This window comes from Cryptomeria japonica, chromosome 4 (genome assembly GCF_030272615.1).
Source record: "Cryptomeria japonica chromosome 4, Sugi_1.0, whole genome shotgun sequence".
NCBI classification, from domain to species: domain Eukaryota; kingdom Viridiplantae; phylum Streptophyta; class Pinopsida; order Cupressales; family Cupressaceae; genus Cryptomeria; species Cryptomeria japonica.
The window spans coordinates 693,446,969-693,519,057 of record NC_081408.1 but is presented as its reverse complement, the minus strand read 5'-3'; the positions used below and the strand labels follow the sequence as shown (position 1 = coordinate 693,519,057).

The window sequence follows — 72,089 nt, the reverse complement described above, 5'->3', positions numbered from 1 at the left end:
GAAAAAGGCGCATTAGGTAGGTGTCTTCATATGCCACTTCAAGACAAGCGGAATGAAATTCTCAGACATGATCGCGGGGATCCCCCTTTCCTCTATATTTTTCAAACTTGGGTGTTTCGAATCCTCGAGGAAATGGTGGCATGTAAAGATTCCTATCAAAAGGATAGGGACAGATGTCATTGAGTGAGAATTGGTTAATCTTGACACCACTATGAAGTTGTTGGGCAAGATTCTCGACTTGTTGCCGCAACATCTCCATTTCATTTGGAGGAGGAGGTGGTGGGTTACCTCGAGGGATGTTATATCTGATGGGATCTCTACGCCCTTCCTCCTCATGGTGACTTTGTCTTTCTGATGCTTGTCTTAATTGGGCAAGATCAAAGTTTGAGGGGAGTTTGGCTCCTTCTTGAGCAAGTCTTAAGAAGTGAGCATCCGCATTGCTCCTGAGTATTTCGTCAAAAAGTCTGTTAAAGAGAGGGTTATGCTGAGCCCTTTCTATTGTTGCAGGAGTGGGAGTACTTGGGTTTTCGTCATCTGCATTTCCTCCAAGTGCTTCTTGAAATTCATTGAGATTTTCCTCTTCTTCTTCTTCTCTTTCTATTTCTCGTTGTCTCGACTGTGATCGGGTTTGAGCCATTTTGTTTGCAAGTTTGTGTTTGAAGTTGATTGAAGATGATGATGAGTTGGTGATGAAATGAAAGATTGATGGTTGGTGATTTGTGTTGTATGGGGATCTCTAGCACTTTAAGGTAGATGTAACCGAAATTCCTTCTTTGAATTGCTTGTTTGTTTTGAGGAGTTTGGATGTGATAAGGTGTAGAGAAATCTGAGATGTGTTACAGATTTTGACTACCTAGTAATGAGAGGATTCACTCATGAACTAGTTTTAACCTACGTAGATGTGTCTCTTCGGATGAGCTTATCCTAGATGTAGAAACAATCTAAAAAGTGATGTGATGTGTTTGATTTCAAGCAATATCTAAAAGAGAACTTGGGACAAGAACCTCTTAATGTTTTGAGAGTTGGGACGGATTGATGATGAAGTGATGATGTATGAGTGAGATGATGGATGAAAATGTTTCCAACTTCAATAAAAACTTTGCGTTACAAATGGGACAAACTCTACCTCTTCCCTTTCGGGTGTTGGTGGTATTTCTCGAGCTGTGTTGTAGGTGATGCAGACGTTTGGGAAGAAGTTGGGATTAATCCTTCCTCCTTGATTTTTGTGATAACTCAGAGCTCTATATTGCATAAAAGCTCTGTGGTTCAATGATTCTGAATCAAACTCGTTTGTTTTACCTTGAAGGTATAGACGCATGCGATGTAGAAAGACTCTATGTGAGACAAAAATTTGTCTATTGAGATAGAAGAATTTCCTTCGTTTGATCAAAGCCTTTGAGCTTAATGGTCTTCTTTTTAAGTTGATATTCTGATCACACTTCTTCTTTCGCAGAATGTGAAGAATGGTCATAAAATTTTGACTCTTTTGTTGTTTGCACTTTGTTGATGTGTTTGGTTGTTTTGAGAAATGTTGGATGAATACTTTGTTTTTGGGAAGTGATTTTCTGATTTTTCTTTGACAAGAAAACAAAGTAAGCACACAAACACAAGATTGTAGCCTCAAAGGCACAAATGAGTATGGGTCTAGATCAACCCAATCCTTGGACTTGTATATGACCCTTCCTTTAGATTTATTTTAAGGTGTATTTCCAAAGCCTGAAGTCGGCTCAATTTGCACTAGGTCTGTAAAACGAACACACTTCAAACACTTTTTATCCCTAAGGTCAAATGGCCAGTTGTGATAAATTTAGCCCACATCTTTATATTTCTTCGACTTTGGTACTACATACCTTATGAATCCCGCCGTGGCAGGTAAGGATGTGATATACTAAGTCTTGCACGAGCATAACAAATAGATGATCCCTATGATGGGAGAATCACCACTTTTATCAAGCCACAAGTGACTTTTCAAAAAGCTATGTTTCTACTCAAGGAAATATGTATGGTGAGTATCTTGGGAGCAAAACCATCTATGCTCTTGCACTAAATTATATCTCAAATATCCTCAATCAATAGAACAGGTGGGCTACTACTTAAAGGTGTTTAGTCATGTTCGATGTTTTTGGACATAAGTTCATTCTGCAGTGACTCACTTAAGAGCCTTGTAACTGGTGGTGGGGCCCATTTGTCCTTTCGGCCAGTTACACTGTAGGAACAGCTATACCCAAGGCTACAGCTTTCGCTCACACCTGATTTCTATAGCGGCTCGAAGGATTTACCGCTCAAGGTCGTTCCCAAGAGTGATGTGTCTCTTGGCAGACCTCTCTTAAAAAGATAAAATTTTGAGTGTTACTAACACTTTTCTCTTGCACCTAGGACCACGAAAGCCAAGGGAGAGGATAGTGTATGTTAGAAGTAGGACCACTCGACCAACTCTTTGCACAAGTGTGCCAAGCACAAAAAACACTTGTTCTTTTTAATCTATCATTGCAATGTGATCTAACTATTTGGAGATGTTGCTCCAACAATCATGGTGTTCTTTTTAATTTTCAAAGGCAATTGTTTGAGTAAACTAGAATTTGAAAATCCTGGTCAACTTAATGAAAAATACGTTTGCATGAAGTAAAATTGCTTTAAAAATGAGACAAGTTGATTGTGAATTTTATTTGCACCAAAAATGGAAGTGTGGATTGTGAGTTTTATCTTGATGCAAGAAATAAAATTTGCCTTGTTGATTTTAAGCACCAAAACGAAGTTTGTTTCCTAACTTGCAAAAAAAAAAAAAAAAGTTGTTTTTGTGTAAGTTTGTGGTTCTTTTTACCTTGGAACAATGAAATTCTTTTTAAGAGCCCCAAACAAATGTGTGATTCTCTTTTTTTTAAAAGCCCAAATTTGAAATGTGAAGTTAATTTTAAACCAAAATAAAAAGTGAATTCATTTTTTAAAACCAACTTCAAAAAAACAAGTTAGTAAAAAATATAAATCTACTTTTTAATCTAATTTAAATCTGCACAAAAGAGAAAAATAGTTAGTAAAATCCGCCTATTTGGTGGGCTTCTACAAGCCTAATTTTTTATTTTTTATTTTTTATTTTTTTTGGTTACAAGGTGATTTGTACAACGTTTTGTTACAATAGCGCTAGTCTGCATTTGAACAGAGGCACTATTTAACACAAATGCACTAAAAGAAAGGGAAAGACAAAGAAGGGAAAAGCACTGAAATAGGGTGAATAGCGCCAAAATAATGTCAAACGCACCAAAACAGTGTCAAAAGCGCAACCTGTGTGACATTTTCAACATTCAAACATGTTATTGGTTAAAAAAAAAAAAAAATTGATCTTTTTGGTGTTGGATTCACGTCGGGTTCACCAAATGATGCTCTGCAAAAAGGATTAGAAAATCTGTTTGATGGCAACACACACAAGAGCACAAGAAACAAACGTTAGTGTTAGCAACAAAAGATTATCCTAAACAGGCATATCAAGAGAGATATTAAGCATGAAATAGAAAGCATATAAACATAGAATAAAATAGCTAATCAAGATGCTCATAGTTGCTCCTCCCTTGTTCCTCTCCTCTCCAAGTCCCAAATGAGTGTAGCTCTCAGCAGCTTTTTGCACTATGGATGCTTATGGAGGATTGAGATTTAATATTAAGCTTCAAATATGAAATGAAAAGCTAAATACTATGCTATTGATGCTAAAATGATTGATTTTACCAAAAAGACAAGATTTTAGTTATGCTATGCTAAATGCTCTCTAAAAATGTATATAGCCTAAATGCATACAAGTTTTCAGGATCTGGATTATGAAGGAATGGGCTCTATTTATAGGAAAAATGGAGCAATGGATGGCCAGGATTGAAAGGTTTAATCAAGGGTCAAGCTTGAAAGTTGGGGATCCATGTGCACAATTTGCACCAATGAAATGGTGACAAGTGTCAACATAAGATTGGGTTGAGAGAAGAGGTTGGAGGCATTAAATGCCTGAGGAGACCTCATGGTTATCTAGAAGGTAAGGGTCAAGCCTAAATTAGGATTACCCACTGGATTAGGAGTTAATGCAAGGATAAACCTTTGTGCAAATGATTAAGAGATAATCATGGTCAAAGCATTAAAGGCTTGATGAGACCCTTGGGTTGGGTAGAGGTTGAGTCAAAACAAATGTTTTAACCATGTGGGAGGGTTTGAGGTAACCATTAATGGTTATTGGAGACTTTGGGGATTAAGTGGTTGAAGGTTGAAAGCCTTCAATGGTTATCAAAGACTTTGAGCCATTTAGTGGTTGAAGGTTGGAAGCTTTCAAAGGTTATCCAAGACTTTTAGGCTTTGAGAAGTGACTCCATTTTGCTTAGGAATGTGACAATAATTAGGGGATGGATTAAGTTAATTAGGAAGGGGTTAGAAGAATCTAGAAGGGGATTAGATTTTGCAAGTGGATTTGGTGGGTGAGGGAAAATAGGATTTTATTAAAATAAAAATTCATTTATTTCAATAAATGTGTGCAAGTTGTATTTGGATAAATATTCAAATAAATATTAATTTATTTAAATGAGAAAAAGGAAGATAAAGCATTAAAATGCTTGAAGACTTTGAGGGGAACCATTAAAGGCTTGAAGACTTTAAGGAAAACCATTAAAGTCTTAAGAAGACTATAGAAGGAAGCCATCAAGTTTGAAGACTTTAAAGCCATCAAGTTTGAATACTTTAAGGGAAACCATTAAAGGTTTCAAGTGGGAGGATAAATAGGATTTTAAATAAATAATTTATTTAAAATAGTTGTGCAACTTGCTTTTGTAGGAAAATACAAGTGGGTGGAGGATAAAGGTGATTTAAATAAATTATTTATTTAAAATAATTGTGCAACTTGCTTTTGTAGGAAACTACAAGTGGGTGGAGGATAAAGGTGATTTAAATAAATGATTTATTTATTTAAATGTGAGAGGTGGGATTTTGGGGGATTTAAATAAATATTAATTTATTTAAATGTGAGAGAAGATTTAATTAAACAAATATGATTTATTTATTTAATTAATGGTATGAATTTGGTTAAGTGAATTAAATCAAATAAATAGAATAATTTATTTAATTAGTAGGAGAAGAGGGTTAAGATGAATTAATTAAATATTAATTTAATTAATTATTAATTGATGGTTAAATAATCAAATAAATACTAAGTATTCATTTAATTAAGTGGACAGATTTATGTGACTACAGAAATACTAAAGAAAATGATGAATGATATACCTCAAATCTATTGCAATTGATAATGGATGATGATGCAATGCTCTTTAAATGTATTCACAAGTATTTATGCAATAACATGACGTGACATGAACATGAATGACCTAATCAAATGCACACGCTTTCATTAAAATCAATGTAGATTTGTTGCTCCATGATGCTTGATGAATATGGTGGGATGAAATGTTGCCTTGAATCCTTGAAGATGCTTGATGATGATGCACGAATGATGGGCATATGTGGATTGTTCATTATGAAAATGAATAGGAAGAATGATATTCTATAGGGTTCCCAAGACAATTTACCAATTAGGACGATCTCCAACAGTTAAATTGAGACACCAAGAATCAAAATCATTAGGGAGGGTAATTGCACCCAACATATTTAAATTAGGTATTGTTTAAGGAGGACCAAGATGCCCCAAGTACCATGGTCTTGGACCAGAACAACTTGGGCATCATGGTCCACCAAAAATAGGGAAAACAAGTGGGAAAGTAGAATGCACAACTTGAGGCACAAATTTAGCTCTCCACAGATAAATGACATCAAATTTGAGGTAAAAAGGCCAAAAATGGACTTAGTCGAGAGCTAAGATGGGACACACTAAAGCAGGAGCACAAAAGGTGGTGTAAATTGTGCAAGGTTACAATTTACGATGCTACATCTAGCCCGCACTTTAGTGGGAGTATGAGCCTACACACATACTCATAGTAGAGCAGCAAAAAGATAGAGAGAGAAAGATGAGAAACAGGGAGAAAGATCACAAAAAGGTAGGGCATCACTAAATTTGAGGGAACAAGCTCCCAAGTTTAGGATCTTAACTCATACAATCATATGCAAAGACACACAAAACAAGAGAAAATAAAAACAAAGTCAAAGCAAAAGACACAAAAACGACATGCAAAAACACACAAAAAGGGTTAGTACTAAAAACAAAATCTCCAATTCAACTGGTTGAAGAGATCTCGATAATCAAAATATCTCAACCGCTAATATCATTCTCAAAATACTATTATGAGACCACAAGTGGTCAAATGGAAAGAGAAAGAGCATGCACCAAGTGATGAACCGTGATCCAACAACTAGCAAGATGTATTATGCTATGAGATCATGGGGAAGAGAAAGGAAAATTATGGATTCCATAGGCTAGCACGTTGTGTTATGCTAGGTGATCCATGGGAGAAAGCAAGAGGGAACATGGATTTCATAGGTTAGCAAGTTGTGTTCTGCTAAGTGATCCATGAAAGCACGGATTCTCACAGGACAACAAGTGTTATGTTGTGTGATCTATGTAGGAAGGAAGAGTTGAAGTAGAAAGTTGTGTTATGCTAATTCCACTCATCCTAAAAATTGAAAAAGAGGAGTTGAAAGGTCTAGCAAGTTGTGTTATGCTAGTCAAATTATCTTGCAAAAGGAAAACAAAGAGTTAAAAGGTCTAGTGAATTGTGTTATGCTATTCAACTCATCCTGCAAAATAGAAAAGGAAGAGTCAAAAGATCTAGCAAGTTGTGTTATGCTAGTCAACTCATCCTGCAAAGTGGTGCCAATGATAACTAAATAAAGCATTGTCTATAAGGAAATCCGAAACATAAATGTGAAAAGGATAACGGTTGTCATTTCTATGTAACTATTAAGCCATAGACTATAACCAATCTGAGATATCTTCAATGGCTTAAACCCCCTCTACCAGTCAAAAAATATCCAAAAGATAAAACCCTTACCATCCAAGCCTCATGTCTTAAGCCACTTTTGACCTTGTTCTAATTTTTCGTTGACCCCTTCAGCTGATCATATCACTTAAGTTGATCGGTCGAAGGCCACTCTATTATTCTCTAACCAGCCCCTCATCCCTAGTACCAACCCCTTTGATTTCACGTCCCCACACTCTCTCACATTGTCATCTCATCACTGGAACGAAGAGAACCAAAACATGTCTCCTTTGAAGCACCCAAGTCTCTTCGATGAGGTCTGCGAGTGACATCATCGATCAAGTGGGTCCTTGACCATATGCTCTATCGGGCATCAAAGAGACTCAAAACACATCTCTTCAAGATGTTGATGTCTCTCTGATGTGTCACATGTTATCAGGAATTTGGAAGGACCAAAAAAGAAGTTTCTTTGATGTCACGAGGTTTCTTCAATGGTCCAACTTGGGTTCGACAACAACAAGTGCTGACAATGACTGTCATGGAGCCATTTCATTGGCCTGATGCCCTTTGATGTTGATGTGGATGACAAATGTTGTGGTCGTCCATTAAAGGGACTCTTTTCGTACCTCTTTGGTCCATCGTTGGCGATATATTCTATAAGGGCTCCTTGGTTCGATCTCGGTCGTTTGTTTAACAAGAAAGATCATATTGACAACGGTGTTTTAGTCGACCATTGTGAAGACCCCTACAATGCATCTTACTTTCTTATTCTCATGTGAAGATGAATCCAATGGCTATCATTCAAACCTGAGAAAGGACATTTAAATTCAAATGACCATCTGGGGTAGTTGTCAACTAGCAAGTCGAAATTTATTTCTGACCTTGTCAATGACCTGAATCTAATTTGATTTTGCCCCAACCACGTCCAGATGATGCAAGATGATTTCTAGTATTTCATCTAGGCTTTGTAGATGCTTCCAAAGGCTTTCTATGCCCATTTATTGCTTGCAAAGGGTTTTTTGTCTTGCTAGAGAATATTCAGATGCCATCCTTGCCACAAAACCGCTCAGATTTTGGGGATCTCCTGCGCTCATCAACTGCAACAACATCTTCTTCTTCCCTTTTCAACTTACAACAGATCGAACCAACACACAATCAACTAGATTTCCAATTTAATTCAATTATTGTCTTTGTAACCTAACCCCAATTGGTTAGGGTTTCTGATCTTGATGTTCACCATAGTTATGCCTGCACTTAAAGAAAATCTTGTAAAATAGTTGGGGGTCCTCTCCCTTAGTCTTTTCGGATTTCTCATATAGAATTATTTTGCATCTATAAATCATCTCGCCTTTTATTAATGAAATCACTTGTTCTGCCTCTTTTCTCATTTATACTTGTTGTGTAAAGTTATTACCTTCTTGTTTAATGAATTATTTCCTTGCTTCTATGTCATATGATTGTGCAAGCCTCCTTAATTGATAGTTTATGTGGATTTTTCTCTATTCCTTTCATCATCTTGTTAAGAACCATACCTTCATATGTTTCTTAGGAAATACATTAAGATAGGAATTTGTGTAGTGGTGGTGATTTCAAATATTTTATATTATGCGCGTCTTAAGGCTAGGATGTAATAACCCACTTAACTTAAAAAAAATCAGATTCATGATTGTATTACCCACCATACAGTTTACATTAAACCATAGTTAGAAAGTAGAACTACATACTCTACGCCTTGATCTCGTGTCGAAACAGGTATGTAGGCAGTCTAGGGACGAAGTTGTCCCTTGTACTTAGGCATTCGGGGATGGGGATTAGGATTTGGTTAAGGATGAGTTGATCATGTTTTTTTTTAAGTTCTTTGGTCTTTCAATCAAAGGGTTATAGTAACATAAATTGGAAGATTAAAATTAATTCAATGCATACTCACAAGGGATCTCGTATGGATTCGCTTGACTTCCCGAGGCTTTTGGCCAAATTTCGAGGTGGACCTCAAGCTTGTTTATTTTTAGTTTTTTTTTATACTCCTAAAGACGACAACCTTGGTGCATTCCTAATAGGGGAGTGTAGTCTTTAGAGAGTGACTCAGGACCTGGATGGTCTCAATGAGTCTAAAGTCTCTGGCGAGAGCATTTCCTATTCTTTGAATAGATGCCTACTTCATGATTGTATTAGTATATTGCTTTACATAAGATTTATTAATTTAAAATTAGATTCTTAGTTAGACAACTAAACAAGAGGAGACGAAACCAAAACCAAAACCTTAGAAGTGTTTGGTATCTGTGGTGCCTTTGGGTCATACTTACGGGTAATGACGTCGTGTTGAACTATTGCACTTAATGCCTAATAAAGTTACAACAATGACATCTATGGCATCATCCCTATAAATCATCGGGGAGAAATAAGGGTCATATGGAAGTTAAAAAATCCAAGGCGCAGGTAATCCCCCTTGGACCGATAATCTAAAAAGATAATTTTAAAATTAATTTACATCCACTCAGTTAAACCTTAGAAAACCCCATTAGGGCTTGGTGGTGTGTGATGATTTGGAATTTATCTATCTTGATGATTTTTCAGAGGATGATAACGGTTTAAGGGTGACATTTTTAATAGGAAATAGGACTTAGTTATTTTAGGCCACAAGCAGAAGGCCACCTTGAGCCTTTTTTCTATAGAGCTACCATCATGGGTAGCAACCATAGAGAAATTGTCTAGGACATTGACCCTAGAAAGGGTTGTGTACCCACCAAATAGTTTACATTAAACCATAGTTAGAAACTAGAACTACATACTTTACACCTTGATCCCATGCCGAAATGGGTATGTAGGCAGTCTAGGGACGAAGTTGTCCCTTGTACTCAAGCGTTCAGGGATGGGGATTGGGATTTGGCTATGGGTGAGTAGTTGGTTCTCGAATCTCCTTGGTCTTTTAATCAAATGGTGCAAATACTAATTGAAAGGTTAAAATTAATTCAATGCAAACTCAGAAGGAATCTCATATGGATTCGCTTGACTTCCCGTGGCTTTAGGCCGAATTCTGAGGTGGAACTCAAGCTTGTTTATGTAATTATTTGTATACTCCTAAGGACAGCGACCTTGGTGCACTCCTAGTAGGGGAGTGTAGTCTTTAGAGAGTGGCTCTAAAGACTCCAGCCAGAGCGTATCATATTCTTATGAATAGATGCCTACCCCGTTTGGGTAGATGCCTATCCTGGATTGGATAGATGAAACCTCATATCCTACATGGACGGATGCCTAACCTGTATGGTTAGATGCCTAGTCTCCTATGGATAGATGCCTAACTCGTATGGTTATATGCCTAACCTATATGGTTAGATGCCCATATCGATTGGATGGATGCCTATCCCATTTGGATATATGTACCTGAGTATGTGATTGAATAAAAAAAAAATAGAATAAGAATAAGAAATCAATATTTATATATAAAAAAAAAATCAATTGAAATTTATATTGGGTTAAGTTAAGTGGGTTATTACATAGGAAGATAATCACAATTCTATTTTTGGTGCATTACCTCTTTTACATTTCCAGTACTCTTTATTCCCTTTTTCTTCCTGAGTGGTTAGAGTATATCTTAGAAGTAGGATTTAAAGTGTTGGTTTGGTTCAACACTACACACCAATTGGAAGGGAAGTCGACCTTCTCTAGAGATTCAACCTCACATTTAAGATCCCACACTTGGAGGTTGTTTCTATGTTTCACAAGGTTTCTTAGTATGTGTACCTTGCAAGGGTGCAAAATTTTGTGACAACAATAACCAATAAAAACATTATATGCAATTAAATTTACAACTTGAATTTGGAAAGGATAACCAAGCAAAGCATTGTATGCAAGAAAATCAACAAAATAAGCAACAAGGAGGTTGCATGTATGCCCCCCCTTTAGATGCCAACATAGCCCTATGTTGATGTCTAAAGATAGAAATGAGAGACAAGCATAAACACCTTCATCAACAAGGAGATATCCTTTAAGAAACAATGTACATATCTCCAAGCCAAAGAGGGATAACTCTTATGAGCAAGGAAAATATAGATGTAAAAATATGTCTTGCACAAGTGTAAAGGGATCCTTTTGAGGGATATATAGTGAAAGGAGGAAGAGATATTTTCCAAAAGACATTTACCCCCCAAAAGTAGAAGATATTTTTAATAAATATGACATCTTTGAAAAGGGAAGGAAACTAAGAATGCACACCTTCCCGATTGCTAGGAAAAGTGGATTCTTAGTGAAGGATTATACACATTCTCTAAGGAGAGATTATTCGTAAAAGATGTACCATTTTAGACAAAGAATAGGTCCGACCAAGGGAAATATATGTGCTCACATGGAGGATAAATCTATGTAAGAAAGGACGTCAAGCTATGAAAGATGCAACTCCATAAAGGAAAAGGCAATCCTTGAAAGAGAGAAAATTGAAACATTATTCTTGCTCCCCAAGCATGGAAACAAGGAAAAGATTATTATGTTGCTATCCAGGTATGATTGCATATGAAGTTGTACCACCATGAATAATAAAGAGCCCCCACTAAGGTAAGCTACCAATATCACATAGTGAGGAGCAACATAATAGGGTAAAGGGGGTGCTAGTGCACCACCTTCAAATTTGGATCAAGAAAAAGAATGAGATCTGGTGTAATATGGATAAGAGATCTATCACATAAATCTTGAACAAATGCTTCAAAATATTTACAATTACCAATAAAATGAGAATAACTATGATGAAAGAGACAATACACACTACCATCTTTGTTTGATTTATGTCACAAAGGAAAATATAATATTTTTATCGTATTTGAGTCTCCAAAAGATTCTTGTAGCTAGTTTTTATTGATTGTCAACATGGATAAGTCTTCTCCCTTGAGGTATAGGACAAGGTAAAGGACATAAATAATCTTAACTTGCTTCTTGTGGTAAAAGGATTGATAAGGAAGGAGGGGGAAATACTATACCTTCTCTAGTGCATTATGAAGGAGGATCTCTAGGGACCTTCATTTCTTGTTCCATTTTTCCAAGTCCTTGTACACTATATCCTTGTTTTGAAATAATATAGTAGCCAACCACATAAGGTGTTTTTAATTGTGAAGGAGAAGCACTCTCATTATGGATTTCTTTGAAAAAAATTGTGTAAGGACATTTTGAAGGGCCAAAGGGATGAATAGATGAGGAAAGATTATTCTTTCTATCATTATTCATTTCCACTTTATTAGGTTGGGAAAGAGGATCCTTGTCATCTAAGGCTTCATCTTTTCTTAGTGTTATATTAGGAGATAGGTCATGAATAAAATGCATAACATCATCTTGCCTCAAAGTATGTTGATAATTAAGATAAGCACTAGGAGAATAAGGGGGATCTAGAGTGATTGATGTACTAACATGTTTACCTTGTCTCCCTTTCTCTAAAGTATCTTTATGTGAAGAGGATCGTTCAATGTTACTTCCCCCTTAGAGAGATCATTGATAGGAGTATTGATTCTTTCCTCACTAACAAAAGATACCCTAGGAGAGGTACAAGCATTGTTCATTTCAATATCATCTCTAGGATTATCAAGGGTATTGTCCACCAAAGATTTTATGAGATCTACATTCCATTAATTTCTTGTTATTATATAACAACATGAAACATGGATAAAAGCCTCAAAAAATGATTTATAAGTAGGAAGTATTGTTGAAACCTTATTATGCAATATGTGAAAGTAACTATGAAAGAATGTAAGTAACATGAAATGAAAGTAGCTATTATCCAACACATGATTTTGATAAAGGTAGGTAACAATTAATATAATTAGATATGAATATATACCAAATCATAAATGTGTAAAAGCATCGAGTTCACCAAAATGTTTAATGGTGAAAATAGGGTTTCATAAGTTAGGCTATGAATCCACTTATTTCCACCAAAACATTAAAAGGGAGAGTGATCCCAAGAGATCTTACCTCACTTCTATTAGTAAAAGGGTTGAATACAAATTGGATTCTACTCTCCTTTTTATTAGTTGAGGATGTAATTGGAATGATGTAATTTAAAGGCTAGATCTAGAGTAAATGATTGGAATTTGACATAAAATAACACAAACAACAAACTACAGGTATAGTATGCAGACATGGAGCAAGATCTAGGTATAAGGAAGAAAGAGGAACTTGTGACTGAAAATTTGACACAAAAGTGCAGGACCAGGAAGAAAATATTGACTCGGTTCCCAGCAATCAAACATGAACAAACATGAAACTTTCATAATCAAAATTTTGCTCAGAATGTTCCCCAAAGCTCATCAAAAATTTGTGTGACCGAGATACAAAAATTGACCCGGTCCTTTGGTTTTTTCTCCTACAAAAATTAGATATGATCGTCATCAAATTCTCTATCGGAATCTTCTTCTATAGCTCCTAAATTAGTTGCCTACACACAAAAAGAGGGAAATTGGTGTTGATAGGAGTTTGCCTAGGTCAAACCCTGGGTTTGGAATAAATTGTTAAATTGAATTTGAAATATTGAAGTAAATGCTAAATGATATACCTCAGATTTGTTGCAATTGATCATGAATGATGATGCAATTCTCTTTAAATATAATCACATTATTGATGCAATAACATGGTGTGACATGAACATGAATGACCTAATTAAAGACACATGCTTGCACGAAGATTGATGTAGATTTGCTACTCTATGATGTTTGAAGAATATGGTGGAGTAAAATGTTGTCTTGAATGCTTAAAGATGCTTGATGTTGATGCATGAATGATGGGTGTAGGTGGATTCTCCATTGTTAAAATGAGTAGGAAAAATGCTCTAATATAGGGTTCCCAAGGTAATTTATTAATTAGGTCAACCTCCAACAGCCAAATTTAGACATCGAGAACCAAAATCGTCGGGAAGGAGAAGTGAGCCAACATATATAAATTAGGTCTTGTTTAAGGAGGACCAGGTTGCCCCAAGGGCCATGGTCCTAGACCAGGATGACCTAGGTGTTGTGGTCCACCAGAAATGGGGTAGACAAGTGGGAAAGAAGAATGAATAGCCTGAGGAATAGGTTCAGTTCTCTGTGCAGACAAGTGATATTAGATTTGAGGTGAAAAGACTAGAAATGAACTTGGGGGAGAGCTAAGATGGGACACACTAAAGTAGGAGTATAAAAGGTGACGTAAATTGTGTAGGGTTACAATTTATGACACTACAATCATTAAAATCTTTATTTTTTAGTAAATATTTTTTGTTAGTGTAGGTTTTTTATTTTCCTTATGATAGGGGGTATTTATTTTTCCTACACATATATTATTTAAGCTTGCTTAGGTTAATAGAAGTGGTTTATATGAGGACACGTGGCGAAATACTTTAGCTACATGTGTAACTCTCCACCTCACATGGGTAGTTGAGTTACACACCCTCTTTTGGCTTGTTGTGCCACCTCTCATAACCACTATTTTGTCATTTCCTAAGTGGGTTATGGGGTAGTTGGGTTTCACACCCTCTTTTGGCCTTATGTGCCAACTTTCTCAACTCCTTTTTTGTCTTCATGTAAGGAGGTTATGCCACATGTTTTGGCATTTACCAAGAAGGTAAAACCTCCCACTTTTTATGGGGAATAGGAGTTAATGCACCCCTTGGATGTATATGCTTATATTTTTCTATATAATAAGCACTATACTCTCACCTTCACTAGTCAAGCAGGTGAAGTGATAGCTCGGTGAGAGTCTTCTCCAAATTCTCTTCTTTGTCTCTATTTCTCTCTCATATCGAAATTATCTTCATTCAGCTATTTTGATCTTTGATCATCTGTTGCGTGAGGAGTTGCATGTGATCTACGACCGACATCAGATCTTGGCTCAGTTCTCGCTTCTTGTAGAATCTCACATTTTTTAGTTGAATTTTGTTGTTCTTGTGTTTTTATAACTATATCATATTATTTAATTTCAAAATTTATTGTTCATTGACTATACATTTGTTACTTCCATTACCTTGGAAAGTTACATTTCGTGTTATCCTAATACACAAATCATTTTTATTTTAATTACTTCTATTCATATAATAAAAACTAAAATTAAAATAAATTTCATAATTGAAAACTTTAAACTATCTTATTCAATAAAAATCACATCTTTGTTTGATATACATAAATTATTAAACAAGAAAAGATCTAGGATCTAATTTACATAAATAAAGAAAAATAGTTTTTAAATGTTTTCAAATTTAAAATTTATTGTACATGGAGAAAAGGAAGGTTTAACTAGGAACAATGTCAATTAAAACCTTCAAAAAATTGTATGCCTAAAGACTTTGAGTACATAAGAAACAACAATGAACATTTAAATAATTATATCAAATAACATAAATTTAACTTTTATTCTAGCAAATATATGATGAGAGATCATTTTGTAATAATTTAATCATGTGAGGGACATGTTATTTTCTTTAAAATTGTGCATTTGCTTATAAATCCTTGACTCAAAAGTATAGCCACACTTAATAGTAACAATTGCATTAATATAGTTCACAATATTTTTTTGAAACAAAGAGATACAATTTAATTGATAGTATAATAAAAAAATATTATTTCCAACTAGTAATGCTTGTAAGTAGTCTTCTTCTTCCTTTCATATTGCAATGTATGGAATAGCCTTAATGTGTGTATGTATTTGGCATGCAATTTAGGTGATGCATATGTGAAGACCTACAAGATAATATACCCTTGATATGGTTGTGAATGAGTCATTGTTGATTAATTTTGTTAATGTCAATTGTTTCTCTTGCAATCATTGACCCTTGTGATTTTGAGAAACTCATCGTTGTTATCGAAATACAAATCTAGTGCATATATTTGGTTGGTACAAAGTTGTAGATTCTCAAATCTCTAAAGGTGATATTTTTCCTAAGCACTAAGTTGACATTTAGAACATAAGACTTCCCACGTATGGTTAGGTGGGGTAACTATGGACCAATTTACTAAGTTGGATAAGACCTTATTAAACTTTAGGCTTTGTTAAACCAAGGGAGCTTCCTTGAGGTGTTTTTTTAGATATAACTATATGAAATGGAATTATACCTCTATAAATACCATACCCTATGCATGGTACACTTATATTTATCTATCATTAAGTATTTGTATGTTAGTTTATCAATGCAAGATATTGCACTTTCCTTAAAGAAGAAAAACAACAATGTGGAGTGTAAAAATGTGGCCTTAACAACCCCTAATGAGATTAAATCTACATCTAGATATGGAAATGATTAAAACCAATTCAACATACAATAAGATAAAGTTTAAGTTTAGTTGTTTAGCGTATTTATATGATAAAAGGTTAAGCATAAAGTTTATGGGTGCATTTATTTATCCAGGCAAACAAAGTCATACACCAAATATGCAATAACAAAAATCCACCTAGTGACACCATAATAAACGTATCATTAAAGACTACCTTTTCAATTATATAAGCTAAGATCTATGCATGTAGGTAAACATATGAATAAAATTATATAGTGTCAAAATGAACATGCAAATAATCCATTAATAAACGTATATGTATCCTATATTAATATGAAAAACCTTGCAAAAGCTTTCCAAAGATTTTATTACAGACACCTAAATTTGACACAAGATCAATTTCTTGATTATCCTATTGTTTCCTCTATAATTAATTGAATAAATCTCTATTTATCCAACTATTTATCCTATTTTATCTCCTTATTAAGTAAATAATATTTTATTATTTAATTAATAAATTCACTTTTCACCCACACCCTATTGTTAACCTAAATCACTTAGTCAACCTTCCTCTAATGTCCACCTTAGATAAAAAAAATCTAAATATTTATTATGTCTATGTTGACATCAATGACAAACTAATGCCAAAAGATTAAATTGGCTGAGATGCTATTGTATCATGATGGCAAGTTGAGCAGATTTCATTGTATGTGAGCAAACTAAAGACAATTTAAGTTTAGTCAAAGACCATAAGGAAGATGGAGAATACAAGCATTGAGTTTGTTATTGGGACTTGTAATTGGACAAATAAGATAGGCCATAGAGTGGTGAAGTCCATGATGTGTTATGCTACCTTTGTAACAGTGTGTGACTAACACTAGGTATTATGCATTACTGCAACTGCACTTTTTTTGAGTCAGACCTATTTGCCCAATGCCTTCACACTCTATGGCCAGTGTCTTTTTTGTCCAATTGCAAGTCCCAATAACAAACTCTATGCATGTCTTTCTATCTTCCTTATGGTATTTGACTAAACTTAAATTGTCTTCAACTTGCTCACATACAATGAAATTTACTCAACTTGCCAACACGATACAACACCATCTCAACCAATCCGATCTTCTTTTGGGACACACATCATCCTACATTTCCGTCTAATAAATTTTCTCAACTGTTGACATCAATGACAAACTAATGCCAACAATCTCTCCATTTGGCATTGATGTCAACCATGCTCATCTTGTCCCCCTTTGACAACAATGGCAAAGGGCAAGGCAGCCAACTGCCAACCTCGCTCATGTCTTAAACTTCTTCTTCTTAGGTGCAACTTCTGGAGCAGCATATATCTTCTTCTTTTATTTGATAACCTTTTTTTACAATACTTTGCAATATGGCCAAAATTGTTGCAATTGTAGCATGCCATGTTCTTATTAAATAGAGGAGTAGAGGGGTTTTTGTTAAGCTAATTTGTTCTCCTTCTACACTCAATACTTCTACAAAACTGTTCTTTGTGCCCAAAGTTACGGCAGGCATAATACATCGTGTTTATGTCCAGTTGAGAAATGGGATAGTTTATGTTTGACTGATAAGATTTTCTTCTCCAATCCAATTTTTTGTAACCAATTGAAGGAACAAAGGAATTTCTCTTTTTCCAAAGGGGGAGAAGATGAGAATGATTGAAATCTATACCAAAGGGGGAGATTATTGGCATTAGTTTGTCATTGATATCAACAATCGAGAAAAAACATTGGATGGAAATGCAGGATGATGTGTGTCCCAAAGGAAGATCAGATTGGTTGAGATGGTGTTGTATCATGTTGGCAAGTTGAGAAGATTTCATTGTATGTGAGCAAGTTGAAGACAATTTAAGTTTAGTCAAAGACCACAAGGAAGATAGAGAAGACAAGCATGGAGTTTGTTATTGGGACTTGCAATTGGACAAAGAAGACACAGGCCATAGAGTGGTGAAGGCATTGGGCAAACAGGTCTGACTCAGAAAAAGTGCAGTTGCAGTAATGCATAATACGTAATGTTAGTCGCACACTGTTATAGGGATAGCATAACACATCTTTTTTATTGCTATCGTTGTTTTGTGGGTCAACAGATTGCATTGACCAAGGTAGCTGCAAAACTACAATAAGAGAAGTGCATAACACAAATGTTATCAATGTTTTGTGGGTCAAAAAATTGTGTTGACCAACATAGTTGCAAAACTACGACAGGAGAAGCACATAACACATAGAGAGTGCTATTGTTGTTTCGTGGGTCAATAGATTGCGTTGACCAAGGTAGCTGCAAAACTATGACAAGAGAAGTACATAACACTGAGAGTGTCATCGATATTTCGCAAGTTAACACTTTGCATTGACCAAGGTGGTTGTGAAACCACAAAAAGTGCATAACCCTAAGTGTTAGTCAGACTGCATGAAATGCCAGCTCAGCACCTCGCTCATGAATCCAACGTGGATTCCTCCTACATGTCGACCATTTGTGAACACAAGGATATAATGACAAGCTAAATACCACCTAATTGTCAGATGCAAACCACCTGCTAGGGTCTATGCCCTATTTTTATAGGAGCAATTTTTGAGTTTGAAATTCAATCAATCAATTAGTGATGTTCCTATTTCACTAAATATACCAAACTCATTTCTATTTGCTTACCTAAGGGCCACCCTTGATATGCATGATCAACTATGTGAGTTTTATTTACATCATATGGTTGTTAAATACAAAACCACTTGGAACCGATTGATGTCTGTGAGGGATGTTAAAATAAAAGCACTTGCGTCATTCATTAGGAATAAACATTAGAAATTATTTCCCCTTTGAATCAAAACAAAGACAAGGAATTCTAACAGAGTGATGGAGGAATGGATTGAGCTTATAGAATACACAAGTGTATAGAACAAAATCCTTGAATATAGAGAAAAATATTACAAAATATTCAAGGAAATGGCTTCAGGAGAGCTCATTTAGGAGCTAAAGAAAAAAGAACCCCGCTCCATTTTCAACTATATAGTATTAATATACAGGAAAAATTGGTACATGAAGGCTTCTTTCGAAAATCAAATCACTTGGCTCCTGCTATAATTTCATCTTCCCCTTCTCTTGTATCCAATTCCACATTGGTTATAAGAAGGTGAAAAGAAGTTAAGGTAGCATAACAACTTCCTGCACTCATCTTGAGAGGATGGTAATGCAAAAACTTTCCAGAACTTTACAATAGTTACAAAAACTTAATAGAAATAAACATAAATAAAATGCAAACCACAACACAATGATAAATATCCACTTTTAGATTTGTGACCTAATGATAAATATACATAAAATGTGGCCTTTAGGGGCACTATCCCAAACCCCTACATGGGGCGAGGGGAAGGGGGGATGGGAGGTGGGGATGATTCCTATAGACCTCACAAGGTGGGTATGCACCCTTGCGACCCCCGACACTCATTTATCAACAATAACCTTTTGTTATTGCAAGGTTGAGACACCATTTCCCTAATAAGGGAGACACAAGAATTGGCAAAGCAAGACATCTGAGAAATAACATCTATGTAGAAGGGATTCTACCTGAGGCAGGGGAAAGGCATAATTGAACCGATGGCTTACAAAGTCATTGCTTCACAATATATCATGAGACCTTGAGTTGTTTGAGGATAAACAAGATGCTTACTTAGAGGCTGTGACGAATCTTAAAAATGTCCTCATTTTTTTGTTTTTAGCTTTATATTTTCTATGACATTCTTGATACTTTTAAGACATTACCTAAACTTTTCTAGCCATCTTAAGTATTTAAGCATAATGAATGGTATATATCATGTTGATAAATGAATGTGCGACTTTGTGAATGTTTATGGAATGTTACGCAATTTGTAGGTCATGTTAGTTATCTACTCAATTTTGGTCATCAACCTTTTAATTTATGAGTTTTTATCTTCAATTTCCCTTTCATTTTGTTGTAATCTCTATTTTTTCTTTGCTCTGGTCTTTTTCCATCTAAGCAAACACTTCCATTTTATTCCACAATATTATATCAAGAGTCACCCAAGTTGGAGTTGTAGGTTCCATTTGCGGGTTGCTCTTCCAAGTACAGATTGGCGTTTTCTTATTTATTTTTATAATGACCAGTTGTGCCAATTGGTCCAATCCTATTCCTTGTTGTTGGTATACCTACAATTGGCTTTCCTTGGAAGTCCTTAACTTTATCTTTTGATCCTAACTCTTTATGCTAATATTCTTTCAATTGCTCTTCCAATTCCTTAATTTTTGAAGAGTTGCCTTAGTACTAATTTCTTCTTCTTCTTTCAAAAACAAATCCTTTTCACCCTCCAAATGCATGCCTTTATCAAACTCAACTGAAGAAGCGGGTTCCTCTTAATGCCTTGGGTTGTGAGGACGCTTAACCTTTTTCTTTGTTGTTCCCTATACTTGAATAGGTTCTCTCTCTTTAAATTAGTCTCAACCTCAAGGACACCCTTCTATGTAGAACGCATCTATCCTCTCATAGTTTCGTTTTCCCTTAGGCGGTGCAAGCATTTCCTTGGCTACTTATGCCTCTTGGTTTCATTTTGGCTAAGGAGGAAGAAGATGCATGTTTCTTCTTTCATGGTTTAGAAACAAAAGGGTTTTATTTGGAAACAAGGTTACCAGGCCCTGGTGTTGTGAACTTCTCTCCAAATGGTATAGATTGATTTTCCTAATGATGGCTATAGGTAGGTGAGGCAATTTGTGGAGAGGAGGTTTATTTCCCTCTATCTCTACCTCTGATGGTTCATTCTCAGCTAGTGGCTCACTAACCTTAGGTGGAAAAATCGCTTCTTGTGCCCTAATTTCTTCATTTAGCCTAGGCATCAAGGTTCTATCATAAATTTTATTGCATGCACAAATTTATTCCTAGGAAACATTTGGAAATTGAGCATCTAAACTCATTTTTATCAATAATACTACTAGACAATAGTGAGATAGAGCTAACTAATTATCTTTCTTTCTATATTGAACAAGCATCCTCTTTGTTAAGAAAATGGTGTCTCAACCTTGCAATAAGAAAACGTTATTGCTATTAAATAAGTGTGGGGGGTTACAAGGGGGCAAGGCCTCTTTGACAATGGGTTGGGGGCAGTGGGCCTCAATGGGGGTTCGAGGGCAGCACCCCTAAAAGCCACATTTTAAGTATAATTTAGCATTGTAATTCTTTACCATTTATCATTAAGTCATAGATCTAAAGGTGGATATTTTGTGTGATTTGCTTGCCCTAGTAGGCAGCCCTATTTTATGAAAGCATTGTATTACTATTATGTATAGCGATGTATTCCAAGAGTTTGATATCTATTGAGTTGCCTTTAGATCTTCGTTGTTGATACTTGTGTGAGAAGTTTTCTCTAAAAGTATATTGTAATTTGTTGTTTCTTTTTTAATAATATATTGGGCAACTTTTGGAGTGTGGGTTTTCTCTCCAAAAAGGATTTCCCCATGTAAATCATTATGTTGTTGAATGCATGCTATTTATATCTTTTTTTGTTATTTATTTGTAATTGTTGTAAAGATCTAAAAAGTTTTACATAACCCTCCTCTCAAGATTAGTATAGGAAGTTGTTATGCTACCTTAACTTCCTTTTCAGATGTATCAGAGCCTGACCACCTTTATTTTTAGTTGTGGGTTATTGGATTTTTTGAACTAATCTAGTTTTAAATGGGAGCTTTTGTAGAAGATACTTTGTGATCTTGTTGTAGGAATTTTCATATAGCAAGTTTGTCACGAAGAATAGAGGTAGAAAAAAATTTTGGAACTAATTTTGAGATGTGAAAACTTAAGATAGGTGATCTATTAATAGATCAAGATTAGTGGGATGCAATTGATGAGGTCTTCACACCTACAAATCCTACTTTAGCTATTTAATATGATGTTATAAATCATAAAGCCAAGAATCTAATCAGATTGTGCTTGATAGCCTCTATTTTAATCAGTGTCCATGAAGAGTCCTCTATAAAGAAGCTATGATAGAAACTTGGTGAGATGCATCAAGCCAAATGTTTAGTGAATACGATTTTCTAGAAGAAGAAATGTATTCCTTGAGGATGGAAGAGGGTGAAAAAATTATAGAACACCTAGACGCATTCAATATGTTGGTGGCTCAATTGGCATCTATTGGTGTCAAGATGGATGAGGAGAAATGTCAAATCTTGCTTTGTTCTTTGTCTGATTCGTGGGATTCTCTTTACTTTTTGAAGTTATGGGGAGGAAGTAGGCATCAAAGACAAGGACTCGCCCTAAATGTTCATGGAAGATCTAAGAAAAAGGCAAGAAGAATTAGAAGAATAATAAGCCCAAGTCTAAAGGGTAATCCAAATCTCCTGAAAGTCCAAAGTTATTTGTTGGAATTGAGATAATTCTAGACATTTTGTAAGGAGTGCAAAGAAGAAGAAAAAAAAATTGATTTTAATTATGAGTCTAAGAAGGAAGATGGTGTTGTGTTCATTGCAAGTTTGGCCACTCATGTAGGTAATGATGCATGCTTAATTGACTTGGGTGCATCTTTTCATATGACCTCTAATAGAGATTGGTTTTTTAATATGAAGAATTTAATGGAGGTGAGGTGTGATTGGGTGATGATTCTCATTTAAGTATTGTTGGTTGTGGTAAAGTTAGAATCAAGTTTTCTGATGGTAGAATAAAAAGGATTACCGGTGTGTTGCATATCCCTGGACTAGCACAAAATTTGTAATTTGTTAGCAAGCTAATAGATGCAGGTGTGCAAGTAGTCTTTTTTGATGTAGGATGCAAAATAGTCAGAGGTGCTATGATGATTGCTAGAGGTGTCAGATTTGTCACATTGTATAAGTACTTATGAAAAATAAATTTTTGAATACGTCATTGGAAGAGATGAAGGTTTCACCTTCAGCAAATGGTCATGGTTTTTGGGTACTTGTTACTCTTTCTTCTGGATAAAAGTAAGTTGTAGATAGGAGCAATAATATCTGTGAATAGCCCAATGATGTTCTCTAGACACAAAAAATTCATTAAAATGTCCTCCTAATTAAACTTATCTTTGACCATTATCAAGTGGATCCTTATTATGAGAGTTGAGGAAAAACAACTCTACAGCTCCCAAAGATCACCTGCATGCAAACTTGTCACAGAAAGAGAGAAGCAAAAAAGCTATGGAGACCAGATTTCAGAGATCCAGAAAAGAGGAGTCATATTGATTGTGCAACAAGAATGCAACTCAATAATTACAGTTGTTATGAAAATACAAAGAGAGAATCCTTATGAAAGGATACTCGAAACCCTAAAGGTGAAAACCTTAAAGAATTATAAGATTCCTAAGTTTCGCTTAAGCATAGAGTATAATAGACTAATAATTAAATAAATAATTATTAGCTAATAAAAGATATCTAACACCCCCCCCTTAAGATCATCTTAAGGAGTAGCTAAAAAACAACTAAGGACTTAAAAAACATGTAAAAAATGTAGGAAAGCAACAATGGGTCCTGACAACTAGGCCTGATGAGTTACCCAAGTACAATAAATCTCTGTAAAGTGGAGAAAATGGAGAAAACCCTATGGAAACAAAACTCCTCTCCAAGAAGAGATGAAAGCTCAAGTGAAGGACTAAGAAGCCTCCAAACAAGAGCGTTCCAGAATATAGGAACAAAAAGAAAAGAATGAAGAACACCACTGAAGCATAAAATAGCTGCAAACATTATCGAAGAGTAATTGCTGATCTAAAGAACCTCCACTGAAATAGAACATGACCAGGTAGAGAAGACTATAATCTGCATGAGTGCCCTCAAATGACACTACTCGAATCAGATGGCAAACAAAAGGCAAACAACTGAACTCGAAGATACAGATGGCATGAAACACCAAAGCCTGAAGAGTTGATCAATTGAACCAACAGGACACACCTCCCCATAATGATGAAAAGGGAGAGAGATAGGTACACTAAAAAGAACGGCCAACAAGAACTACATGATGAAGAACCAAGAACATCGAAGGTGCAGAGAAAGTACATAGTGTTGTGGAAGTGGAAGGAACACTCACTTGACACACATCATGAGGCTAATGTCGTGGAAGAAACACTCACTTGACAAAGGTAGATGGCAAACAAAAGGCAAACATCAACCCCCCCATGGCACTTTATAAGTAGTGCATGTACAATAAGACACAAGATGTGCAAGATCTCAAGTATACAATGCATGGTGGCACTTTATCTCAGTGCATTTGCATAAATAAAATGCTACAATGAGCAAAAGAGACAGAAGACTGGAAACAGAAAGAACAGTCAAAGACGAGACATCCTACTCAAAGAAATAGATCCCAGGACCTGAAACATCCAAGATATTCACCAGAGTGTTGAAAAGCAAAAAACTGAATAAAATGTACCTGGAGCAGAATTTGGAAAGAAAACTCATATGAATGGAAAGAACACAGAACAAACTTTCCAATGATATAAAGTTTTCGAAAAACAGAGTTTGCATGCTCAAGTTATGTCTCTCGGAGTGCAAAAAAGAACCTCTGGCTTTGCCAGCAAAAAATGCCATCAAAAAAGAAGAATCAAAAGTTCAAACATCCAGATCTAGATAGAGCTCGGAAAGAGCTTTCCGACGATATAAGGTTTTTGAAAAAGTGCCTCCATATGACCAAGTTACGACCAAAATAAGGAAAAAAAACACTCTTGTAGGGCATAAAGAGGGTACGAAAATTTTCTAATGCATTTGCAGGTACAGTCGTACGGATTTTTGGGCTTCAAAAAATGTGGCAATACAAAATCATGCCCTTGTCATTGAAAATAGGCAAATTATATATCAAAATTCATAGAATCAGCCTTCTGAATCCAACTGTGAGGTCTTTTTGGCACCAAAATGTACAAAAAAATCAACTACCTCCAAAAATGGAAGAAAAAAAATTGCACAAACCTCCGAATACTCAGATCTGAAGAACAAGGCCCAAAATCTCTCATGAAGAGAACAGGTGCATGCAAATCTGGAGCTCTGATACCATATGAGAGTTGAGGAAAAAACAACTTTACAGCTCCCAAAGATCCCCTGCATGCAAACCTGTCACACAAAGAGAGAAGCAAAAATGCTATGGAGGCCAGAATTCAAAGATCCAGAAAAGAGAAGTCATATTGATTGTGCAACAAGAATGCAATTCAATAATTATAGTTGTTATGAAAATACAAAAAGAGAATCCTTATGAAATGATACTCGAAACCCTAAAGGTGAAAACCCTAAAGAATTATAAGATTCCTAAGTTTAGCTTAGGCATAGAGTATAATAGACTAATAATTAAATAAATAATTATTAACTAATAAAATATTACTCTTAATACTTATTATATAATAATCTTATTATTCATTATTCATTATTTCGTTCTTCATTACATTATAATATCCATATCATAATCCATCATTACTCTTCTTTCATAATTATTCATTAAATCCTTTTAGTAATATTATTCTTCATTAATTCATTTAAATCCATTAATATATTTTATTATTTATCTATTTATCACCTCCCACTTCTATCCATTTCATCCACCTATTGAATGTGGGATAAACACTCTTCATATCCTTTATCCCACATTCATCTTGATGTTGGATTCACCCTTGAGGACAACTATAAAAACTCAGCCCCTCTCATTTCAACCATCTAACGTTTAGTCTATCTTTGCATTTTGCATTCTTGTTATCTCGCATTTTGCTTTCTCTTTCAATCATCTTACATTCATCATCTTGAATCTCCAATAAATCAGAGCTTCATGTGTGTGGTTCTGAGAGCCATTTTACTTACATAAGATCTTGATTTAAGAAGTGCAATGGAGTAGTTTTGTCATAGAATGCATGTGCGTGTTAGTTTAGATTTTTGGTTTGCATGTGTGTGTTTTGGCAAAAAACTTCATTGTGGATGTTGGAAGTCTGAATCTTTGATTCGACTCATTTCCTCCATCTTCATGTTCAATTCTCAAATATTAATAGTTAAAGTTGTAACCTTTCCTTTCTTGATCGATAATCATTTTTTCCTAAAAAGAGTGGAACCCAAATGTTTCTATAGTCTCTCGAAACTTATCGGTTCTAAAAAGAAAAAATATGTTATTAGCAAGGCAAAGAAATGGATTTACATTGAGCTCAAGCACATTTAGCTCCTATGTAAAATAGTTAGCATCTCCTAGAAGTGTTAAGTCGTATTTGCTTCCTTTGTTGCCTTCATTGTCATAAATCTTACAACAAGATGTTCAAGTATTTAAAACTCAAACTTGGAAGGAACCATGAAGATATAAACAAATGTTAAGATTACAAAATCGTTCCTTTGATAGCTCAATCTCCTATCAACAAAATGCGTATTGCAAACAAGAAGTGCAAAGGGTTTTAAGCTTGAAGGAATGTCCAAAATTTACAATTGGTTCCCTAACTTTAAAAAGTATTTTTCATTGTTTTTTCTTTACACTTGTTATCCCTTGGATGTTGTCCCTATACCACCACGATGCAAGATCCTACCATGTGAGATCATGTAGGTGTCACCTTCTTGCCATATCATTTGACTTGATATATTAGACAAAAATTTCTTTATTTTAATAAGGTTATTAGACAAGAAACTTCATTCTTTTGGTTATAGTGATTTCATCATGCAAGATCTTGACAAGTGTCATGATCTTGGTGGCATTGCTTCAGTTGATGGTCGAATTTGTTAATCATATTTTTCAATCATGTGTTCCCTGAGTAAACAAGATCTTTACAGATGTCATCATCTTGCTATATCAAGCTAATTCAAAAATTGAACAAGTTCATTTGGATAGTAGGCATTGTTAGTGATGCCTCAAGATATGTACATCTTAACTACGAAAGAAAAACTATAGTTTGCCTAAGTAACCCATTTTATGAGACATAATTTTGTATTTATGACCAATATGAGAAAGTTTATCCTTATTTCAATTTTGTGTTTTCTAAAAGTGTGTATATTGCGATCAGTTATACCCTTTAGTTGTTGCTAAGTTGTGCCACTTTTACTTCTCAATATTAATCATTTTATGAAGGGAAAAAAACAAGTTAAATGGGATTAACCAATCTAAAGTTGGGCTAAGTAACCTATGTCATATGATATCACTCCTTATAACCAATATGAAAAAATTCATCGTTGATCCAATTTTGAGAAAGTCCATTCTTAATTTAATTTTGAGAAAGTCCATTCTTAATTTAATTTTGAGAAAGTTCATCCTTAATTCAATTCAATTTTGAGAAAGTTCATCCTTGATTCAATTTTGTGTTTTCTATAAATATGCATACGGTCATCAATTAAACCCATGCTAGGTTGTGCCACATTCGTAAAGATGCAATAGTCACTATCTCAAGCTATTACAATATCAAAGATATGAAAGGACAAATTAGTCATTTCAGGTTGAAAAGCTTTTTATCATTGATTAACCTACAGTAAGGCATTTAACAAGGTTAGACTCGTGACTAACGCTGAAGATTAGAACTCAGAAATAAAAAAAAACTAAACCGCATTTATATCTAGGATCAGATTCAATATACAAGTCAACTTTGAAATACCATCCCAAATATGTATCTAGCCCCAATTTATAATTTTAAAATTGATCTCTTTGTTGTATCTTAATCTTCTTGACTTGGTCAGCACCTCCTTCGGGATTCGCAACATGTGCTTCCTCCTGCCTCCTGAGGATCCTTGCCTTTGGCCGCTCTCTCGTTCATTGATAGCTCGATCTTTTGGCGTAATGGCAACAGAGATTCCAACAATCGCTATCAGAGCGTTGGTTTACGGGTTCGAATCCCAGGAGGCCTCCTTCATTCCAACGGTGTGGAACTGTCAATGAGTGTTGAGGGAGAGATTGTTGACTTCGTTAGCACCTCCTTCAGGATTTGCGACATGTGTTTCCTCCCACCTCTCGTGGATCCTTGTCTCTGGTCGCTCTCCCATTCGTTGACAGCTCAAGCTTTTGGCATTACGGCAACGATGATTCCAACAAATCTATATCGCACCATTCTTTGTCAATTTGAGTTCCTTATGCTCTAATAAAGAAATTGACGTCATATCACATTGCAATCCAATTAAAATAAGGGTTGTATCAAATGTTTGGTAACTCCCAACTTCATTTTTCAAGCATTCCAAATTGTTTTCCTTGCATCTAACACCCTACAATTTGTCTTTGGCCTTTATACTACCATTTTTCATTTTATTCTTGCCTCCATCTGTTCTTAGGAGCAACAATGGATAGTCTACTTGCAAATGGATGTTTGATTAAGTTGAACAAAGGAAAACAACGCGTGTAACCTTGCTCAATGCCAACTACACGTTGTCCAGGTGTGGGTTGCTTTAATCTTGTGTTATTTGTGTTCTTTAGCTAAGATTTCAATAAACAAATCTGTTGAGTCTGTGTTTGGAGTAGGATCGGTACAATTTTGTTTTGTTGTTGAATTTCAGGTTGCTTATGTTTCATGTGTTCTTTAGTAGCTTTTGATCATTTTCATCTTCAATCTTCATTATAGACATCCTCACCTCTCAAACCCTCGCAGTTCGAGGTCTCCTATATAAGACTCAACCTTCTTTAGCTCAAAAAAACAGCTTCAACTCTTATCAAATCTAGACATGGGTTGTTATCCTTTGTTCATACCTTTTGACACAAGTTTATGCTCATCCTTCACTACAGGCGTTTTGGCCTATTATTGGTGCTTAAAACAATCACCTATTTCCGTTTTCTGCTTCTCTTTACTATCCTAAAGGTTTTCCCATTTGATAAATTCGTGAAACTCTAGCTTAGTGCGCTTTCTTACCACACTCCATCAAAACTCCCATTTTGATTGGCATGGCCTCAGATAAATAATGTTTTACAAGAATTGCATATGAAGCACATACTTGAAGTTCCAGTTCATAGCAATTCAAATTCATAGCATTCCATTTACATTTTGTGGTAATTACATTGTCACTCTTTACTCAAAACTTTTAAAAATGGAAATGAATGCTTTTTTCATAATAGATACATTGTTTGTTTTTGCATTTTTCATTTATTTTCAAGCTTTGTATAAAAGGCATCAAACAACAGCAAAAAACAAAAACATTAAAAATCCATCACAAAAACTCAAACATAGAAAATCCATCACAAATACTCAAACATAGAATGCAGGTTGTAGCACACATCACTCAGCCCATGCAAAATCTAGGTGAAGTCTTGGTGTTTAAACAACCTGATACAACTCAGGCTCAAATAGATATTAATAAGGGATTAGGGAACATCGTGCTCAGGTCAACTTCCATTTCTCCTCTCATCATAAGCCAATCAAATGCTCTTGGAAAGCAAAGGGTTGGAGAAGCTAAACAATTCTCTAGAGTGATCGAGCAAAGGCAAGGGTGCCAACAACCTCCTCGCTGTCATCTTGATCTTCAATTAATTGATCCGCAACGTAGTTTTTAGGCAGTAGACATGCTTCTGGCAGCCTTTTGCAGCTTCCTCTAGCAGAATGATGCAGATCTTCTACATATACAAAAATCCCAATATGGATATTAAAATGAGCTACCACTCTAATCAAATCCAAGTCAAAAGAGAATCAAAATAATCAAACCAAAGCTTAGTAAGTGGGATTTAATAAAGTCAGCCCACTTTTTCCCACTGTTGAAATTAAGTCCTCAATATGCCCCAAACCTCTAATAGATTCTCAATTTTATACTGATGTTGGGTCTATCCAAATTTTGAAAGAGTAGAAGGGTTTCTACAGATTAAACATTATTTAACTTGAACTTATCCAGAGATTGTGCTGGCAGTGTCCTTGCATACAAATTAGGATACGTACAATATGTTAGTGTGTGTTTTTGATGTGCATGATTGCGTGATTGTGTGATAAAATGGATTGCTAAGACCCTTAAACAGCAACCACTGCTATGTATGGGGGAAATTGGTAACCATGACGGTTTGCAGAGGAAAAATTAGAGACTAAACTGAAACAACTTAGTTGCTTAGGTAAGAGTAACCCTCAAAACCATTATATCTAACTTGCCTTACATGTTTTGAATAAACTCAAAGGCAAGATAATTGTTTAAGGTGCAATATAAAGTAGCAAGTAGCAGCAATTGTTGATCTAGTTTCATCAATGGTGTGCACTCCTTTAACTTTAGACAGTCTTGCTAAAAGTGTGTGATGGGGGCCGTTGATTACTTTTGATCAACAAAGCACGAGCATTGATAAAAAAATAAAGCAACGTAATAAGGATACACTAGCATTAAACCTCATCATCAGATGAAGACAAATCCACATAATCAGGTGTCTTGCTTTGTTCTAAAGATCCTTGACAAGAGTGTTAGAGTGTGATTGGTCAACAAAAAGGTGAAGTGGGCCCATATGATATTGAATACATAATATGACCCGAGAGTGCAATGTCAAGAAAGCCACAAATTCAAGTTGATATTGCATGTGATTGATGGTCTGCGACTCTTGAGGGTTTGTCAAAAAGTATCAATAAAGATTGAACAGTAATCATCAATCACATAAAAAGCCCCATTGATCAAAGGCATATGATCCATGACTGTGATAAGAAAAGGAAAGTGATATTCAATTAGGATCAGACAACCACGAACATCACCAAATTGGTGGCAATTAAAACATGCAAAATTTCCAGAAGTGAAGTTGAGCAATATAGAACATTATGAAATGCAATACTACATGCACCGCACTCCACTGCAGTCCAAAGTCAATGTGAACACACGCTTCAGTGAAAAAGTTGGAGGGGGGGGGAATCCAAAACTTGCCAAACAAAGAGGAAGAAGAATTCTAAATAATTTTTAGTCTGTGGCTGCCATTCCTATGTTTAGATTTTAGTTTACATATTATAAATGAAAGAATGACACTCAAATAGACTAAAACTTGATTCATTAACTTAATGCTATCAAAGACTTGTATGCAGAACCCTTTCTCAAGCTATTTCACTTACAAGTCATACAATAATTAGTTTATGTTTAACAAACTTCAGCAAGTCCTTTACCAGATGTAATCATGTGAACTCTTGAAGTATTCAATATAGCTGCTATGATTATCCGTTTTTCATATCAGTGTTTATGAATTTATTGTATCTTACACTGTTCTAATTGTCCTAAAACTGGTTCTGTGATCTAATAGATTATGTGCAAGATTTCTCTAAGATGTAGGTAGAAAGGTTGATCTCTTCTGGCACATTGCACCAATTTCCCATAGTTCATCTTAATTTCAGTATTCTCTCTTTTCTCAGTCTAGTTAGGTTTAGCTAAAATAAAAGGAAACTAGCCCATTCCAGAGGTTAATTAACTGAGAGCGTTCCATATCAATAAAAATTTCCCATGTTGCCATGAATTGTGGACATAAAAAGAGGTTGGAAAGTAATTTTCAATCAGACAATTTCATTGGACAACAGGGACCAAGGAAATAGGTGATTGGTTGAGTCTTATGAGTTGAACCAAATAGAGGAGTGGGAACAGCGACCATTCACTAGTCATTGGTGTAGGTTGAGTCTTTGAGGTAAGACATGTGTAATTATAAATTAGTAATAGATTTTAAACAAATAAAAAACAGGCACTCTAGTTTTGAGAAAGTCAATGGTAATTAGTGAATTGCTACATAAATCATATATCAAAGACTCGGAAACTTTTGCATCTCTATGCTAAAACTCATATTGAATCAATTCTTATGCATGGCTTCGGATGTCAAAAGGGTATATCATTAGTTTACAGGAATTGCATGATATCAGGGGCCTTCAGATGTAAATGCTCTGAATTTGACTGGGTTTGAAGTTTGAAACAAACAGTTGCACTAAGAAATTCATTCTGAAAGACAAAATAAATAACCATGCAATCACAATACATCACAAATATCAACTACCCCTCTATTGTAAGGCAATGATAAACAGAAGCTAGCTTCCAACGATGACCGTCAAAATATCTGTTTTCAAATAATGAGCTCTTAGACAATTAGCAATAGGATTATACATAGCATAAACACACATAAATATCTTTGAATTTAGTTATCACTGTCAAAAAAAATAACAAAAATGACTGATCAGATTCATACAAAGATAAAACTACCAGGCAACAAAAGCAGAATAACCATCCATTCATTGACCATGTAATGTGCTATGAATATAAAAGATCAACATAACCTGCCTTAAACAATTTCCTTTAGATTCATCAAATGCTGGTATCGCGTGTGAAATAAGACTTCCCATCTCTTCGCTTTGACTAAGTAAATCATGCAACGAACAACAAGGCAGTTGCATATTAAATGCATAAAAAATATTGTTTTGACATTGGTATGCTGAAATTTAGTATCATGATGGAAAGGAAAACAGATACTACTTGGTCAAATGCACAATTGAATAGATAGCATCATATAAACAATATTTGGGCCTATAACTCACAATGTTCACCTGAGCTTTGACATTTCAGTCACCATAACACAAGCTCCTTTCTGTATAAACTATTTAAAGAAGTGAATGCTACAAACCTTAAAAGAATTGCCAACATTAGAAATCAATGATCAAGCTTTTCTCCACAAGGACAAATCTAACAGCAGCAAATAGCTACTTTCTTCAGTTATAAAATTAAAAAATATATTAAATTAAGGTTTTCTTTTCTGAAGTTAGACCATTTTCAACAAAAGGCTCTCCTCGTGTGATCTCTTGCCCATTAATTCCACAAAATGGAGTCTCGTACATGGGCTTTGGGAGGGGCCGGCCACCAAAGTCCTCAGGGAAACAATCAAATACTGGCCCAAAATTAAACTGCACTACACAGGAGGGTTTATTTGGAAGAGTATACATAGAAGCTGCAGGGTAATACCTGCCCGCAAATATATTGGTGAAAGCAGTGTCTTGACATTTACCATTCTTAAAGAACAAAATCTCACTTCCTGCACAAAAATTCGCATGGTGAGATTAATAGCAGCAAGAATTGATTATAAGTTTTAAGTATACTTGTCAGATTGACAAGACACATAAACAAATTAATCAAAAATGGCCAATAGAAAGAAGAGTGGCACGGAGCATATAAATTTACTCAACAATCAACACAATAAATTCCAAAGTTTATTTTCCAACAATACAGTGCAGAATAATACTGTTCAAGCTTAGCAAAACAGAAAGGACTAAACATTAGCAATTTCCCTTCAATGTAAACTGACCAGTTCAATTATTTGGATTCCAGAAATAAAAAGAGGAAGAAGCTAATTAAAGGAACAAGTTCTAACAAACAAAATCACAGAGATGGAGAAAATCTAAGTCATTATTAATTTTTTCTCCAAATAACAGCCACCCAAAATCTCTAACTTCCCAATCTCTAAACAATATTAACCAAAACTGCATGCATTATTGAGATCAATAATGATAATTACATAGGGATAAACTTTCTTATGAATATGAAAATTCATATAATAAACAAAGGGTCCAGAAATAATTAACACCAAGGACATAGCTATCAAATCCTGAATGCAGACAGCAGCCGCAGCCAGAACAAGTTAGGGTAGCAGTATTATTCAAAAGAAATTTACCAAGGGCATAAGCTCGTAAGAATTGAAAATGACCTCTTCTGATGAATTTAAGCATACAATTTTGTCTAAGGAAAGGTAATGGAGCAGAGACATGTATTGATTGATCCTCAATGCACTCATAAGGTCTTGTAGAAAGCTTTACTGAACAGCTAAGAAGCTCAATCCAGAAAGATTCTTTGATCCATAATTTCATCAAACTTTTACCTAGGAAACTATAAATCACGAAATTCACTTGTTCTAACTCAATATATCAACTACGCCTTAAGGCCCAGTTGGTATGTGAATTCAACTGGATGTGAATCATTAAATATCATACAAAATGACAACACTACGCTGGAAAACCTCCATTAATGGAGGAAAAATCAAGTGATAAGAGCCAATATTACATCTACCTCATCCATATTAATCTGGAAAAATCAAGCAAAAAAAGAGATTGCAATTCAGTGCCTGCTTTTGCTTTGTCAAGTTTCCTTCAGAAATGGAACTGTATTTTCCTTGCTTTGGTGGATGCATATAAAGTTAAACATTTTCAACCTCCTTGAGCTACAGGTTTTCAAACATTCACTTATGTTTTGGGAAGATCCTACCATACTGGTAGCTTCCCTTGTGAAATTTGAACATCAAATGTTGTAATTGCTCACTTCCAATGTTGTTTCTTACACATATGAAACCACTAATTAGGCAATCAGATTCAGGACAACCTTTCTAAAACAGCCCCTACAGTTGCAAGACCACAATTGAATTTTCAAAAATGACATTGCTGATTCTGAAACCATGCCTAACAACAGGAGACAGTTGTGACTGTCATAAGACAAGTACTTACACTTTCAAAATTTGGAAAAAAAAAACTCTGATTCCTATTCTAGACTTCTGGGTCTTTTAGGATCATACCTCCTCTCTTAGAGACTTTTGGTCCTACAAAAGGTTGTTGGGAAGTGAGGAAACAATTCCCCCACATTCCCCTTGGAGTACCATCAGGCTTGCTTAATTGTTTGCCCCTCATGTCCCACTTGCCAAGACTCTTCCTCCCCTTGTAGTCCCTCTATGCTTCAGTTCTTATTTCCCACTTGCCAAGACTCTTCCTCCCCTTCTAGACTCTCTATGCTTCAGTTGAAACACAACATCCTCAGAAAATTACTTGCTTGTGTTCTATTTCTTCATCCAACAAGGATGGCTCATACAACTGAAGGTACTCACAATTGATCACTGAATGGAATCTCATAAACAGAGGTAGGTCCAATTTGAACACATTTTCTCCAACTGCCTCCAAGATGGTAAATGGGCACAATGGATTCGATTGAATGAATTATGTACATATGATGTCTTGCTTATATAGGCAAGGTTGAGAGATAGGATTAGACAAGATCATGACATGTGTCTTAATCCTATGACATGAGACAACTAAGATGACAAATATTAAGTGACCTAGGACACAAGAAGTAAATGAAATAAAATAAGATCTCATCAAAACAACTAAGACTTTTGAAAAAATTCCTAGGACCTAAGCAAACTTAAACATATGAATAGGACCTTCTGGTGAACTAGTTAGCTAAAATACCTTATTCACACCATAACCTTATAGTAATAATGTTGAAGTTAATATATATTAATATATTATTAATTTTTAAAATTATTAACATTGTGTATTAAAATATAAAATATCATTTTCAGTATTAATATATTGACAATTGACATTGAAATGTTAATGTGTTAATATATTCCATTTCATCTAGTATTCATTTCCATATGAATATAGTTACACTACCTTACATACATGTTACCATGAAAGTCTTCTAAACATTACCGAATCGGCGGAAAATCCTTGCGTATCCAGGTACGATGCGTTTCCAAATCGGATTCATATACAAAACGTCTGTGGAATCAAGCAGGGTACAATATTCTTGAAGTGGATTTCTTTAGAATCATCATGCAACGTACTTGGCCGATTCCAACTCATACAAGGGGTTTTCACAGCGATTCCAATGGTTGATAAAAAAATTCATTGACTTTTCTTTAACCGTTTTAACCATAAACAACAATATTTTTCAATGTAATTTCGCAAGCAGTAGCAGATGAGGAAGACTTTGATGGCATGGTTTGCATGTGTGTCACAGGACAACAAATATTCTGTTCAGGTCACACTTACAAATTTCCCCCACCCTTGCCTTTGGAATATCTCGTCTTCCATTCAAACAGCCTCGATGCCAGCAGTAGCCAGTGGGGGGTATCCACTCCTCTATCTCATTTCAGACTTCATGGCTATTGTCTTCCATCCATTCGAACAGCCTCCAGTCAGGATAGTGGGAGAATAGTCCAAATGTTGCATTCCGGATGAGAGTTTTTGTTTTTCTCTTCTTTGATTAAACTTACTCTATATAAGTTTTAACTATAATTTTAGGTTTTTGATTTATTAAAATTTTATTAAATTTAATATCATCTATTATTATTATTAAGCTTACAATCATTTTAATGAATTCTATTGTTTATTAAATTTAAACTTAAATTAGTTATATTAAATTATGTTAATTAATATTAAATTAATATTTATTGTTAATTTTGTTATTATTATGTGTGTGTTATTTTATGAATGTCGTATTTAGTATTTATATTAATAGGATTTGAAAAATAGTGATAGGAATATAGTTCTACTTTTATTTTTTAATATTTATTATTAATATTTAGCATGTTTAAAAAATAAATAATATAGTATAATTTGTATTAATATGGTATTAAGATGGTAGTTAATAAATTTAATATAATATGGATGTATATTATTATGGCATTAATATAGTGTTTTTAGGTATTAAATATGTCTATATTTATGATTTTATATGTTTATTAAACAGGCGTACCCAAAACGTACCCAACCCCCTTCAAAAAAATTTGTCATACCAGCATACCGAAACTACATACCCATACCCGTATCCGTACCAAATTCAGTAACTTGGATTACATATTTAATTATTAAATACATTAAGTTATTAACATTACACGTTAATATATAAAAGAATTTTGTCAAAGCTTAACCTCTGTTGCCCTATCAGTCTTGAACGAAAATAAATATGTTCTGATGGCTCTGTTCATGCTCTCGCTTTAGCAAGGGATGAGCCTCAGCCTCAGTTCACAGCTAATTCAGCTTCCTCCAACCCTAAGGACTGTAGGTAGTAATAAATTGGAAAAAAATGTTTAAAAAATTGTCAAAAATGTGCAGGCTTTCTACCAAAATCTGTTAAGTTTGGTCCGGGTGCGCCTAGCTTTGTCTGGCCAAATAAACCCAAAATCTGAACTAAGTGTGGGTGGCACCTAGATCTGGGGGACCTTAGCCAAGAACCTATGACATAGGAGATTTGTAATGTTTCTCTTAAACAACCATAGCATTTCCGCCAACATGCAATCTATGAAGCAAACCCTTCAAATGTTGCCATAGCTTTTGAGTGCAGATTCTGATAAGCTCAGTGCGAGTTAGTCTGTGTGAGCTATGTCAGTAACCCTGCACATCTCTTGGCAAAGGTGATATAATTGTGGTAATGTAGAATGTTCTGAGCACAAAAAACTACATCCCTATTGTAAGCAATGGTTTAGGATATGGAGATGGTCAATTGTTACGTTCTTCATAAGAAACATGGTGCCTTGCTACTTCTCCTAGCTGCCGATTACAATGTTAAAGCATAGCATGAGGATTGAGTAAACATCCACAGATTCCTTTGTACTAGCTTTACATCAGATTGGGAGGATAAAAACCCTTGTTTTGTATTACTTGGCACTGAATAGTGGTATAACTCAGTGCATGAATTAACTAGGTAATTGTAGGCAACCCAGTTAGAACTTCCGGCTAGAACTTGTTCATAGAAAAAAGTTTCTTGATATAGCATAACTTCATTATATATAATCCGTTGCAAAAATAGCAGGAACTGCAGCCCTATAGTTGATCATATTTCATAGCAGCTAGCCTCATTGGTTCCACCTGCTTTGTAATAATTTACAGTTTATGTTACATTGTAGCTTAATATTTGTAGTGAGTAACTGATTTTGAAGATTTGAACTTTTAACTGTATAATAATGCACCATGCAGTGTACACCATAATCAGCAATCTCAAAATAAATGAGGATAATCCATGATTCAATATTTGTGGCAAACACTCTCTTATCTCTATGCAATTAGGATGGCTTTAAAGTTTAAATGTTAAAAACAAAAATCAGTTATTCCTCAAATGTAAAAAAAATCAGTTATTCCTCTCTTTTTACTGTGTTTTTTGGGTTCCCAATATTTTCCCAGACTTACCATTTTTCCTAATAAAAATTTTAAAAAACTGAAAATATTTTTATCTTTAGTTTGCCAAGATATTCCCAAGAAAGAAATTTTCTTCTCTGTTCTATACTATTGTTCTTACATACAATGGCATTAGAAGCACCACATAGAAATGGAAACCATCAACCAGATAGATCACAGTGCAGCAAGAGCGGCATAGAAATGAGCAACATAATTTCAGCAGTCCACTTAAACATTAGGCATAAGAAGGGGAAGTGTTGATTGTATAATAATTATATGTGCAAACCCCTGGTCCGAGCTATTCTCTGTGCCTCACGAGTGGAAATGAGACTAACTCTTGGAAAGAAATGTATAAATCAGATTCGAGCTTTGCATATATCAGAACATAAATTGATTCAAAATTGCTACTTGTAATATGAACTATCATATTTCTTGGGACACTTTTGCACACAGTATGAAGAAAATGTTAGAAATCAATATGGGAGTCTCACTTCAGCAAAGTTATTTGGTCATTTTAGAGTTAAAAAGACCCTAATGATATTGAAGAAGTACTTATTTTGGCCACATCTAAAGTCCGATGTTGCAAAATGCATCATAGCCAATATTGTCTGTACTATAGCCACACCAACCAACGGGAAGCGAGGAATGTATACTCCTTTTACTGGTGTTGAACAGATCTTGGGAATTGATTTCCATGGATTTTCTTTTAAGTATACCTAGTGGCTAGTACTAACTACTAAGTACGGTAATTATTGCGTGTGTGTCTTAGTGGATAGACTCTTTAAGATGCTGATTCTACTGCCTTGTAAAAAATACTACCTCAACTTTAAAAACAACTTACTTGTACTTTCATAATGTACCAGTTCATTTTGGAACCTTCCCGCTAGCATAGTAAATACAGATACCAGATTCTTGAGTAACTTCTAGAACTAAAGTTGTTCAAGTCCATGCTTCTATCCTCAAACTAATGGACAAACAGATGTAGTGCATAGATGATTGTGCATCTCATACGAGAATACAACTCTAGGAAGCATCAAATTGGGATGAAATTCTATCTTTCATTCTGCATAGTTAACATAGAGCTTTGCTCAACTCTAATGAATACAATTCATCCAAGATTTGTTTGGTTTCCAACTATTGGCTCCCATTGATGTAGCCTATCCTATGCCACCTTCAACTGCAATGATATTTATAGAGCATATGTACAGTATACCAATAGCAACTACAAGTACAAAGCATACTGCCAAGGGCCAATGCTAGATACAAGCAACACAACAATTGGCATCAAGCACCACAGCAATTAAAAATGGGTGACAATGCATGGCTCATACACTATTATTTAAAAGGTTGGAGACAGTGCTCTTGAACTCGATCTACCAACTTATCTTGGTCTTAGTCTAGTTCTCAATGCTAAACTCTTGCACCATTATTTCCTACCTTTATCAGGCACACCTAATGTTGTAATATTACCTCGGTCAATAGATAAATACTAATCCTAATTTTACCATGCCAGCAGAAGCAGATCAAGTTATTATGCCCAAGTCAAATAAACAAGGAAACGAGCAATTCTTATCTACTAATTGTCCAAGTAAGTCAAGTTCCTTACCAAGGGAAATGATTTGCTAGATAACTTGGTATCATACTGTAAAGGAGGATTTGCAAGAGAACTCGTCAAAATGGGGACCACTAATTATTGAGGAGGATTTGGTATATTGGTACTTTGATCATATTGCAGTATAGCAGTTGTACTCTATGCCACAAGTGACCTTCACCATTAACTTCAGGTCATCTCAAGCACATGTGATCATACTGTAAGATCCTAACTCTCAAGACTTTATGCTGCATAGCTAAGCCAGCATTATCAACCATATTCAACACAGATGTTCTATGGTGAGTACAAAAAAATGATAAAGCGAAAAAGAAAACTATCAAAAGACAAGTGTTTGAGCTAATTTGAACAGCCAAAACATCTATTTGTCTAACTCTCATGTGTCTACCTCTCATGTATCTTAACATAACATAGATAGTCTTTGAACAAACATGCAAAGTTAGAAACAAAAGGTTATAAATTTGATCGCTTCAATAACTGTAAGGAACCTGGCATAATACAATCTTGCAATACAGTTCTCGCATGTTCTTCTATTTGCTTTCAGTTCTCAATTTATCACAATATCTTGATCTTTGTTCTTGTGCACCTACATTCTAACTTTTGCTGTTATGTACTCTAGACTTGGAGGCATAATGCTGCATCTACCATTATGTCTCCTCGCATTTAATGCTCTTATTAAAAAACAATTTTGAAAATGGCCAAAGTGACCCCTGGAACTACTGATTAATCCTAATCAACCATTTCACGTGCCTAATTTCATTTGTATACTTCAGTAAATTAAAAAAAAAATACAATTGTCTTTTTAAAATTGTTTAGTAAATGAATTTTAAATTTTCCCTTTTCTGAAATTTACATTTCTATTCAGATACTTAATGTTTCTGACCTTTATATCCATAATTTAAAAATGGCATCATTGTGTCACTGCCAACACCAATACTTGTCTGCCACAGCTGCAATTGTCGTGATCTCCATTTCCTGGTAGTCTTGGTATGTATTAAAAGGATACTTAATGTTTCTGACCTTTATATCCATAATTTAAAAATGGCATCATTGTGTCACTGCCAACACCAATACTTGTCTGCCACAGCTGCAATTGTCGTGATCTCCATTTCCTGGTAGTCTTGGTATGTATTAAAAGTATTTGATTCACTGTGTATTAAAGGCAAGAGTCCGGTCCCTCATATTTGACTATCTATTGGATAATTTGAAGGGAGCTGCAAAATGTTTTTTTAGTGGATCTCCAAAGTGAATGTAATTAGGAGAAATCTTGCCAAAGAAAAATATTCCTAAGATTCCTTAAACTACTAGATGGTTAGCAGAATAAAATGAGAAAACCTTGTACAGTCTGCCATCAACTTTATAATAGATGGATAGCAGCCTAATAAACATAGTGTTCCATGGGGGCACACCCCTCCTTAAAAAAACCTCTAAAGTTTCCAGGACGGGGACATCCCTGGGATGCAGGGACAAGGAAGAAATGTCATGTCTCCAGTCGGACATTCTTAAGAAATAGACAATTTCTTATATATGTGTGCAACTGAAATGATAAACAAATGCCAGATCCTACTTAAATTAATTTATGATCATCAACATGTATTAATGTGCAACAAATACTGAAGTCCAAAACTCCAAATAGGATGAAAATGCATCTCAATTAGTCAATAGGATGAAAACCTCCAAATCTCGCAAATCCAAATCGCTTCAGCACAATTGTGATTTCTGAGTAGAATTGCATCCAATAAGTGACACAGTTTTCGTCCTCAGACCCACGATGGAAACCAAAGGGTTTTCACCTCCAATCGCGAGCATGCCAAGATTTTCATCCTTGAAGGCACTCAAACTTAAAATTGACAGAAAAGGTAAATGACATAATCAGATGAATTGCCTTGTGCTCCTGCCTCCTTTTATATAGTTGCCTTTTTCCCTGGGGCCCCCATTTATTTAATTTTATTTTTATTTTTATTTTCCCTCAAAGTATTTAAAAATACTTTTTAAATTGCATCCAAATACCCCTTTTGACTTATATTTTGAAAAAACACTTCATTTTTAATTTTAAACGTTAAATAATATTTAAATGGCCTTTTTCTTTATTAAGTAATCAGGCCTACTCAAAATATTATCTTATTTTATTTTTTAAATTTTGAAAAGGGGGCATAACAAGATATGCCCCCACCAACCACCACCCCCAAATTTAAACTTCAAAAAGCAGTAAACCAGGAACCCTAAATTCGTTCTTTTGATATCATTGTTAAAGCTCTATAAATTTTATTCTTACCAACAGAATTATCTGCAATTAAACTTCACCCCACCTACTTGAAGATGTGTTGGCTAAAGCACTTCTAACGGCCCTCTTGTTGCCTATTCATTGTATTCAACCCACTTCCGGCATCTCTATACTTGAATGTTGCTCAAAGACCTTTTTATTGGGCAGTCCCACGTACACATTTTGGTTGTTCTATTAGAGTTGCTATTATGTCCATTGATAAGGAGATCAAACCCAAAGCTTCTGAGGCCACCTGTTTGAAGATTTTGTATGCTGTTAAAAATTCTGAATTGGAAAGATTAAACTTGGTTATAATCTTATATTATGTAATATGCGTAATTATGTTAATATAATGTAATAATATATTTATGATAGAATATTAATGATTAATAATTATTGATTATTGTTTACTACTAGTTTAAAAACTGAACATATTAAATTTTATTTTGATTATATTAATTTTAATTTTTTTAGGATTCAATTCTAGGGGACCGCACCCAAAAAGCTAAAGCAACAAATTACAAAACAAAAAACACTAAAACTATATATGAGAGCCAATCAAGCTCAAAACAGCAACAGCAGAAGAGAACTGAACAAAAAAAGCATTCTCACAAACAAAGGAGACCAAAGAAATCAAAACCTAAACAAATTAACAAGAAGCCTCAAGTGTACCCCCAACCACCACCACCTTGTGAGAGAAACAGGCCATCATACCACTCATCTTCATCCACAAACACCCAACCAACAAACACCTTGCCAAAAGCCCTTTGAGGAAAACTACGACCTATTGTGGATCAAGCCGAGAAACATGGCTCTTAGTAGGCAAGGCCAAGATATGGACCTTGTGAATCTCTTCATTGCTCAACACCTACCAAGTCACCTTATTTCCATCCAAATCAAACAAGATGAAAGAGCTCCTAAAATCAAGAATATAATCAATATGGAACACCACTTGCTAGTGAATAAAACTCCTCAAATATAGGACAAATGGAATGAAGGCGTTTAATAAATTGATTAACCTCCACAAGTTGTTAAAAGATAAAATTGGCATTATCAACCAAATCATCCAAAGCTGCAATCAGTGGGACTAGTGGGCTCATCATTGAGCCCACCACCCCATCCAGCTGTTTGCAGCGATGCAGTTCAACCAAACCCTACAACACCCACATATGAACACCCTTTGTCAAAATGGCTTCTTGTATTTTAGCCAAGAAACATTTTCATAATAGTTTCTTTGGAGAACACAAAATCGCCACACTCCACATAATCCATCCCCAACACACTCTCCATGCAATGAAAATTTCCTCATATTATAGTCAAAAATCTTTCACTTGCAATAAGGGTCATGACTCCTACAACCACATTGATATTTTACCATCCAATAAAGTGCCCAACACAACTAAGCCATGCATAAACCAGAAACCATTGACCAATGCTACACGAGAAAAGAGCTATAACCAAAATATTTAAGAAATCGCCTCTAACAAGATAAATCATAGAAATTAGAGTGCAAAGAAGCCAAATTCATCATCCTCAATAAAGAATTTAATCCCAAACCAATATTTTACTCCAACATAATAAATGGCATACGTTGTGTTGTGACCATTTCACACATCGCCCCATCACAAATGGGGACCCCCTCTTTTGCTTTAGTTTTAGGGTTTTGGTTAGGTTAGGTAGTAGTCCGATCCTTTAGATGAGATGAAGATGTTAGAACCAAGCATAGGGATTGCTTAGAGATCCAAATCAATGATGTTGTATGGAGACTTAGACTGTGAAGAAAGCTTCAAACAACGACTAAGGACCCGTTGAGTTGGCAAGGTGAGTGATTTTTGCTCAATATTTGGTTAAGTCAAGTCACAGTCAGTGACCACACAAATCCCTCACTTGGCCTAGTTGATAGTCAGCGACCCCCCAAAAGTCTAAACTTTCTCAGCTAACAATCAATGACCCCTCAAAAGTCCAAACTTTTTCAGTCGATGTCTCCTCCAAAACCCGATCTCCCCTTTGCTTAGTCAATGACCCCTCCAAGGTCCAATCTAAGGTGATGATGTTTTGATAAGCAAGACGAACATCTTTTGAAGGTTAAAGCTTGATGTTTGAAAAAGTATAGGCAATTGAGTAAGTGAAGTTAACTATCTTTGAGCACTGTCAGTGACCTAGTGAAAGTCCGAACTTTCACATTCAATGCCCTACCTAAACCATGACCTCACTTTGAGCTCAGTCAATGCCCGGTGAAAGTTCCCGCCTGAAGATGGAAGATTAAGATGAAGTTGACGATCAAGAGGATGATCAAAGAAGATTAATTCATGGCATTTCAATGTGAAATGAAGACATGTTTGCACCTCAGTCAATGACCCCCTAAAAGCCCAAACTCTTCCAATCGGTGGGGTGCCAAAAGTCTGAACTTTTCTTGAGCCCAGTCAGTGAGCCCTCAAAAGTCCAATCTGCCTTGACTTGCTCAATCGATGCCCCCTTCAAAGTCTGAACTTTCTTCCAATCCAATCAGTGTCCTACTAAAAGTCCAAGCTTTTTCAATTTTGCTTAATTTAGTGATAGAGATGACATTGAAGGCACTTATGCCTAAGGTAAAGGGCCCATCCAAGAGAGAGACGTTTTTATTTAAATTTGAAAGAAAGGCAAGTTGGCCTTGTCTTGGGAAACGTGATTACAAACATTTAATTGGAGCAACAAGTTGACTTAATGCAAACCATAGACACATCTTATCATCTCTATAAAGGCTCGATTGATCATTTCATTTGATCAATCCACGATTCTTTGCTTCATGAATAGCAATCTTACTCGGGCTATGTGAAATTCCTCCAACAAGTGATAGCGATTTTGATAAAGCAAAGGCAAAGTCATTCAAAGGATAGCAATTTTGTCTTAACCATCAGCAATTTTCATCAAGGCAAGGCAAATTCCACCCAAAATCAGCGATCAAGACCTCAAACACCTTGCGAACTTCATTAAAGATCAGTGAATTCATCATTGCAAACAACAAATTCAATAGAGAGATCAGCAATCAGCAAAACCATTAGCATTTGCTATCAAGAGCGCATTGATATAAAAGGCAACTTTGCCAAATAAGCGATCAACTTGAAGTTACCAGTCCATTTAGAATTGATTTGCAGGTCTGAAGTAAGTTTATTTGATCATTTTCATTAAAATCAGACCCTTATTATGCACTGGTACAACTTCATGATTACTATTTACATGTGATTCTAATCATAAGATGCTTTGATTCATTACATTTTGATCATCTAACATGTTTAAGGATGCAATTCATTCAATTACATGACAATTTTCAGGTTATAGATAAGTCTAGGATTTTACTTACACCTAGGATTTTAGTAGTTCTTCAGGATATTAATGATCTTATATGCTTTTAGGAAGAATTACTAATCTATAGCGTTTTATAGGGCATTAAAATTATATCATCACCCTAACTTAGACGCCTCTTTCAGGTAGAGCATGGCAGCCCCTAAGGCAAGAACGATCTCCAAGTAAACTCTCATCAAGGAGGACTCGAGAGGAGTGGCGCCTGAAACCAAGATCACTTCATTTTGGAGCAATGTAGGAGACACCAATCTTGGACAGTTCAATATAATGAAGTTTCAAGGTCCCCTATACACAAGCAAGCCATCCGAACTCTCACAAAAGATGATTGAGAGCAGGATAGTGAAGGCGGCAGGTTTCCTTTCGGCCATCCAATGCAACAAATTGATAGTAGAGTGCGCCAAGCATTATGATGCCAGCAATAGAAAGGTGGTGGCACCTGATGGTAGAGTACTTGCTTACCTATCTGAGACAGCTATCAGCGAACCTTTCCACATATCCAAACCAAGTGGCATGATCTACAAGAGCAAAGGAGGAGTGCAAGCAGTTTATGATTACAATCCCGACAGATGCTTGGGCATAATCAACAAGAATTGGGTATTGAAGACTAGACCCAGCATATCAAAAGTTCCTAGCAAGCTACACATAATTGATTTTAAGGAAGAGTTTGGTGATTTGATCACTCTACTCAACCGAGTTACCAAAAGTCCTCAAGTGTATCAGTTTGAGAACTGGATGTTCTACTTTATGGAGACAATGTCAAATGGAAAGGAAAAGATCAATTGGGCAAGAATCATAAGCAATAACATTGACATAAAGTTGAAGAGACTTTGGCGCACTAAGACATTCCACATGAGTTCCTATCTCATATATTCACTTGCCAGAGCTCATGAGTATGCCGGATTAATGTATAGAGGTCCAGTTGGAACGGGAGTTGGAGAGATGAGAGCATGTGAATCATATACATAGCTTCACTACCCTAACAGAGCACACTATAGAAGGGTGAATGATGCTTTCACCATTCACCTGACAAGAACATAGAGGCAGCATACATCAAAGGTTATCCCTGCAAGCAAAAGAGCTAGTAAAGAAATTTGGTGCCTGGTATATCCAATTTCCCAAGTTCGCCTACATCAGAGCACAAGGATGCTCTTGTCCACTTTGCATGCTACTGGGATATCCTACCAACAAGATAGTACTACTTGAGTTGGTAAGACAGTTGACTACATATGATAAAGTGCAGAAGAACAGACACGAGACAAGAACTGCTTTTGCTATTTCAATTGGGCAATCATTGGAAGTGTGACCATCCCTACAGGCAACAGAGAAATTGGAAGAAGAGTTTAAATCTCACTTCCTCATTCCATACTTCTCCAGAGACAAATTTGACCCTCACAACAATATTAGAAGATCTAATGGAAGGAAGCATAAGCATCAGTTGCAATTTAGAAGATCATTGGATGAATGCTCAAGATGATTTTGAAGAAGAAGAATGTGCTCAAGACTATCAATTGACATCGTCAGGACATGCAAGGTCTTCAATATTCCAACCAAGCACAAGATAGTGGAAGACACCTTCAGCCAATATATGAACAGGAGAAAAATAAGGAGGTGAAGGTCAATTGGATTGACGTAGAGATCACCAATTTGAAAGATTTGATGAAGCCGGTTTTAGCACACACAAAACAATGGGTAGATATCTAGATCTAGAAGTTGAAGAACCAGAATATACAACCAACTTTCAAGATGATGGGAAAGGTTGAATCCTCCAATGAAGAGACAAAAAGTGCAAGCGTGAGTGGAAGTGCCACCCAGTCAACTCACTCCAGAGGATCAAAGAGAAAAGAAAATCACAAGGAAGTGCCTTCAAACAAAAAACATATATCAGGTTCAGACCACCCATCCACTAGTACTTCTCCCATGCACGAAGTGGAGATGAATCAAGCAGCTATTCAGGAGAGTCAGCCACCTAGAGTGAGCATAGATCAGGGAATGAATGAGTCCATGGAATCAATAATTTGGAATAGTAGATGTGAGAAAGCAAATAAAGGTAAACAACCACAGAATCAAAGCAGTTCACTTTCGCATGAGCAAGTTAATAATGAAGAAGGCAAAGATGTGTATGTGGATATAGAGAATGAAGATCAAGAAGGACTTCTCCACCCCGAGAAGATCCATAACTTAAGCAGGTACATGTAGGAGAAGAGAAATCTGCTATCCCAACATGGCTTAGGGAAAGATTAGCGAAGGAAGTTATAGTGATAGATGAAGAACCTTTGGATGACTTGGACAATTTCTTGAACAGAACCGAAGAGCCTGCTGAAAAGAAGAAAACAACAAAGATGTCAAAGATGACAAAAGATAATACAGGATCTCGAGTGTTACGAATTGCCATTCCAAGAGTAGATAAGCCAGAAGGCGGGATCACAGCAGAGGAATATGATTTGCAGACTATTCATTTCCTGAACAGAACTGAAGAGCCTGCTAAAAAGAAGAAAGCAACAAAGATGTCAAAGATGACAAAAGATAATACAAGATCTTGAGTGTTACGAATTGCCATTCGAAGAGTAGATAAGCCAGAAGGCGGGATCACGGCAGAGGAATATGATTTGGAGGCTACTCATTTAGGTCCTCCCACAACTGAACAGGCATTAGAAGACATGAATGACACAGTGAAGACAGTAAATGATATGTTGAGATTGGAAGTGGAAAAGAACAAGAAATTGGAAAGAGAAGTGCGTGCATTAAGAAGTTACTTCCAGCAGTTCAAGGAACCGTTAAGGCAGCATGATCCTTCAGCTACGCCACCACCATTGCTTCCTCCAGACTCAATCGATAATTTAAAAAAGATGGGAACACTTGATGGAGACGTGGATAAATAAGACTTTCAAGAAGACGAATACATTTGTGAAAGAATTAGTAAGCATATTTGATAGAGTTGTAAGTGTTCTTGACAAAACTCAAGTTCTCATAGCATATTTGATAGAGTTGTAAGTGTTGTGAGCATATATGATACTTTTGTTTTCACCAAAGATTATACCATGCCAAGATTGCAAGGAATGAAGAACCTACCCAAGCAAACTTTGACAAACTGAGGAGTGTTGACAGTTGGACAGTCCCCTAATTTCCAGCAGTGGTATAACTTGCTTCGCATGAGGAAGGTCATTTTCGAAGATATCAGCAGTGGATGCACCCAAGTTGATGGAGCAATTAACTTGATACATGATAAGATTGTGAAGGTAGCTGAGATCATACTTGACAAGGAAATAAATGAAGGAATCCACATTGATGCTGATCAGCTAGATGAAAGAGTGATCATATTCTTTGGAGTAGACGGATAACCTTCTGAGAGACAGTTGGATAACATACACGCATTCATGGTACTCGCCAGCAAGACTAGAGATTATGGGCCAGGATGGGAGACAACCTTTGCCTCTGCCTTGGACAAAGTCTACTTCATGGAAAAATAGTTGAAGAACTTACCTACCGATCCAGAAACTGAGATTGAATTCATGATGTCCAAATTCGTTGAATTTGCAACAAAAGAAAAGGATAAGGGAAATAAGCTTCTAGAAGATAATTTGTTATAATCCCATGTGGCATCATGTTTCTTATTGGGGATTTTTCCTCGTTGTTTGTGCCAAATAGATGTCATATTCCCATTGGCTGATATTAAATAATTTGCAATAAGATTAGGTTTTGATATAGCACACCCTAATTAGGGTTTAAGTGGCAAGATCTTGGCACTTGATTTTGATTTAATCTTGGCCATTCATTGTATCTAGGAGCACTACATAAGCCCAACTCATTTCATTTGTAAAGGATTGATTAGAAGAGTTTTGAAGAACTGTTCCTTAGATGCTGCAGAATTAATAAAATCATTTAAGTGTTGGTGAGTTATTGATTTTTGGAGCATTTGCTTGTTTCTTCATACTTCTATGACAGAACTTAATATTTGAAAAGACAAAAAATATTTGAATAGAATTTGCTTCAAGTATTTTAGATGAATGAAAAATACATGTGCATGATTGATAGTGAAGCTCTCATTGTTCATGCTACTAGTACTACATCAATGGCGAAGTATCTTGCGTAGTCGACTGAACTTGTCTAAGCTAAAGTTTAACTTCAATTACTATTTGATCATTGATATGCTTCATCTTGAAGGTATCTATGCTTGTGGTAGTGATTTGAAAATCATCAAGCTATCCTAAGAAGATTGCACTAGCATTGTGGATATGTTCATAGCATGTCAAAGCAAAGCTTAGTTGAGCTCACTTGAAGTCATCCATTGTCTTGCATTCTTAATATTAGCATAGTATTCCTAAATCTTAACCCCTTTTTCACTTTTTTTATTAAGATCATTAGTAGTAGGAAAGAGCGATATTGCAACATCATTCAAAGAATAGAATCACTAAGGCTTGAGTTGATAAAGAACTATTGCATAAGTCCCCTTGAAGGTACAGAAAACACATCACACCATTGAAGCTATCCAACCTTGGAGTCGTCTCAAGTGAACCTTCACCATCTTCAGCATTTGAGAAGTCTTTGTTCAAGAGAGGATAGAGTATTCAATACTTTATTCTGTGTTTGATAGTGCATGAAAACACCATCAACACGTTGGAGAAGGAAAGCCAAAGGCAAATGACATACAAAAAAAGGCAAAACCATAATGGGCAAGTACTACAGCAAAGTTTTCAAGAACCAAACCCTATCATGTGTCTAAGCAATCACTTGCCAAAGCAAAAAAGGATACTTGATCAAACTGCAATTGGCAAGGAAATAAGCAGCACCATTATTAATCTAGTAGCAATGAACAAAACTAACATTCTCAAAACAGGTACAAAGCCACCAACAGCTAGAGAAGCCATGAACCATGACCTCCCATTCGACTTCATTATTTGATTTCATCCCAAGGAAGTAAGAAACACCTTTAGTGAGACGACTCCCAAAATCCCAAATAAGAATAGCAGCCCCAATAAGACAAGTATTGCCACAAACAGCCCAATAAAAATCCAACTACAAAGAGCTCTATCCAAAGGAGACCATTGTAAACCCTTACCAAATTAAGAACTATTTGCCCCTTAACGAGAATTATCATTCAATATTATTTCTTAGATATTATATAGATAATATTAAATATATTATTCTCGTTAATTGGCAAATAGTCTCAAGTCAATGACAACTCTTTGAAGCTCCATTTGATGACATTGCTTGAATCAATCCTGGTCTTGCTAGCATTGATGTTCCTATCTAAGACTTCAAAGCTTTTCTCATTAAAGGTGAATCCTACTTCCTTGAGGTGAGACTGAATAATAAGGACAAATAGGAGGTAGTGGCTCACAATCTCTCTTTGTCTAGTGTAGAAAGCTAGTGGTCAAAAGGTTATTTTCAATGTTATTGTTGGGCTTTCTCATGTTTCATGTCCTAATTGACAACTTAGCAACGTATTGAAAGAGGCTATTGGTCTTAATTCTAGTTCAAGAATACTAGCTTTGTTCATTACTACTAAAGTAATAATAGTATTGTTGATTTACTTGCCACCTAGGGCATTGATCAAATATCCTTTTCTACATTAATGAGTGACTATCCTAACATGTGACATAGCTTAAAGTATTTCACTTATAGAACTTGCCCGCTGTGATTTTATGCTTCTTCCCCTAATGGCAACCAGATATTAAAACATATTCCACTAGCATATGGCCTCTTGTCATGGTAATTATTTTGACTTATCCCACCAATAAAGGCTTTTTATGTGTGTGTTGGCTTCTCCTTAATGTGGTGTTTGTCTATGTGTCTAATTTACACATGGATTTAAGCTATTAAGTATTTGATGTGATGGCAAAAATAGGAAAGATGGAAGTAGGCATGATCTCTATCATTGTGGAAAGATTTATGATCATAGAGTGAGGGAAATTTTCTACTGTTCAGATTTTGTGTTGCCCAATTTAATGAAGAGTGTCCTTGGTTTGGAAAATGTTAAAAATGGTGTTTATGTGCTTCAAGGAAACTAATACAAAGGACTTCCTAGCCAAATTGAAAAGGTTATTTCAATGGAGCACACTTGAATGTGGGTTGTTGGGAATAGTCAAATGGCCATCACAAGGAATTGGATGGGGTGGTAAGCACAATGATGGCCCTACGCTATGGTTCAAACAATGCTGGTAGTGAAGTAATTCACAATGTTTAGTTCCTGGCCTTGGCTAATAGAGGTAAAGCTTCTCAATTTGAGTGGCAATAGGTGGAAGTTGGTACCCTAAGGACTTTTGATTAGGTGTCCACTAATGAAAATGGGTGGTATGATGAAGCAATGGTTTCATTCAAGTGGTGTTGGTGCCAATGGTTGGGGTTAAGCTTAAGGCTCCTACCCCTTGTAGCTTTGATTTGGTCCTTTTTGTTTCCAATGTCTATGAAAACATTTTGAAAATTAATTTATTTATTGTTTTTGTTTCATGCCAAGACGGATCTTCTCTAAAGTTTATAATGGTATTCTAGTACTTTTGCTTTCTAGGCAAGGGCCCCTATATAATCCCAAAAAAATTCAATAAAAAATAAATAAATAAATACATAATATTATACAAATATTAATATATTTATTATTTATTAAAAATAATTTGTATAAAATAAATATTGAACATACTATATATTGTTATTTACCATATAAAAAAAACCCTCATTCATGGAGTTGTTTGAATTAACTTTATTGTTGAAATCAGAAAGAATGTTATATGGATTCCTCTACAACCTGATCATATCAAATTAAACTTTGATGGTGCATCCCAGGGAAACCCAAGTGTATTCGAGGCTCAATGCATTGCAAGAGATATGTTAAGTGCTTTTGTGCCTGTAGCTTCTAAGAAATCGGAGATAACAAAAAAAAGGCTGACTCAAGCTTTCCTACTTGGTATTCAACTTGTGATCCAATACAGCCTCATAGCAACAGAAATTGAAAATAATACATGATGATATTTAATTCAGCTAAAAAGAGAGGTTCCAAAAAACGGAATTGGATAATCACAAGAGCATGGCCTCTTTTAATTTCTCTTTTTTTTCCCTATTAGTCATTTCCTTCAAGAGGCTAACAAGGTGGCGGATAACTTAGCCAACCTAGTGCTACAAAATAATGATACTATCATAGAGTGACCTATTGAGATGGGAATAGCTTGATCAATAAATGTGATATCCTGACAACAAGTGATGAGAGGATATCAAAATAGCATGTAAGTTGGCTATATAACCAAATAGTAATTACCTAGCAATCGTGAAGCATATTGATGTCAGTGTGGTAGCAGAGACAAGCTATGGAACTCAAGATAGAGTGACCCATCGAGATGGGAATAGCTTGATCAATAAATGTGATATCATGACAACAAGTGATGAGGGGATATCAAAATAGCATGCAAGTTGGCTATATAACCAAATAGTAATTACCTAGCAATCATGAAGCATATTGATGTCGGTGTGGTAGCAGAGACAAGCTATGGAACTCAAGATACATTTGGTCTTTGACATCACTAGCTGTCTTCCTAATTATTATCACTCATACACAACTAGAATGGATTTTTCATATGGATTATGGCACAATGAGGTATGCAATCTAAATGGCAATTGGAACTGATTATTTGGAGGTTGTGGTTAGTCATTAAGTAAACGCATATATTACATTTATTCTTATTTAAATATGTGAAAAAATAAGGCTATCGTTAAATCTTAGGCTGAATTTTAATGTGAAAGAAAGATTTTAGGGGTGGTTTGGAGGTGGCCCAAGATTCTGATCGGAAAAACTTATTTCAAGGCTATGATTCATGACCAAGTAAACACTAATATTGCATCTACATTTGTTTCAAACTTTTTTGACTATGTAAGAGCTAGGGTTACAGTGAAATCTTTGGCAGCCAATTATAAGAATAGTGGTGGTTTGGAGGCAGCACTAGATTCTACTTCGGTTCATCCAAGATGCTTCCTTCCTATCTCTAGCAATAAGGTTCATGGGTAAGTTTCCATTGCTTCTTTTTGTGTGCTTGAGGATTGATTCCTAGCACTAGTGAAAGTTGTTGAGGTTTCAAAGAAAAATCAGGGTAATAGCAACGAGGGCTTTTCATCTAAAATTATGGACATCCCTACTTTCAAATGCCTTTGCAAAATCCACCCACCAACAAAACATGGGAAGGCTGAAAGCACAAACAGAGGCATCAACTTCCTCGTTCAATTGGTTGGGACAGGAACAGGCATCTACAACCAAGATGACAATGCTATTGATTCGACCTTTCTTGATGTAATTGCAGTTGAATAGGTTTATATAAGCTGACTGGATAGTACCTTTTTAATTGTGTCCATTTGTTTAGGCTTAATTAGAAAATAGTAATGTTGGCTCCCCTGGTATGGGTTGATGCATTTTTGTAGATAATACAGCTGCCCTGTTTAGAGTCTGAAGCTGAAAGCTTATGTTTATATTTTGAAGTTTAATCTAAAGGAAGTGAGCCCCCTAGCCCACATTCACCAAAAAAAAAAGATATTTATTTTTAATTCATAAAATGTGAGGCAAGTGGCCCACTCCCTTCACATTAAACTTCCAAATTATAAACATTAGTGGAGCATTAGAGGATACAAAAAAAAAATATGAGAGTTGTTCATCATTCTATAAGGCTTACTCAAAATTAGGTCGTTACAGTATGTACATGAGATAAACATATCATATTCAAATAACCATAGCAAAACTATTGTATTAGAAACGCCTCCAAGATGCACATAGCAGCAGCATCGCCCTCTTCACCAAATTTGAAGGAATTTGAAGCCCCATTTTGCACTTTCGATCTCCCACAATGGCAAAGTGTACATGTTACAAGGGCACTTGAGAATGGAGATGCCAAGTCTCTCAAAAGATGAACCTTCCCGAATTTGCCCACACCATTCTTCAAACCCTCAACAACTTCCACAAGAACCAGAAGGCAAGCTTCAAGCTTCTAGAAGAAAGCAACATAAACCAGCACCCAACCCTTATCCTAGATTAGCCAAAGAAAATTCCAAGGTCATCTCTAATCCTCCTCTGACATACTTTTTCACATAATGATAAAACTTATCCAAAGATTTAACTACAGACTTATAATTGACATAATCTACAAAATTTGAAACTAATATTGATGCAACAGTCTTCATTTACCTGGTGTCAAACCTCTTAACTCTAAGTAATCCATCCCAATCACCATTTTAATGGAATGCCCCACTGCACCTAAGTCCATGTTAAAAACTTGTTCCAACTGCTTATCCATTGAAATGTTTAGGAAAAACATCTAGCACTTGTCAAAGAACAGATGAAGTTTAGGTTCCATTGCTTATATTTACCAAGGTGCAAACACCAAATAACATAATGAATGCCACGTCTTCTGAGTCAAAGATATATCCATTCAAACACAACCATGGGTAAGATATAGGCTTGCCAGCTCAACAAGTTATTTACAACTGATAGTTTCATCAAAATGGACGACAGAATTGGGCCAAATAGTCTATGGTTCCATTAGCTTCACAAAGGCAATATTAAACAAAAAAAGAAAATTAACAGGGAAACCTGGGGACACGTCACTAGCATTTTTTGGGGTATCCCAGTTTCAAAAATGTTTTGAGGATGTGGGGATGCCTAATTTGAAAAAAATGCAAGGGATATCCAAAAAACTTGAGGATGTCCCAAAAAATTGAAGGGGGTGGCTTACTGTCCATGGGATGACCTAGGATGTCTCAACGTCCCCCAACTGTCCTGAGGACACTTGGCCATTGCAACGGTTTTAAAGAAGCTAACTTCACATGCCAAAAAACCCCACACCCCAACTCACCCTAAATAAGGAGAAAATAAAATGAAACTTTCTTTGTTTTTGTATTTTTTGTATTATAATTGAAAGTGAAACTTGTAGCCTTTGGGTGATTTGTTGTAACTTTGACGCTGAATTATGAAAGCAATCAAGGACATTTGCTAATTTGTTTGGCTCTCATGTGAACTCTCAATTCAACACAAATATTATGTATTAAGGATCTATAATGTATATGATGGATGCTTTATCAATGTCATCATATGAATATTTGAAATTTTGAATATTCCTATATATTTTAAATTTCTCCTATTTTTTATATGGTTGGCCCCTTTGCCATCCCATGTCATCCGCAAAAATAGTCCAAAAGAAGCCATCCCCAAAACGTGTCCCCCCATCCCCTGCCATCTTCGTCTTAAAAACTTGGTGTAGAATAAATATTAAAAGATATAATAAAACGCTGACCTCCTTAGAAAATATCATCTATTTTCCAACTGTTAGAGCTTTTGTCTCTTATGACATTGACGATAACCATGTAGTCGCCTTCAACCACAGTAGATGAAATTCCATAATTGACCACATGCTAGAAGTCAAGGAGGAGAGCTTGCCTTTGCCTCATTATTTGTATCATTCGTCAATTTCTCCAAAGTTGCACAAACCAAAGCCCTTGAATGATCCTTAACAATGCATCCAACAGTACACAATCAAAATTTAATTTGATGCTCCCAAGCGAGAGACAAGTCCTTATAACATTTTTCCTTATGTCAACCTCAAACTTTACTCTCACAACCCCATGAACAAGGGAATATTAATATATTTATTATTATTTAATATTTATATAATACATTAATAATATTAATAAATGTTATTACAATTTTTAATTATTTAAATTTTCAAATATTATATTTATAATTGAAGTGTGCCACTATCTCCAAATTTTGGAGCATAATCCTCCCATTTGGAAACTCCATGCAACACTAAATAAATATGACCCTAGCCTCATGCCCAATGAAGAAACAATTTGAATTTAATGATAACCATAGCATGCCATTGGTTGAGAACAGAGACATCTTCCTCCTACTAGCTAATCAAATTGCCAATAGATAACATCCCCTTAGAATTTAGTTGATTGATGCCAATAATTTTTTTTTAAATATCGAGAAAACTAAGATCTTGTCAACAGGGTGCTGAACCTCTGCAAAACCTCTCCATAGGACAGACCTGTCAAAGATGTTAAATACCTGTGGGAAGATTGGTCTCACAGGGACCCACAGGGAATTTCAGTTTCAACCATATGAAGTTTAGTTGTTTGGTACACAAGTATTTGTATGTTGTTGTATGCCTGCTGCTATTAGGTTTTGGACTCTAGTGAGAGAGGAATAATTTGTAATTGTAACTCAGAAGCATTATCCCATTTCCTACATTGAAGTTTGGTGGTCAGGAAGCCCATAAAGTGAACCAATTCAAATTATTTGAATTAAAGTTATCAAAAATAATATTGCAAACAGGAAGGAAAAAAACTACAAATATATGAGCAAACGAAGATAGAACTTACCAGGAACCATCTTTGACAGTTCCTCTATATTGCAATAGTAATACAACTGTTTCTTGGACTGATATTATTTATGCAGCAAATATATAGTTTTCAAGTCCTGAAAATTTAAAAGATTTCTACTTGTAGTAGATATATAATTTTATAATGTTATTTGACGATGTTTAACCTGTTAAGTTTGATACTTTCAGATTGAATAAAACTTAGAATAAGGTTAATTAGCTTATTGTTTTCCAGACTTAAGCAATAATAAAGGAAATGAAATGCAAAAGACAAAACACAGTTACCCTGGGAAAACCTCCTAGGAGGAAAAACCCAGCCAAAGGATCCTCAGATCTGATTATGATTTTAATTCAACTGGACATTACATATGATCTGTAGCCTCTTATGAAGTTCGCTGCCTTTAATTATGGATCTGCAGATGTCTTGATGAAGTTCGCTGGCTGCTGTTGGAGATCTGAAGTTCGCTGCCTTTAATTATGGATCTACAGATGTCTGATGAAGTTCGCAGGCTGCTATTGAGGATCTGAAGTTGCCTAATGGAGTTCGCTGTCTACTGCTGCTATCTAGGGTAGTTCACTGGTTGCCAGATCCCCGAATATGGAATTCACTTTTCACCGAAAAATACTTTTCATCTGCTTGTTATGGTGTATTGATAATGAGAAGCAAATGCCACATTTATAGGAGACTTATCCCTTTTAACATGTCGGCCTTCTTTTAACTTAATTAATTATATTAATTCCTTATTAGCTAGGGTCGGCCCTATCAAGGAGGCGTGAAGGGTTTAAGTGAAGTGTGGAACCTTTTGGGTGCCCCGAAAGGTATTGGGCCAAGCCCTATATATTAAGGAGGCGGATTCCAATGTTGCCCAAGGCAATTGGAATCCGCCCGCCCTAATTACAACCAACACTCCCTCTTAATTAGGGAATAGAATCATAATCATAATCTTCCAGCTTGCACACAAGCATAGACTAGATCCACCTTGCATTGCTCACAGAGGGTGGAGAGGATCCTTTTCTACCATCGTACATTGCCCGCAGAGGATGGTCAAAAGGTTACAATACCACCTTACATTGCCCGCAGAGGGTGGTTAACATTTACAATACCATCTTACATTGCCCGCAGAGGATGGTTAAGAATTATACTTCTCCCTAAGAAGTTTACAATACCACCTTACATTGCCCGCAGAGGGTGGTTAACATTTACAATACCATCTTACATTGCCCGCAGAGGATGGTTAAGAATTATACTTCTCCCTGAGAAGTTTACAATACCACCTTACATTGCCCGTAGATGGTGGTTTTATACAATGCAAAGTATCACTGAAATTTAGACTCCCTCTCAATCGGAGTTTCATTTTCCACAATACCAAGTCTATCCCTGAAGTACACAAACTTTACTTTGGATAAAGGCTTGGTAAGGATATCTGCAACCTGCTCATCAGTGCTGACGTATTTCAGCTGAATGGCACCCCTTTGCACCATATCCCGAATAAAGTGATAATGGGTTTCCACATGTTTTGACCTGTCATGAAACATTGGATTGATAGACATTTTAATACAACTCTGGTTATCACAGTGAATAACTGTAGGGTCCCATGGCTGACCAAACAGTCCAGCAAGAAGCTTGCGAAGCCACACTGCTTCTCTGGATGCTACACTTGCTGCAATATACTCAGCTTCAACAGTACTCAATGCCACTGAGGATTGTTTTCTGCAGGCCCAAGAGATCACTGCAGAACCCAAGCTGAAACAAATACTGGAGGTGCTTTTCCTGTCTTTGACGCTTCCAGCCCAGTCTGCATCAGAATAACCTTCCAAGGTTATTGGAGTGTTACGTGGATACTTCAGCCCAAAGCCAACTGTGCCCCGTAAGTATCTTAGAATATGCTTGGTTGCAACAAGGTGAACATGCTTGGGCAAACTCATGAACTGACTGAGAGCATTCACAGCAAAACATATGTCTGGTCTAGTGTTAACTAGATACATCAGTGATCCAATCAACTGCCGGTACTCGGATGGATCTGCAAATTCAGAGTTAGCTGCAGAAACACTTAACTTCTTTAAGTTAGATTCCATAGGAGTAGACATTGGTTTACAATCCATCATTCTAAATCTTTTCAAAATGTCAATAGTATACTTTCCTTGACTTAGAAAGATTTCGTTAGATCTTTGCCATACTTCTAGACCTAGAAAATAATGCATTAGGCCTAAATCTTTCATTTCAAATTCTGAAGCTAATTCTTTCTTGCATCTAATAATGAGTTCATCTTTACCAGTCAAAAATAAGTCATCCACATAAAGAACTAGAATTAACATTTCATCATTGGCTACTTTAAAGTAAATGTTAGGGTCAGCATCATTTTTACAAAAGCCTAGACTTAGCAAATATTTATCAATTCTTTCATACCAAGCACGAGGAGCTTGTTTAAGACCATACAGAGCTTTCTTTAACTTGCACACATGGGTTAATCTATCCTGAATCTCATATCCCTCAGGTTGCTCAATGTAGACTTCTTCCTCAATGACACCATTGAGAAAGGCAGTCTTAACATCCATCTGATGAAATTTCCAACCCTTAGAAGCAGCAATAGCAATAATTGTTCTAATGGAAGTATATCTAGCAACAGGAGCAAATGTTTCTTCATAGTCTATGCCTTCCTTTTGGGAAAAACCACGCGCTACAAATCTAGCTTTATATTTTTCAATACTACCATCAACATTATGTTTAATTTTAAATAACCATTTAGAGAAAACAACAGACTTACCTTTGGGTCTGGGCACAAGGTCCCATACATCATTCTTGATGATAGACTGATATTCTTCATCCATACCAAGCTTCCAGGCATGATGACTTAAGGCTTCTTCAACATTGCAAGGTTCAATTTCAATGAGATTACACATTAAAGAAACATAGTTGGAAAATACCTGAGGTCTCTTAGTTTCACGGAAGGTGCCACTTGGAGCAGCAAATCTTTCAGCTTCTTGAATAGTGTTTCTTACCCAAAGTGGTCTCTTCTTGGTAACGACAATGTCACTAGGAATATCAGTGGGATTCATGGGTTCTGGAGGATCATCATGATCATCTTGAGGTGGAGGTTCAACTTGCTCCCTCTGAATCTCAGGGTTAGTATCAACGTTTATATTTTGATTATCATTAGATTCATCAATAGCACAGGAACCTTTCGATTTCTTAAACGCAATGTCTTCTTCAAATTTAACATCCCTACTTACCTCAACATACCTTTGGCCTGGGATGTAAATCCTGAATGCTTTGGAGGATTCACTGTATCCGACTAGCATGCCTTTCTTTCCGAAGGGTTCTAACTTTGATCGCTTTTCCTTGGGCACATGAACATAGACTGGACTTCCAAAGATCCTGAGGTGACTAATGTCTGGTTTGAATCCCGTGACGGCTTCTTCCGGGGTCATGTTCTTTAGAGCACAATGAGGACATCTGTTCTGGATATATACTGCTGTTCTAGAAGCCTCAGCCCATAGGAAAGTCTGCAAGTCTTGATCGTGGATCATAGCCTTTGCAACCTCCACAATGGTCCTATTCTTTCTTTCAGCAACACCATTTTGTTGAGGATTGTATGGAACACAAAACTCCCTCTTAATTCCTGAATCAACACAAAAACCATGAAAGCTACTGGAGGTGTACTCACCTCCATTGTCAGATCTTACACATTTGATTCTTTTACCAGAGGAGTTTTCAGTTAATGCTTTAAACTCCTTAAATTTACTTAAGACTTCATCGGATTCTTTAGATTTCAAGAAGTAGATCCAAGTTTTCCTAGAGAAATCATCTATGAAGATTACATAATAAAGGAATCCACTAGGAGATGCTATAGACATAGGACCACATAAATCAAAGTGAACAAGTTCTAGTTTGTCTTTAACTCTATTTTCACTTTTATGAAATGGACTTTTAACATTCTTACCAATAGCACAACCTTTACAAGTGTTATCATGAATTTGACTGAGTTTAGGCATACCTTTGACTAACCTTTCAAGGGATGGAAGGGCTTGATAATGTAGATGTCCAAGTCTTCTATGCCATAGTTCACATGATTCCGGGGCCTCATTAATGAGGGCTTGAATAGGGTTAGTAGAGAGCTTATAAAGACTATCATATCTATGGCCAATTATACGAGCAGATTTAAAACTATCTTTCTTAGGCCAAGCAAGAACTTTTCCTTCAGAAAATACAATTTGATAACCTTTATCTTCTAGAGCAGAAATGGAAATTAAATTTCTTTTAATTCCAGGAACAAACAATATATCACTAAGATGCAAGGAAATACCAAAATCTAATTTTAGAGAAGTAGAGTCGGAACCTCTTACCGAATAACGAGCGTCATCACCAATTACCACGTGAAGGCTGGTATCCTTTTCTACTAGGCCTGAAAGATGATCGCAGTAACCTGTGATGTGTCTGGATGCACCAATGTCAATCAACCATGTATTGTTATCTGATGGAACACTGCTAGATAGAGCAGAGATGAATAAGAAGTCATCATTTTGTTCTGAGACTTCATTTAGGTTTGCTTCACTTTGGTTAGGGTTAAACTGACATTCCTTAGCATAATGACAGAATTTGTCACATCTAAAACATCACACACGCGAAGTATCTCTTGGTTTCTTCCAAGGGTGATGGGAACTAAAGGATCTGGAATCCCTATTTCTTTTAGGATAAGGTTGATTCCAATTTCCCTTTTTCTTGCATTGAGCTGCAAGCATGTGATGTTCATCTACATGGGGGCTCTTGGATTGACTCCTTGAGAAGAGGCGAGACTCTTCTTGGATGCAATCATTCTTAAGGCGATCAAGAGAAGGTAACTCCGACCGACCACTTACGGTTTGGATAAATGACTCCCAAGAGTGAGGAAGACCATTAAGGGCAATCATGACAAGGTCTTTATCTTCCATGTTATGGCCAATTAAACCTAGCTGATTCTTTAGTTCTGAAATTTTATGAAGTAGGAAATAACAAAATCTTCTTTAGCCATTTTGATATTAAGTAGTTGTTGTCTTAATATAATTGCCCTACTAAGATTGTTAACTTCATATGTACCTTGTAGGTGGCTGAACATTTCCCTTGCAGTGGTGAATGAAGCAATAGAGGTGACGAGGTGATCTTTGACTGAATCAATGAGAATCTTCCTGGCTTTGATAGCATCCCTTTTGAGTTGTTTCAACTCAGCTGCATCCGAAGGCTCGGTTAGCTCTTTCGCTTCAATGAATTGGAGAAGATCTTCTTCCTCAAGAGCCAACTTGATTCGAACTTTCCATGCAGTAAAATTTAGATTCCCATCAAGCCTATCTTCAACTTTCAGCCCCATTGACCTGATCTGCAAAAGCTACAGCAATCTGGAAATAAAGGAGTATTGAATTTTAAATCTGAAGATTGATCTAACCAATTAGCTCTAATACCATGTTAAGTTTGATACTTTCAGATTGAATAAAACTTAGAATAAGGTTAATTAGCTTATTGTTTTCCAGACTTAAGCAATAAAAAAGGAAATGAAATGCAAAAGACAAAACACATTTACCCTGGGAAAACCTCCTAGGAGGAAAAACCCAGCCAAAGGATCCTCAGATCTGATTATGATTTTAATTCAACTGGACATTACATATGATCTGTAGCCTCTTATGAAGTTCGCTGCCTTTAATTATGGATCTGCAGATGTCTTGATGAAGTTCGCTGGCTGCTGTTGGAGATCTGCAGTTCGCTGCCTTTAATTATGGATCTACAGATGTCTGATGAAGTTCGCAGGCTGCTATTGAGGATCTGAAGTTGCCTAATGGAGTTCGCTGTCTACTGCTGCTATCTAGGGTAGTTCGCTGGTTGCCAGATCCCTGAATATGGAATTCACTTTTCACCGAAAAATACTTTTCATCTGCTTGTTATGGTTTATTGATAATGAGAAGCAATTGCCACATTTATAGGAGACTTATCCCTTTTAACATGTCGGCCTTCTTTTAACTTAATTAATTATATTAATTCCTTATTAGCTAGGGTCGGCCCTATCAAGGAGGCGTGAAGGGTTTAAGTGAAGTGTGGAACCTTTTGGGTGCACCGAAAGGTATTGGGCCAGGCCCTATATATTAAGGAGGCGGATTCCAATGTTGCCCAAGGCAATTGGAATCCGCCCGCCCTAATTACAACCAACATAACCAACATTGATTGCATTAAAAATATTAGAAAGGCTGTGGAAAAAAAGGCATGCAACTCTGACTAATACAGCCAATGCTATGGGTATGTCATAAATATTGGTAGTAAACATGTGATTTCTACCTATCTAAGAGAACTACTACAGCCTGGTAAAATAGCCACAGCACTTTAATCATTGTAAGCATGATTAAATGATTTGGGCAGAAACCCCATAGAGACTAGAAAACCTAACAAAAGAGCAAATAACACAGTAAAGCATATGAGAGCAAACTGTGGAAGCAATGAGCATACATTAGCTGAAAACTGAATCTTCTTCTCACAAACATGAGGTTGATATGACATGGGGATGGATGATAAGGCAGGTGGCAGAATGGATTTTATGATGATGTCAAATGAGAGAATATACAGAATGTGATAGACAATAGAAATTTCAATCTTTGGAGGAAAATATTGTTGCAGAGAGTGCTGATGAACTCAGATTCATGTAACAGAAAAACAAGCCCAATTTTTAATTAGAGGTCTATAAATAGAAGAAGATACACAAGGAGAACATGAAATGAGCAGCCCTTGAGATAAGAGAACTTAAGCATCAATCAACAAAATTACAAACGAAAATGGAAAGGTGAGGTATCCAACTGTAGGGAGGTGACACAGACAAGGTATAAAGAAACACTTTGCACTAATGTCCTATTGGAACAGTGGCTGGAAAACTGGCTTCATGTAACACAAAATACTGAGCAAAACATGGATTGTAATTACGTCAAGTATATTGTAACTATCTTGACAGATTCTTAATGAATACAACTTATAGAGGCTACAAATAGACAAGTTTGGAGAACAAAAAAACAAATTTGAAGTTTGTTAAGGGGGAAGCTAGCATTTATGAAGCAAACGTACAAAAATTTCCTAGTGCATGAATATCCATGTCAGGAAAGCGAGAAAAAGCTATCTTTACTTGCATAACTTCAGCATCGGCTACATTTGATTCTAGGAAAAACAGAGCAAAGATGTAGTTGATGAACATGGATCACCAGCAACAATAACATGGATTTTCAGGCTTCATTCCCATCATATGTAGATCATTTTAATCAGCTTTTGATGCTTCCAAACGAAAACTAAAACAGCAGCAGAAGAATTTATTACCTCAGATTCTTATGGACCCATCGTCCTCAGCTACAATCCTATGACCAAGGACAGGATGTCAAACAACCTATGACGGATGATCCATTTATGTGAATGCCAAAATGCAACAGCATATACCTTCACCTCAAGTTTCAACGTTGGCAATCTTCTGCACCTAATAAATCAGCAAGCCTATTATTAAGGAAAGATCTCATGTTCTGGCCATTCTCTGCCTTTGTATTATCTTAGATTATTAGTATAGCTTGCTAAGGTGTTTAGCCTCTCAGGTTCAGTTTTGTTTGTGTTAATTAAAACAGTATGTATTGTGTTACTAAAGTAGCAGTACACACATAAGTCTTTCAAAATTCAAACTTATTATTGACGGGTAATAAGTCAGTCACAGATCAAACTGCTGCATGTATACTTGTTTCTGTTGATTTCATAAATGACCGCGGCCCCAGTGGATGTCCTGTATTTAACAAACTAAAAAAAGTGTAAAGCAAAACCCCAATATCAGCTATACACTGCATTGGCATATTAACCAGATTTTTCACAACTGCTCCACACATCCAAACCATTCTGATTATGGTTCTCATGACAAATTTCATTCACCTTGGAAGCATACCAGGTCCTTTCGAATCATAGACTCCTTCACAAAGATGTCATGTGACAGAAATTCCAGTACTAACACAAAGCAGACTGGGGTGATAGTTTAAGATAACCCAAAAAAAAGCATGAGAAACAAAGAATGAACCTAGACTAAACCAACCCAACCTACACATGTAACCCCCACCCACCAAACTAACCTGGCAACCTCCAAACCACTATTAAATTTTGTGTTCTTTTAATTCTGATTGTGCACATAACATTGATATTATGGTTAAAACCTTCTTTATACTTTTTCTATTTTTATTTTAAGTACAGACATACTGCATGGAGAGAAATCTACCAATTACCTATGGCTGCGTTTCTGCCAAATCAATAATTGTAGAAGACTAAAAAACTGTGTAAGTTGAAAAAAAATCTCACTTATATCATACGGAAGATGATCCCAAAATGCAGCAATATTCTAGGTTATTATAGATCAGTCAGAGAAATCAACAAAGGAGGATGATGCTAGTTTGCTATTTTTTAATGAGAATTAAAGATATACAAATGATGGCATGATAAGTAATACAATAATGTGTCTTTCATCATATTCAATTGTATATCGTCTTAACCTTGATATCCCATTCGCCTTCATAAAGTTGGACATCTGGACCCTGGTAGCCACTAGCACAAGCTCAGTAATCCAAAGCTTCTCAGAACCACAAGCTAAGAGTTTATAAACCTTGTTTTGAAACTGAAGTCCCTTTAAACAAAAAGGGAAGTCAAAGTTTCTGTTATAGGCTGAGTAATTGTTTCTTATACGTGTGCCTTTGAATATGGATATTGTAGTGTGGATGCTCCCTGGTGTTGGAATTGACTTCAACTAAAAGAAGAATGTTATATTTTAATGTTGAAAGGCTTTCGGATAAAAAGGTGTCACTTTTTTGCATCAGAATTTAAGAGAAATTTTGGACTGCAAGACTCGTCGAGTTGTCTATTTCTGAATAGTGCACATAAGTCCTTTCAATTAAGTTTATAATTTTATACCACTCAGAAAAGAAAAAACTATCTCGCAAACGGGAGAGTAAGAAAATTAATAAGGAAATGACCAAATAAAGATTTATAACTAGAAAAACAAAAATATCTGGTGAACTGGAGGAGAGGGGAAAAAGAAAAGACAAGAATATGAGCAAATACAGATATAACTTACCAGGAACCATCTTCGGCGTTTCCTCTGTATTGTTACAGTAATAAAGCTGGTTTTTATGCCAAGCAAGCGGAGGAGGTTTGGGAGCATAATCACTTCCATTGGGTAAATTAATGTAAAATCCAATAACATCCCCCTCCCCATAAGCTTCCCCATAAGGCTCTCTGACTGCCTTATGAACCTTACTACCCTCCAAATCTCTATAGGAATAGCTGTTTGCATCATACCCAACAGGAGCCTGAACATCCCCTTTCTCTGTAGACCAACCCAACCTAGTATGCCCTGTTTCCCCAAGGCGCACAACCTTGATCTCGAAATACCATGCCCCTTCCACAACGCCCCTAGTAGCCCTTACCATCCTGTACCCCTTAGTGCTAGAAGCGGTTAACCTATCATCACTCAGCTCAACTTTCTCTGCCTTGTGTATTTTGGACAGACAAATTCTATTGTCTGGTGCATCATCAAGTTTATCAGGAACCCTAACAACAGGGGTTATGTTGACTATATCTTCCGCTGCAACTGTACCATTGCCAGCCCTGTTCTTCTTGCCCCCTTTCCTTGAAGAGGATTTGGCCCACACATTGGTGTTTCTCTTCTTGCTCTTTTTGCTTGCAGAGGCAGAAGACTCCCCATATGCACCCATGGAAGCCAATGACTTCCTCTTCTGTGAACCACCTTTTACTGGGCCCTTGGGGGTGATGGGCACCATTTTTTCTATATCCTTGTCCTTACCCAGGATTTCTTCCTCCAGTCCATTTTCATTATACCCACTTTCATCATCCCCTGTTTTGACCATTTCCTCGGTTGGGTATTCAAATTCATCCTCAAGACCAACACCCGCTTGCTCACTGAGCCTCTGTGCATACATGCTACCCCCATTCTGCGTGTAATAAGGTCTTCCATCTTCTCCGGAGGAAGTGGTCTCAGTCTGAGAGGAACCATTGTGAAGAGATTGCTGACTATGATGACCCTGCTGCTGTTCTAATTGCTGATGTGGAATCCCATTATAATCCTCCATGTCATCATCATCTTCATCATCCCCGTTATTTTCTTCTTCTTCCTCCTCCTCCTCCTCCTCCTCCTCTTCTTCTTCTTCTTCTTCTTCTTCATACTCATCTCCAAACCCCTCTTCTTCCTCATCCTCCTCATCTGCATTGTTAGGACCTCTTAAACTGGGTCCGTCTCCTTGACTGCTCTGATCATCACTCGCCCAGTTTTCTCCTTCGTCATCTTCCTCATTCCAGCCATCATGGGGATGGGGATCCATAGTTTTCTTGGCCTACGAAGACAAGCCAGACAACCAGCTTAATATTTCCTTCATTACACTCGGCCCTTTTGACATTAGCTTCTGAGATTTGTACAAAGCTTAATTCCCCTTCGCTTTTCAACGGTCGTGTTTATTATTAGTTCAATGGCTATTCTTCAAAGTTGGGAAATTATTTTTATTAAAAAATATTTATCTTATATAAAATATAGATATAAATTTTATTACAAAACATATTGTAAAAGAATTTATATTGAAAAATTAATTAAATTATTGAATAAAATTAAAATTCTTTATTTTGAATAGATATACAAATGGATAATAGTTATTTTTCAAATTATATCTATTTTTTGAAAATAAAATATTTGAAAATTTTATTGAAATTAAAAAAAATCAAATAAATTTGATAAAATTTAGTTATAATAATAATAATATTTTTCGCTTGTTAATGGGTGTTCATGGGTTCATCCATTCTCTTCTAAAGAAAGGAATGTGAAGTGCATAAAACTAGGGGAAGGATGGATTAAAATCAATTTTGATGGGGTATCCAAAGGCAATCTTGGGCCTTTAGTAACATGTTGTGTGGCTCGGGATTGGACAACAAACACAGCTTTGCGAGCTCAAAAGCTTGAGGATAGGACAAACAACAATGCAGAGACAAAAGCAGCTTTGCTTACCATAAATTTACTCATAAAATTATCAATCTCTAAACTCCATTTGGAAGAAGATTCTCAAATTATCATCAATGCAATTATTAATGGAGAGGCAAGAGTGTGAAAAAATAACAAATACATTAAATTGGTTGGAGCCAAATTATCCCCTTTTAATGATTTCAAAATTTCTCATACATTTAGAAGCAGTAATGGGATGGCCGACGCACTTTCCAAATGGGCAAGTACATTAAATTTTGGCAATGAGTATAGTGTATGGGAGGATTTTCAAGAGGTTAGTTTTAAGGATGAGTGGATACAGTGTGTAGGTGAGAGATAGAGTATATCTACAAAATTGATTGTGGTGGGAGTCTCAAGGCAATTGAAGTGTGTGATGGGTACCATATGGAGAGAGCAAAGTTGGCAATCATTATCATTTTCATTTAATGTTGGTAGCAATGTCCTGGTGGAGTAGAAAAGCGATGGTGGCAAATTTTAGTTACAGAATGAAGAAGTAGCAACTTGCTTTCTAGGGTAAGATCTTTGTTGAAAGGCTAAAGAATATATTCACCATTGACAACCCTATGTTTTTCCAGTTAGTCAAGATATTGCTTGGAGATGAATTTATGGCATATGAATGTAGACACAAAACCAATGTTGATGTCACTTTCATGTTTCTTGCCTAGTGTTTGGAGTTGGGAGGGAAAGAAGACACTCAGAGGATTATCAATTCATGTGTGAAGGGTCGATGGTGTTGTGCTGCTAAAATTAGGTTTAATTGTAATAAACATGCACATAGATGAGACAATATAAATGAAATTATGAAGCAAATTGAAAGCTAAATAAAAGCAAACCAAAAGCTCCTTTGAGATGTCTCATCTTCCTCTACTTTTGAGGACCTTGAAGGTGTTGGATTGTTGGCTCTCAGCGAAGCAATGAGCTCCAAAGTGGTAACTCAAAAGTTGAGTAGCTATTTCATGATAATGCAAGTGATTTATTTCATGATTGATAAATGGAAACTAAATTAACATGCTAAAAGCTATTCTAAACATGCTAATATTGATCTAATTACGAATTATGCTAGATGATTAAGATATAAAATTGCATGTAGTAATGAGGCTAAAATCTAAGATGCAAGGGGTCTTTATTGCTCCAAAATAAGGGGTATTTATAGGATTTCCAAGGCCAAAGTTGAGGTGGCAGGAATCGACGGTCTAGATTCGATTTGAAGATATCAAGGGCTAGAATTGAGGAAGTTGGAGAAGAGGTTGGAGGAAGGGACACATGTCGTCTTTGTGGTGACAAGTGTTGGCATTGTGTTGTCATTGATGTCAACCGGTATGGGATGACTACCGGTATAAGAGATGAATGTGCAACATTGTCATGGATGAGTACAAGATGAGATATCTTTGATATCACCTTATGTTGCAGAACACAGGTAAGGTAAGGGAGAGAATGTCATTCGGAGGAATGATCACTGAGGTCACCAGTACACAAGTTAGTGTCTGACTTGTGTGGATGAAATGGACAGGTTACCAATACAATCTATCACCGATAAGGAAAAGATGTCAACTGGCAAGAGTTGTGTTGACAGTGAGTAGTTGCCAACTGGCAAGCTTATGACCAGTGTACAAACAGGATGAGCAAGGTGCTTGAGTTGTTGTTTGTGATGAAGAGGTGGAATGCTACCTAAATCATATCAACATAGGAGGAGAAGGATGTACAGGTCACCGGTATATTGTTTGGATGCAAAACAACAGGACTCACACCGGATAAAGATGCAGTCACCATGTGAAGAGATGACTGACAATGAATGTGCCCACACTGGATCACATATGCATATTTGAAGATATGTTGCACAAACAGGGAAGCCACATGAGTGCATTGCAGGATGCACATGACAAGGATTCATTACCACCAGTAAGTGGAGCTTATCTCCTATTATGCAAAGTATGCATCATAGTTCTATGAGATAAGATAGAAGAGGTAAAGGCAGGTGTTTGAAGGCTCATACCAAATCCATCGGTAAATCACAAAGATGCCTCGAGTACATGAAATTAGAGATGAAAACCAAATCAATGTGCGAGGACAAGTTGTGCTACCGGGACAGAGAAGGAGAGTTGAATTGATGAGTTTGCCATCTTAGCAAATCGACAGAGAAGAGACCCAGTCAGGAGAAGATGAGGTTTGCAGTTGCAATCATGAAGTTACCATTATGCAGATGATGTGTTGTGTTGCCACAGGTGCAGAGCATTGGAGGATGATGACATGGATTCATCCAGGTGATCACCAGTATGCAGCAGAGTGAACAGAATGAGCAGAAGTGAAAATGCCTTCAATGATGAAGGAAAACATGATGAGTTATTCATATTAGCTACTGAGGTTCGACATGTTTGATGACCAGGCAAACATGATATACCGGCAAGACCCAAAAGACATTGGTAGGAAGGATAACCGACAAGGTGATTTGTGTCGGTAGGGTTAGTGAACTGGTATGTGTGTACTGGTTATGTGTGTGGTTGATGACTAAGTTTGAACCAACATAAGCAGTGTGTTGAGGTGGATATCGACAAAGGTGTCGCATGGAGTCAAGGTGGCGGACACACATGTAGCGGTAGATGAGGTGTGCATCGATGAGGTTGTTGCAGAGTTGGTCGATATTAATGGTAGACCCCGTAAATCATGGGGCATGTTGTAGAGGTGTGCGGTTCGAGGAAGGTCAAACTGAGGTGATTGATGCAGAGTGTCCAGGTGCAGGATGAGGTTGATGATGGAATCTGCGAACCATTAATGGTGATTGATCTTGTGTCTCATTGACTGACTGTCCATGTTTGCTAAGTTTAGAAAATTGTGTATTGGAAGACACACTAATGGCAGTGATGCGGAGATAGTTGTATGTGTTATCATATCAAAAGAGATCTAATTGGATTTGGTTTTCCTTGAGGTTGATGAGGAAACCCTAATTGCCTAAGATTTGAATTAGCTTTTGGCGGGAAAATCAGGATATAAATAAGGAAGCCAAAATCATTGAAGGAGGTTGTTGAAGGAGAGTGTATTGTTGTTGCATGTGAGAGAAAATCATTCAAGTTCTCATCAAGGAGATATAGAAGAGACTAAGTGTGAGGGAGAACCAAGTTGAAGTGTTCAACCAACAGAAGTGCAAAACCGGTAATGTCCATATCGGTAGAGAAGAAGTGAAGGTAATTGCAGAGAAGGCAGGCATAGAACCGACAGAGTGCAGTACTGGTAAAAAGTAGTAGAGTAGTAGAGAGAAGAGGTAACCAGCAGAGAGAACCGACAGAGAACTGGACAAGAGATCCAACAGAGAGATTTGAAGAAGTGTTACAAAATTCATTTGTAACAAGAAGATAACTTTGGTATCAAAATATGTTTTTGTATTCACTGAGTTGTAGCTCGGTGCAAGGGTTGTAGCTCCTTGGGTTGGTGCCCTTAATCAGGGGTTGGTGCCCTAAATATTATAATCAAATATTCATTGTGAGGTTGGTTTGGAGTAGTAGTTTCAAGCAGCATTTCTCACTGAGGTTTTTCCCATCTTGGGTTTTCCTCGTATATGTTGGTGTTATGGGATTTCCCTCTGTGTGTGATTGCATTTGTGTTGGTCTCCCCACTAATCGGTAAGTCTGCATTCAATTAGATTTATTAACCGGTATACTCTCATAGGTCAGTTAAAGGGAAAAAGTTTGAGAACCACTGATTCACCCCCCTCTCAGTGGTGCATCATGTCTAACATGTCAAAGAACCTTGCTCATGAGAGGGCAAGTGTCCAAGGGAGAAGACATGTGGCCAAAGGGCCATGTGTCTCAAGGGGGGGGTATCCAACCCACAAGAGGTTAGAATAAAAGAGTTTAGGATGTGCAAGATAGGATAGGGTTAGTTAAACCTAGGATTAGATAGAATGGGTTAGGTTAGGGGGTGGTTAGGCTAGGTGGTTATAATGTTAGGAGCCATGTGCTCATATTTGAATTTAGAAATTCAAATATTAGGAAAAAGATAATTAATCTCAACAAATCATGGTTTAATTTGTTTTAATTACTTACAGGATTAGAAGAGTGAATTAAATGGGGGGGGGAGGATTAATTAATCAAAGGGGATTATTGAAATGAACTCAATGAATAATTCCTTAGATTTATTTATAAGTAGATGAATGGGGAAATTAATCAAATTATTTGTGAATTCAATTAATTGGGAAGGGTTATTAATTAAATAACTGCGTATTTAATTAATTATATTCAGACCATTTTTAGGTGTATACAGGTGCTATATGTGGAAACCTTCATTGCCATGTCTATTTTGTGTGAGGGTTTTAAAGCCAAAGGTGGTGACTAACTTCACATCACATAATTCATCCTGCCATGCGTTGTTTCTATTGTGGAGTGCATCATCTAACAAGGAAAATAGGCAGGCTCAAGCCCACTTGGGGTGGAGTTTTGTCAAGGAGTACATGTAGGAAAGGGAAGTGGAGCCAAAGGTCTAATGTTAATTCTGAGTAGTTGTGGAAGAAGAAAAGATGAAAATTCAATATGGAAGACCATTGGGAGGAGCAACAACAGAAGAAATTAAAATCGAATTTAGACATAAGTATGGATTTTTGTTTATATTTT

The 72,089-nt window shown here is 36.1% G+C and overlaps 1 protein-coding gene across 1 annotated transcript; it reads right to left on the bottom strand.

The window, feature by feature from the left end:
• Nucleotides 1–32,449: 32,449 nt before the first annotated feature.
• LOC131041643 (protein TRAUCO) lies at nucleotides 32,450–66,932 on the bottom strand. The gene is made up of 2 exons (XM_057974801.2): nucleotides 65,557–66,932; nucleotides 32,450–32,993 (listed from the first exon to the last, which is right to left on the bottom strand). Exons 1-2 carry the CDS (start codon nucleotides 66,818–66,820, stop codon nucleotides 32,698–32,700), a joined length of 1,560 nt encoding a protein of 519 aa, XP_057830784.2. The 5' UTR covers nucleotides 66,821–66,932; the 3' UTR covers nucleotides 32,450–32,697.
• Between the last annotated feature and the right edge of the window lie 5,157 nt (nucleotides 66,933–72,089).

Bases quoted from the DNA above. Each gene is read 5' to 3' on its own strand.
- LOC131041643 (XM_057974801.2), bottom strand. From the start codon at position 66,820: ATGGATCCCCATCCCCATGATGGCTGGAATGAGGAAGATGACGAAGGA. The intron at 32,994-65,556 runs GTAAGTTATATC...ATTTTTGTGCAG, and splicing joins AACGCCGAAGATGGTTCCTG to GAAGTGAGATTTTGTTCTTT.